Source organism: Nilaparvata lugens, chromosome 3, assembly GCF_014356525.2.
Source record: "Nilaparvata lugens isolate BPH chromosome 3, ASM1435652v1, whole genome shotgun sequence".
Classification (NCBI taxonomy): domain Eukaryota; kingdom Metazoa; phylum Arthropoda; class Insecta; order Hemiptera; family Delphacidae; genus Nilaparvata; species Nilaparvata lugens.
The window spans coordinates 6,222,987-6,280,227 of NC_052506.1; the positions used below are offsets into that span (position 1 = coordinate 6,222,987).

General features: G+C 33.7%; 1 protein-coding gene across 1 annotated transcript; it reads left to right on the forward strand.

The window, feature by feature from the left end:
* Window positions 1–3,078: 3,078 nt before the first annotated feature.
* LOC111045740 (probable G-protein coupled receptor Mth-like 2) lies at window positions 3,079–56,628 on the forward strand. Its single transcript, XM_039422702.1, has 6 exons — window positions 3,079–3,537; window positions 15,479–16,796; window positions 20,462–20,540; window positions 48,563–48,750; window positions 51,438–51,609; window positions 56,209–56,628. The coding sequence occupies exons 1-6, from the start codon at window positions 3,412–3,414 to the stop codon at window positions 56,513–56,515; spliced, it is 2,190 nt and encodes a 729-aa protein (XP_039278636.1). The 5' UTR covers window positions 3,079–3,411; the 3' UTR covers window positions 56,516–56,628.
* The last annotated feature ends 613 nt before the right edge of the window (window positions 56,629–57,241 follow it).

A 57,241-nucleotide genomic window follows, 5' to 3' on the forward strand; every position in this document is an offset into this window, starting at 1 on the left:
AATCCAACTGTGATATAGCTAAAAAAATATTGTTATTTTTTGGAACTAGTTTCTTCATTTTATATCTGCTAATATACTATAATTATATATTATATATGTTAATATAGCATACTATTCTATTAGATATTCAGAACAAAAGTTCTAAAGAGCCCTCAATCATAACATTTTTTTCAGTAGGCCTACTACCAATCAAAAACAGATCATCTTTTAACTTACTGATAGGAATTTTTGCTATCATAATCATAATCTGTTGTTTCTTGATTTTCCAGTCCACTCTCGTCGGAAACACACCTTTGAACAGAAATTCATTTTCTCCAGTTTTCGGTACTGCTAGAAACGTTGATTTTATTTTTGCCAAGGATCTATAATCGCGGATAACTGTTGTAAAAAGTTCAAAGTAGAAACAAATAGACTTATCAGTTGCAGTGAAGGTAATTTGTAATACAAAATCTTCATTTTTAATGATAAATTTTATGCAGCTGCCATTTTGGATAAAAGTATAATCATTTTTATTGATGTCATCTTTCTAGTTTTGAGAAGGCCTTAGAAATAATGTATCACACAATGGGTGTTTAAATTTGAAATATTTGAGTTACAGCCCCTCATTTCTTTAAAAACTAAAACTTAAATCAGCCGCAATTTTGGATACAAGTATCATAGAACATTTTTGTCGATGCCATCTTTCTTGTTTCAAAAAGGCCTTTAAATGATGTTCGAGTTACAACCCCTAAGTCACCCCCTTATAAGGGGTTGAAATTCAGTTGTAGGTCAAAAGGTGAAGTATTTGACCAACAATTATCCTGAAAGATACAGTCTCCAATTTATATTGAAGGGTTCCCATACATATGACTCACTCTGTATAATAAATTAACAAAATATTTTTAATCTCATTATGAAAATTAAAATTTATTACTAAGTAATTGGAAAATATATTTTCGTGACTAATAAAATATAATTGATTATTTTAAACAAGAATGAACTGTTAATATTACATCAGATATACCAGTATCAGCTATTCTTTATAGACGGTAGTGAAAAGGCCGAGAATCGGCAACGCTTTTTTCCTATCTTTCATTCATGCCATAATAATGTGGATCTCACTATATAAAACCCTGACTGTGCTTGTGAAAGGATTTTGATGTATTATCAGTTGAGGTGGAACCCGAACCATCAGAATCTCGCAACAGTATTCTACACTTGTGCATCACTATAACTGATGTATTTCTCTATATTTTACACAGTAAATTGTGAATAAAGTAAAATACAGATGTATTTGCAGTTTTTTCTCTGTAAACAAACTTTTAATCTATATTTTCCACTACTGCTAAATACTGCTACTACGTCCACGTTATAATGGAAGTGGAGAAAGATAGGATCAACGTTGTCGATCCTCTGTCTTGTCAATGCCTTCCTTAGACGGTAGCTGATTAAGGTCTATTGATGTAATATTAACTGTTCATTCTCATTTAAAATAATCAATTATATATATTTTATTAATCAAGAATTATATTTTCGTTTATTTCATGATGAATTTTCATAATTGAGATAAAATATTTTCGTTATTGGTTATCCATCTTGTTTTCACTATTATTATTACTATTAAATTTTGTAAAACTTTAAAGTGAAAAAACACTCACATTCTTTGATGTGGCCACAATTTTCACTTCAAAGTTTTACAAGATTTAATAGTTATAAAATATTATGTTATGGTAATTAATCATTAATTCTTCATCATTGTTAAAAGACAATCTGGCAACAGAGCAAAGCGAGAAAAAGATAGCACTTTCCGCTTCATTGAATGATGGGCAAAGAAAGCAATACCATTGCCAATAACACTGCCATTATACCGTGGACCTCACTATAGTAGTATTATAATATACTAGCCGTCAGGCTCGCTTCGCTCGCCATATCCGTCTAGCCTGGACCCCCGACTGGATCGTCCAAGAATGAGATCAGCAGGCTCGCTTCGCTCGCCTGCATTTTTCATTTGCGCATTTTTATCATATGTTATCCAGTCGGGGTCCGCAGACTAAACGTCTCGCTAAACGGATATGGCGAGCGAAGCGAGCCTGACGGCTAGTAATATAATATTCCCAGGAATAGCTTCGATTGAAGTAGCAGTGCCCAATCAATTTTTCCGCGATAAGTGCATTTTTCAATCTTCAACTTGGTGCCAATCTAACAAAGTCAACTCAACTTAATGCCAACCTGACAAAATTATTAATTTAGTTACCAGTTAACAACTGTTCCGAAGAGGTACTCTCTCTAGATTATAGTTCTATATTAACATATGGTATGGCCTTTTTTCAATTATAATTAAGAGAATAAGAAGAATATACATGCTAAAAGACGAGCTGTAAACCCTTAAAAACCACCCTTAGAGTCAAAATATTGCCAAAAGATTTCTTAGTGCGCCTCTAAAGGGTCAACTGAACATACCTACCAAATTTGAACGTTTTTGGTCCGGTAGATTTTTAGTTCTGCGAGTGAGTGAGTGAGTGCCATTTCACTTTTATATATATATATATATATATATATATATATATATATCTATATATATATATTAATATATATATATATAAAATATATTTGGTTATTATATGTTTTATCTGCTATAGTGGGAAGATATACAGGTATCAGCTACCGTCTATAAAATGCATTGGCAGACAGAGAATCGGCAACGCTGTCTCCTATATCTTTCTCTACTGTCATTTTACCGTGAACCTCCTATCTTCTTCCACTGTCATTAAAACGTGGACCTCACTTTAGTAAATATTATGTATGTTGGACCTCACTCTAGTAAATATATATATATATATATATATGTTGCCCTGGCATTCAGCAGGTGCTACACCGGTGTAGAAAACTGACTCCTGACAGTTGATTGTTGTCAAACAGTTAGGTGTCAAAAGAGACGACAAGGGGGAATGGTGGTAGGGGGTGATAGGAGGGGTAAAGGGGGTAAGGTAGGGGGTCTGTTGTACCAGAGGCGCGTTTTTGGCCGGTGCCGGCAGGGGCGTTACGGTCAATTAGAGCCGAGAAAAGAGCGGAGCGCTGGAAAGCCGCTGGTCGCTCGAATCACATCACATCTAGCCGCTCAGTCGAGAGGAGCCGAGAGGTGATAGCTGCCGGCTCCAGGCCTCACGGTTAGGTCGCCTCATAATCAGGTGGCCTCACGGTTAGGTCGCCTCACAATCAGGTGGCCTCACTCAGGTGGCCTTACGGTTAGGTGGCCTCACGGTTAGGTGGCCTCACGGTTAGGTGGCATCACAATCAGGTGGCCTCACGGTTAGGTGGCCTCACAATCAGGTGGCCTCACAATCAGGTGGCCTCACAATCAGGTGGCCGCTCAATCAGGTGGCCTCACAATCAGGTGGCCTCACAATCAGGTGGCCTCACTGCCAGGTGGCCATGCGTCTTCTATCCTGCTGCTGTAGCTGCTACACACTGCTACTGGTTACTGGTGTCTTCTATAACTGTGCTTCCGCTGCCTCCGCGCTAGAACAACTGCCTCCAAAGTGCTGCCCTCAAGATCAGGTGAGTTTTACTAGTAGTTCTGTGAACAGTAGACCTCACGCAGTTTTCTCATCCACAGAATTATCTGATGTCACCTGTTTGAAATGTTAACAAACTCAGTTCACGTTTGAATTTGTATTCCGTATGATATAATTCATCCAGTTCCGTAACAATCTAATGAAAATTAGTTTTTTACAATCAAAAATACTAGTAGTTCTGTGAACAGTAGACCTCACGAAGTTTTCTCATCCACAAAAGTATGTGATGTCACCTGTTTGAAATGTAAACAAACTCAGTTCACGTTTGAGTTTGTATTCCGTATGATATAATTCATCCAGTTCCGTGATAATCTGATGAAAATTAACTTTTTACAACAAAAAATATGATAAATTCTTCAGCATTATTTATTTAATTGATTATTTCTAATCACCTATCAAATTTTTTTCATTCAATAAACTTTAACCGGGCTAAAAGAGGATATGAAGACTAAAGCTGCGTTTACACCAAAGTTATTAACAAAATGTTAATAGCTTGTATTTAAAGATTCTATTAGATTGAACACAATGTACCTAGAATACATTATGTATTCTAGGTACCTTGATTGATCATAACTCGTCATACACATTATGAACATATGTGTTTGTCAAGTTCCGTGTAAACGCAGCTTAAGTATATAATTTCGGGGCACCGAACTTCGCTCGTCATTTTTAATATCGGGGCACTGAGCTTCGCTCGTTATTTTTATTTATTGCGTCGTCAGGGCGCTGTTTCATAAAACTTATAAGTCACGTAATACAGGAGAATCACCATTCCAATTACATGCTCAATATGACAGAAAAATCAGCTGTTCCTGTATTATAGGATTTCTAAGATTTTACGAAACAGGGTCCAGAACACAATTCTCTCAAATTATCGTGTTTATATTTCACAGCTGGCTATTATTCCATATATTTTGCAAGTACTTTCGGAAAGGCCTTACAAGGTTATACTGTATCATTCACTAACTCAAAATTACTAGTAGTTCTGTGAACAGTAGACCTCACGCAGTATTCTCATCCACAAGTACCTTATTGAAACTATAGACCTTATGGAAATACATCAATAGACTGGCTTCTCCACACATCTGTGTAATCACTTCTCAGCTGATTTATGATGAATAATTCTATAGTCTGATTTTTACTCTAATATTGGCGTATGAAGGAGGCTCCTTTTTCCTTTTATATTATCCTTGAAATGCAAAATTTCCAAAAACCTTGTATATACGTCGACGCGAAATCAAAAAAGGAACATACCTGTCAAATTTCATAAAAATCTATTACCGCGTTTCGCCGTAAATGCGCAACATATCAACATATAAACATATAAACATTCAAACATTTTAACACTTGAACATTTAAACATTAAGAGAAATGCCAAACCGTCGGCTTGAATCTTAGACCTCACTTCGCTCGGTCAATGATAAATCTTGATGTTTTGGCAAAGTCAGACTTGTGCGCTGTAGCTATGAGTTCTAATATTACCTATTCATTTCTCACAAAGTAGGCCTGATCTGTAAAACAATTAAATCCAAAAATCCATCGTTTAACAAATCGATTCTATTTTTGAAATGACAATATGCACCGTTTCAACCCCCCACATACCAGTAGAGAGCTGGATATAGCCTTTATTACGTTCTTGAGATCAGTTTCTCCCTTATACTGCGAACGATATTGTCACCCTTTGGACAGATCAAAACAGAATACTGCTGCGGTCCAATTGTGTTGTGTTTGCAACCCCCCACAGGGTGTGACTCTTCTTATCAACACCACTATCTGATTAATTCGTCACAATATAACACATTGCGCCCAATAAACACATTGCGCCCTCACAACGATACTATGCGCTTTTGGCGAATTGTTGGAGAGTGTGAATCAGTGAGACAGAGTGTTAGAGAGAGAGAGAGGGTGAGTGAGTGTGTGTGTGAGAGAGATTAGAATAGATTAGATTAGAGTTAAGTCTCTAAGAGAGAGAGAGAGAGAAAGAAAGAGTGAGTGTAAGAATGAGGGAGAGAGTATATCCTTGAATAAGGAGATGGCAATGCCAAGGAAAGCAATTAATTCCATGATTTATTACCGTATCACTCGGTTCCTCTTCGTCTTCTTGTATTGGTTACTCCAATTTATGGACAATCACGTACCCTTCATTACCACACTAGTAACTAGTGTGTACAACTGTTGTATAGTGGTTTTGAAGATTTCGTATCATTTTGACGTGCCATATAATGTAGGAGCGTTGCGTTGCTACCTTGTTCATATTATGACGGATAAAGAAAGTACGGTAAAGTTAAGATTCTAAATCGAATTCATAGTGCATCTATTTGTAATTGATGATGTGTTTGTTTTTTGGAATAAATTGTTATTTTGATGAGTGATAATTACAGCTCAACCTAGATTTTGATTTGACTGTAGTATAAATTTGAAAAGGGACAGTTTTGGGCATAAGCCTGTTGTGCCTCCTCATATAACTGTAAAAATAATTGTACGACTGAGAAAATGAATAAATAAATATAAACTATATATTCAATCTTTCGTTACAAATTTTCTTTGCTTTTATACACTCCAGAGCAAAGCTCGGTCCCCCGATATTTATATCTTTATTTGTACCGAAACAGTAAGATACTTATACAAACAGCTGCTGATGAAGAGGGAAGTGCGTGTGTTCGTAGCGCATTAGGGTGATACCATATTAGGTATTTTTAAGGTGTTTTATATTTAATATTTCAAGGTGCGTACAGATTTACGCGCCGCGAACATGAGCAATTCACTTTTAATCAACTGATGCCAAGCTTTTTATATCTGTATATCTTACCGTTTCTGTAAAAATACAGATATAATCAGCTGATTAAAAGTGAATTGCTCATGTTCGCGGCGCGTTTATCTGTACGCACCTTACGGTGTGTTTTTAGGCGCCAACCTAATCAGCCAATCTGAGAGCTTCCTGCTCTGCCGACTCTCTGAAAACGCCCGAAAAAACGCCTAATATGTTATCGCCCTCAGTCTTTACGCACCTTTATCATATCCCAGACCTATTGAGACACCGCTCGATCAACCATCGATTGATTGAATGTGAAAACAGCATATAACTGGAAAAGGAAGTTTTAAATCTGACGATATATGAGGGAGAGATGTTTCAGTCTGAAATACGATGTCTAAATCCGTATATGGTGGTAACTTCAGTAGGCATTGATTGAATGCATTCATGGAGAATGCTTATAGATTGAAGTGAATAAGTTGAGATTGATAATTATTATTGAAAGAAAATCCATTAATTCATTTTATCATTTGATTAGCTAGTAGGTCTGTAAACAGTAGACCTTGCGCTCAGTAAGTTACAATGACCTGTTGTTATGTTTTCTCAAAAATTAATTTATCAATTTAAAATGTCTAGAAAAATCCTAAATAAACATAGAGCTTTCTGTCTTATCGTACCATGACGTGTCGTCCCGGAATGTGAGTGTGAGCGCTGTTCTATCAGGTCTGGCTGCCGTCGATACGCCTATCCAATCAATCCATCAGAGAACATTCTGTGTTGTCGTGTTGGCGGAAAATCGGTGTGTTGAAATTAACAAAATAAACTACCATAATGCTGATTTCTTTCAAACTTCATTTCTCACTTTCTATGATTTTAGAAATCAATTTCTTTTCAATAATATTTGTTGCAATTTTAATCATCAGATTGAAAAATAAAAATGTAAAAAAATGTTTTCTATCAATAACTCAAAACTCCGAACTAGAATCATAGCGTCAGATTATGGAAAGACAAAGTTAGTAGACAACTGTCTACTAAAGTTGATCGAAAGATACATTTTCAAGATGTTCGATGTTTTTGAACGGGTAGTATTAGGCGGGATGCACACCGGAGAAACGCATTTCGTGAAGCCCTCTTTCATGAAACTTGTTTCATGCAATCCGTTTCACTCGCGCATGCATACAAAAGAAACGTTCCCTGCTTAATCTTATCAGTCGATTGCGAGCAACTTTCGTTTCACGAAACGCGTTTCTCCGCCTACAAGTCCACTAGACAGGGAAAATTGAAAATTGTAATAACAACAGCATGAAGTTGTGGAAGTGCATAAACGAAGTTATAGGTGAGGACAGTATCAACGACAAGAGTACTGAACTTGATGCTCAATCCCTCAACAATTATTTCACAAATGTGGGTAAATTACAAGCTCAAACTATCAATATCCCTGATAATACTGTGATCGATTTCCTGAAATACAGATCGATAACACGTTTTTTATGAGACCAACGTGCCCAGTTGAGGTTGAGGCAACTATTAAAAATCTAAAGAACAACTGCAGTCCTGGTATTGATAGTCTAGGTAATATTACGCTGAAGAAAATAGCCAATTTTATATCTCAACCTCTCTCTTTCATTTTTAATAGATGCTTTGAGGAGGGATATTTTCCTGAGCACCTCAATCAGCCAAAATAAAAACCTCTATTCAACAAGGTGACCCGACTAATCCCTGTAATTATAGACCGATTAGTCTTATCAGCAACCTTGCTAAAATAATGGAGAAACTTATAAAGTCAAGAGTTGTTTCTTTCTTGAATCTTAACAAAATAATCAACAAGAACCAATTCGGTTTCCAAAATGGTAAAAGTACATCTGACGCTCTAATAAAATTCGTCAATACTTTATCTGATAAAATAAACTCCAATAAGAAAACTATCGCAGTCTTCCTGGATATACGCAAAGCTTTTGATACAATACCTCATAATACTTTGTTCAATAAACTGGAGTCCTATATGGTTTCAGAGGAGTCTCGCTTAAATTGTTCAAAAGCTATCTGAGTAATAGAACCCAGTCCCTAACCATAAATGATCAATCTAGTGTAACTAACTTAACTTCTTATGGTCTTCCTCAAGGTACTGTACTTTCTCCCATCCTTTTCATACTCTATGTAAATGACTTTTTAAATTTAAGACTTCTAAACTCAACTGTGATATCCTTTGCAGATGATACTGCAGCTATTTTTCATGGTAATTCATGGAATGAAGTTCATACCATAGCTGAAAATAATATGCTTTTAATCAAGAAGTGGTTAGATAAGAATACCTTGAGTTTAAATATTGAAAAAACGAATTACATAACTTTCTCTGCAAATAGAGTAGGACAGCCTAACGAGAATCAAGATTGAGACTCCATTCTCAGTGCAATTTAAACTTGGGTAATTGTGATTGTCCCACCATTAAAAAAGTCAATATACTAAGTACTTGGGAATCATAATTGATGAAAACCTTAAATGGGATGTTCATATTAAATACATATGTAGAAAAATTAGATATTTATCTTTTAAATTTTACCAAGTTAACAGAATTCTTATAAGAACCACCTAAAAATGATGTATCATGCTCTAGTCAAGTCAATTCTGCAGTATGGCATAGTTGTTTGGGGGGGGGGGAGGCTGTTTCAACTGTCATATTGCTGAATTATTTGTAGCACAAAAACTGATAATTAAAACTATATTAAGCAAACCCAGGCTCTATCCAACGGATATGGTTTTTAGTGATTTTGAGGTCATGACTATACGTCAATTATACATAAAACCGTAATTGAGTACTTAATAAAATATAGATCCGATTTTCCTCTCACAATAAACTCTACACTTAATTATTATAATCTAAGGGCCACTGCTAACAAATATGTAACCTATAACACTAATATTGAATGTATAAGGAGGCAGTTAATTTACATAGGTACTAAAATAATAAACCTCATTCCAAATCACTTTCTCATGGACAATAAGATCAGCGAAAAAATTAACTGGATATAAAAAACTGGACATACAGTAATTTCCTCTTTCATTTAGATTATATGACTCGAGATTTCTGCTCCAGCATTGTTTTTTTCATTTTTCAGTGGACTCGCTTACCTTTATTTTGAGTACCTATTCCTCTGTTTTTTCTTCTTCCCCCCATTTCTCTCCCTACCTTTTTCCCTCATTACTTCTCTTCTCTTCTTTGCCTGCCTATTACATGGGAAACCATAGTGGGCTAGGTATCTCCTCTCTTTTTTTTTCTCTTCTCCAACACACCCAACCACAAAGCCCATGGTTTTTTATATTTGTAACATTTTATTGTGTTTTATTTGTTTCAAAATTCTGTGTAATTTTGTTTTGTCTTGTTTGTGTGGTTTTAATTAATTGAAAAATTGAAATTTCCATCTTCAAGTTAAGATTCTCCCTTTTGAAGAGTGTAGATCACTTGTAGAGCCAAATCCTCCAAATATCATTTGAGTCTAAAAACCCGGTGGTTCCGAACCCACCGCAAGAATCATTATAATTTCCATATTCTCATATATCATTATATATATCCATATTTTGACCGAATTTGACTTACTGGTATTATCGATGATTTAGAACCGCCTTGACGAGCTGAGAAGAATGAGCTGATAATATGAATCAAAAGACTAAACTAATTCGCTTTCACGCTCATTCACAACATGGACTGTTTTCATTCAGTGCTATCATGCGGATTGTGCTGAGATACAGAATCAGCAGACTTCACATTGGTGAATGAAAAGAGAAATTATACTGGAAGAAATTTCACCGCCGTTATGTTATGGGAGTTAGAAGGAAGCGCAGTCAGGTCTTGTTTCCACGCTTTACAGGAGACCTCTATTCGAAACGTCAAGCTTCGACTATCACTGTCTGCGTCTTTTCTATTTCACTGCATTGATTCCATCTCAAATTTCAACCTTCAATATCAAATTGGAGTTCCATATCTAGACAATTTAACAACCCTGAACTCTGTAACTATGAACAATCATGTCTACTTTGTTAAGGATGTGAAAAGGCTAGAAATAAACTTTCTACTGGTGATATTTTTCAAAGTTTTCCGATTTATATTATATAACTAGTAGTTCTGTGAACAGTAGACCTCAGTATTCTCATTGACAAGTACCTGATTGAAACTATTTAGTGTTTGAAGTCTATAATAGACCTTTTGAAAATACAGCAATAAGGTGCGTACAGATATACGCGCCGCGAACATGAGCAATTCACTTTTAATCAGCTGACTATATCTGTATTTTTACAGGAATGGTATAAGATATAGATATAAAAAGCTTGGCATCAGCTGATTAAAAGTGAATTGCTCATGATCGCGGCGCGTATATCTGTACGCACCTATAGACTGGCTTCTCCACACATCTGTGTAATCACTTGTCAGCTGATTTATGATGAATAATTCTATAGTCTGATTTTCATTCTAATATTGGCGTATGAAGGAGGCTCCTTTTTCCTTTTATATTATCCTTGAAATGCAAAATTTCAAAAAACCTTGTAATACGTCGACGCGCAATTAAAAAAGGAACACACCTGTCAAATTTAATGAATATCTATTACCGCGTTTCGCCGTAGATGCACAACATATAAACATTTAAACATTAAGAGAAATGCCAAACCGTCGACTTGAATCTTAGACCTTACTTCGCTCGGTCAATAAGCTTTCAAAATGAAAAAGTTTTTTCGGAGAAACATTTCTTCCCCACCATTACTTTTTGAGATATGAGCACCCAAAGTTTAAATTTTTGGGTCAGAACATTTCAAATTAGGTAAGAGATTAATCGATGAGATTTAGAGGATAGATTTTCCATGGTATTGTTGATTGAATAAAACAAAAAATCGAAAATATCAATTTTTGAGAAAGTTATTCAATTTACTAAAAATAACTTTTAGTTGAGCTATTTTGGTAATTTTGGGTAATTGTATAAATTTCTCAAAAATTTATATTTTCCAATTTTTTTAAAAAAATAACTCTTAGTTGAGCTATTTTGGTAATTTTTGGTAAATTGTATGAATTTCTCAAAAATGTATATTTTCGAAAATTTTTTGTTCTATTCAGTAAACAATAACCACGGAGAATTTATCCTCTAAATTTCATTGATTAATCTCTTACCGAATTTGAAATGTTCTGTCCCAAAAATGTAATCTTTGGGCGCTCAAATTTCAAAAAGTAATGATGGGGAAAAATGTTTACCTAAAAAAACTTTTTTATTTTGATAGCTTGATGATATTAAAATAGAAAAACTTTGAAAAATATCACCAGTAGAAAGTAGTCTATATGTTCAGCCTTTGCACAGCCTTAAATCATTGCAGATCAGGATTGACAGTAATAATTCCAATTTGTTTACTCTTACAAGCTGTTTAATTTTGTAGTTTGACAATTTTATGCTACATCTGGACCTTCTATATAAACCTCCAGGGAGTCCTGGCTACATACATGTAATCATGAATAATAATGTTTGCTTTTTAACTTATCACAAGTCCCATACAAATTGAAATTTTCGAGAATTATTATTCAAACTTTTCCTATCTCACAAACCTTAAAACATTTATCAATTTATTTCATTCACACATAATGCACAAATCAAAACAATGATTGGGAGAGAAAGAACAGAATTAATCAAGAACTATTTCTCCCCCGAATTTAGATAGTTGATCAGCAGATCTGAAAAAGGTTAGGGTTCTTATAATATTTAAAAAATTTAACGTCCAAATATATAAACAATAGAATTTTGGTTAATACTAGTAGTTCTGTGAACAGTAGACCTCACGCAGTATTCTCATCCACAAGTACCTGATTGAAACTATAGACCTTATGGAAATACAGCAATAGACTGGCTTCTCCACACATCTGTGTAATCACACATGTCAGCTGATATGATTTATGATGAATAATTCTATAGTCTGATTTTTACTCTAATATTGGCGTATGAAGGAGGCTCCTTTTTCCTTTTATATTATCCTTGAAATGCAAAATTTCCAAAACCTTGTATATACGTCGACGCGCAATTAAAAAAGGAACATACCTGTCAAATTTCATGAAAATTCATTACCGCGTTTCGCCGTAAATGTGCAACATATAAACATTAAGAGAAATGCCATAGCCACCTCTAATATAAGGCCCCGGCCTATGATATTGCAACGTCTCAGCGTAGGTCTAGAATCTAATACATGATTTGTGAAGAAGATCAGCTGGTATTTAAAAAAATCTTTTTCACCAATCATGTATTAGATTCTAGGCCTACACTGCGACGTTGCAATATCGTAGGCCGGGACCTTGTATTAGAGGTGGCTATGGAAATGCCAAACCGTCGACTTGAATCTTAGACCTCACTTCGCTCGGTCAATAAAACATGAAATAAAATTGAGCATCAACTAGGTGTTTTTATACTATCTTATTAAATTTTATTCTGACTGTTTCAACAATTCACAATCAAGCAACGTCGTTGTAGTAGGCCTACTTAACCATATATCTTGAAAACAAGACGACTATCATCGGATAGAAATGTTCCGTACTAAAAAATTGGGCCTGTGTGACTCCTCATTTGTGAACGGCCAATGAGAGTGAGAGCGTTTACTACGAAGGTGTTAATCGCTTGTGATTGGTCGAAGAGTTGAATTTGTTTGAGAGTTGGAGGAGGGATATTTTTTTGACGTGAAGTACCGTATTTGTTCGATAGAATGCAGCAGTCTATGGAACAATATTTTTGTTGTAGACTGATGAATTTGAAGGGGCTTTAACGAATTATACCATTTTCAACAATAATTTTTAGACAAATTTTCGGGTTAATGTTAAGTTGGTCCGCACTAATTGTAACTCCCGAGTCTATCATCTAGAAGCGTACAGGTTTACCAATACTACTATTACTTCTAATAGTAGGTATTACTATTACTATTACTAAGTAATAGTAGGTATTGGATTTACGCGCCGCGAACATGTGCAATTCACTTTTAATCAGCTGATGCCAAGCTTTTTATATCTACAGTATATCTTATACAGTTTCTGTAAAAATACAGATATAGTCTGCTGATAAAAAGTGAATTGCTCATGTTCGCGGCGCGTATGTGTCTGTACGCACCTTATAAGAGGGCCAACTGTGCCCTAACTTCGCCCTCCTAGGTCAAAAATAGAGGCAGTCATTCTATTCTAATCTAGAAGCCTAGACAATAATCAAATTTGTTCAAAAAACCTCAACTAACGATCCATACTATCTTCAACGATTTTTAACAACATTTTCGCGTTGTTTGAAGTTGACCTATACTTATTGTAACTCCCGAATTAATAGTATTTGGAAGCCTAGAAAATAATCAAGTTTGTGTAAAACAAATCTAATCTGGCGCTTTATAATAATTCCATTTATGATTGATTGATTCAATCAAGCTGTGATTTAATTTGGCCCTATGATTCAATTAAATGATTCATAAATTTAATTTATGATTGATTGATTTAATCTGTGATTAAAAAAGGCCCTGTGATTCAATTTAATGATTCATAAATTCAATTTATGATTAATTGATTCAATCAAGCTGTGATTTAATTTGGCCCTATGATTCAATTAAATGATTCATAAATTCAATTCAATTCACACAACTTAACGAACTATATACATTTTTCAGAATGTACTGTGTATCACGTACAAAGGAGAGTTGATGAATAATAATATTGTAGAAAAAAAGATAAGAAGGAAGGTCAAGATGAAGAAGCGGAAGTGAAGGAGAAGGAAGTGAAAGAAAAAGGCGAAGAAAAATAGAAGAAGCATGAATTCAGGAGGAAGAAGATAATAAACAATAGGAAGTAAGAGAAGGAAAGACGTGGAAGAAATATGGTGAAGGAAAGAATACGTATAAGGGATATGGTGAAGAAGAAGAGAAAGAAAATAGAGTTGAATGAGGATGAAGCAGAAGAAAAGCAAGAATTGAAAATGTAAGAGGTAAAAAAGAGAGGTGAAGAAAAAGAGTAAAATGAGAAAAACAAATCATTGTGTAGGGAGAAGTAGAAGACGAAAAAGAAAAACTGAAGATGTGTTGGTTTCAACACGAAACTGTAGTTCTGTCAATAAATTTAATGAATGTGGATTTGACTAAAATAAAACTGAGTTTTTTCAAGGAGGGAAAGAGTTGAATGAGGAAGAAGCAAAAATTATTGACAAAGATGACGAGGAAGGAGAAAGAATAGAAGTATTAGAAGAATAAGAAGAGAAGAAGAAGAAGAAGAAGAAGAAGAAGAAGAAGAAGAAGAAGAAGAAGAAGCAAGAAGAAGAAGAAGAAGAAGAAGAAGAAGAAGAAGGAAGAAGAAGAAGAAGAAGAGAAGAAGAAGAAGAAGAAGAAGGAAGAAGAAGAGAAGAAGAAGAAGAAGAAGAAGAATGAAGAAAGAAGAAGAGAAGAAGAAGAAGAAGAAGAAGAAGAAGAAGAGAAGGAAGAGAAGAAGAAGAAGAAGAAGAAGAGAAGAAGAAAGAAGAGAAGAAGAAGAAGAAGAGAAGAGAAGGAAGAAGAAGAGAAGAGAAGAAGAAGAAGAAGAAGAAGAAGAAGAAGAAGAAGAAGAAGAAGAAGAAGAAGAAGAATGGTCTCGAAATGACACTGAAGATGACACCATTGGTGTTGAAACATGTTTGTTATTTTTGACCGAGCGAAGTGAGGTCTAAGATTCAAGTCTACGGTATGGCATTTCTCTTAATGTTTAAATGTTTGAATGTTTAAATGTTCAAATGTTTGAATGTTTAAATGTTCATATGTTTATATGTTGCGCATTTACGGCGAAACGCGGTAATAGATTTTCATGAAATTTGACGATATTCCTTTTTTAATTGCGCGTCGACGTATATACAAGGTTTTTGGAAATTTTGCATTCCAAGGATAATAAAAAAAAAAAAAGGAGCCTCCTTTATACGTCAATTTTAGAGTAAAAATCAGGACTATAGAATTATTCATCATAAATCAGCTGACAAGTGATTACACAGATGTGTGGAGAAGCCAGTCTATTGCTGTATTTCCATAAGGTCTATAGTTTCAATCAGGTACTTTTGGATGAGAATACTGCATGAGGTGTGTACTGTTCACAGAATTTAAAATAAATAAGTAATATTTTGACAACAACCAAGTGTTTTCATTAACTATGTCTAATTGATTACAGGTGCTAGTATACGAGGAGAACGGGACAACATTCGCATGCAGTTCAGAGGCCATCACTGACAGAATCCTCCTGCATCCGCCATTCCACATGGACTATTTCAGTGTCTACTTCCCTCGCCTACGCCACAATTTCCCCAAGTGTTCAGAAGGTGAAACATTGATATCAATCAGAGCCGAGCAAGGGAACAAGATTTCCTGCTTGGATAAGGTTGTTCTGATGAATGGGGAGGAGAGGAATGTTGGGCTGTTATGTGTGGAGAATAGGGAGAATGTGGGGGATGATGAACTCAGTGAGGAGAGTTTCGATGTACCTGATGTGTTCACACTGAACAAGTGTTGTCCACTGGAGAGGAGCTACTCAGGATATGTGAACGGTTGTTGGGATCAACGTGTCCCTGACAACAAAACATACCTTCAAGGACTAGTTGTGGCCGTTCTGAATGACTCACTCGGCTACATAGATCTTAAAATAGGTGCACCAACCTGTAAGTCAAACGAAGTGCTCTACGATTTCTTTGTCCCTTACAAGTTTGTGTTCCAGCTGGACAGTGATGCTGTGAAACTGAGGATACCGGGACGCGAGGGCTACTACGTGATCCTCCCTCCAGAAAGTGTGTGTGTAGACTTTGTTGGGGAGGACCAGTTGAATCTAGTCGTGAGGGCGTGCCAGGATAGGACAGTTCTGTGCCAGATTGAGGGCAAAACCTGTATCAACAAGTGTTGTGCAGATGGGGAGAAAATGATGGATGATGATTTTTGTGGTGATGTGTCCCGATATGACAGGTTTGATCCGATAATCTACGATGTGGAGACTATTGAGAACAGTGAGCCTACACAGGTCAGGGTCAACCCTGCTATAACGTACGGGATAAAATGTTCCAAATACCTGCTAACACCTGATAAGGAAGGGTACCTGGATGACAAGCATTACCTGACAACACGCGGGAATCTTTATTTCCCCAGTGACTCCAGCTTCATAGACTTCTACTGCACTGACGTTGTCACTTCAATGCAAAAGGGCAACGTTACTGTTATGGGAACGTTCGTTTGCTTCGGGGATGGAAACTCTAATTACGCCAGCAAGTTACCAATACGAGATATCCTCTACTTTGTCTATGGTTTCGGCATGATCATCTCCTGTTTCTCTCTATTTTTGACGCTTCTAGTCTACATGTGTCTGCCGTCACTCAGGAATGTGCATGGCAAGACGATCATGTGTTACATTGCTAGTCTGCTGGTGGCATATCTGTGTCTCATATCATCACAGATCGGATCTGTGTTGGGCATTCTTAGTGACAACCTCCGGTGTAAAATTGCAGGTGAGTCATTCATTTAATTCACAAAGTAATATCATAGATAGAAGATAAATAATATCAATAATAGAGAGGAGATAGATTAAGAAGATATCCAATGGTATATTTATTTATTTACAATGTCAAGGAAGACAACAGGCATTACGCCCAAATCAGTCTTAACTACTATTTACCAACAAATTGAACATGTAAGAAATGAAAAATAAATGGTAGTACAATGAAAAGATACGGAAGATAATTGAAGAGGTGGATTCGAAAAGGTCTTAAGTCAAAAAAGTGAATTTCTCAGGAACTAATTTTTTCTATTTTTTATAATATAATTGAATGCTACTTTGGAATAGAATCAGTCATGTAATTTGCAGTTTCAAATCCTTCTTTCAAGACAATTAAAAGTGAGATTCAATCATAAAATAATTTTTTTAAGGTGTTACCGTTAATATTTGGTTATTTTCCAAAACGACTTCAAGTCAGTGACTTGAGCACTTCTGGAGAATTCATATGGGAGACAACTTCAAATTATTATTATTATTTATAAGAGTATTGATAGTCAGAGCTTGTCTTTAAGATGCCAACAAAGGTTTTAATAACTATCTAAGTACATGACAAAATATACATTTTTATTTATAAAAATTAATTACATTCTTCTTCATTTCACTGACACGATTCACTATCAAAGTCAATCAGTCAGCATAACCTCGCAATCACAGCAAATAGGTGCTGACTGCTGGAATCGCGCATGCGCAAAACGCTTGGCAGCTGATGTGAGCCTGTTTGGAAAAGAACAAGGCATGACTAAAGCACTTTTGTAAAAACCTTACTGATTTGTAATGTGTATAATTTACTTGACTTACACTGTTATGGTATGAATTGTTTTTCCAATGTTAGAAATGATGCTCTAGGATAAGATTCAACTAAAATGTGAAAAAAATGACTTAAGCCCTTTTGGAATCCACCTCTTCAATTATGATACTGTACTACATTGATACAGTGTGTGCTGTGAAGCAATTGGGTATAAATAGCATAAGGTATAAATATAAGCATGGTGAATGGAAAGCATGTGAAAGTAAAGATTGATTAGAATAAAATTAACTAATACTAATACAGAAATTGAATTATGTTAAATGTAATTTAATGCTACGGATTAATAAATCGGAAAACATTATTATGAAGAATAGAAAAGAAAATATTGAAGTTAACAAGTCAAGCTATACTAAATATACTAGTAGTTCTGTGAACAGTAGACCTCACACAGCATTCTCATCCACAAGTACCTGATTGAAATTATAGACCTCATGGAAATACAGCAATAAACTGGCTTCTCCACACATCCGTGTAATCACTTGTCAGCTGATTTATGATGAATATAATTATTCTAGTCTGATTTTTACTCTAATATTGGCGTATGAAGGAGGCTCCATTTTCCTTTAATATTATCCTTGTAATGCAAAATTTCCAAAAACCTTGTATTGAGGCGACGCGCAATTAAAAAAGGAGCATACCTGTCAAATTTCATGAAAATCTATTACCGCGCTTCGCCGTAAATGCGCAACATATAAACATTTCAACATTCAAACATTTAAACATTAAGAGAAATGCCGAACCGTCGACTTGAATCTCAGACCTCACTTTGCTCGGTCAAATATAAGTGTTACATACATAATCATGAAAATTTGAAAAAAGTAAAATAATGTGAGACTAATCTAAGAATCACTAGTTTGAAAGAGAGACAAGTATTATTGAACAAAAGATTCATGTGCAAAAATAATTTACAATGCATGCTTGAGAGAGAGAGAAAACCAAAGAAAATGTAAGTGAGTTATATCATATAGTAGTTATATATCTATAAAAATAGGCTTAGTTAATAATAGACATGGGGGAATTTACCTTTCTTTACCTACAATACGGGGGGAAATAAAGGGAAAAATATATTTCCAAACATAAGATAGAGCATCAGAGCAACTGACTATCCCAAAGACTGCGATTGATGTATTCAGTGAACAATAGCCTCAACAATCCGCCTTCTAGCCTCACTGGCATGACCATGTACATCAACTCCATCACAAAAATCATATATTGAAAAGCCTCAGTGCTCTGTTCAATGGAGAGCAATAATTATGCAAAGTTCTTGACCTTGGGACATATAAGTCATTTATGCTCCAAATTTCAAACTGATTTTTTTGTTTACTCAAACCAATAACTGTCGACTACTGTCTATACCTACTGACTGTTTCGGCCGTCACATCATAGTCACAGCTTCTTCTACTAGGACTCTCGGCTTGAGTAAACAGTGAAATTTTGAAAATAAACGCCCTATACCATGGGATATCTTCTTATGCTATATTTTCTCTATGGCTAATACCACAGGCCCACCTATTTAACTGTATACAGGCTATTATATCATACAAATTTCTCGTTAAAGTATTTTGATAGAGCTATTTGAAAGTTTAATTACAAAGAGCTAGTACCTTCAACCCTTATTATCTCATTTCAGAAATAATTAAGTTTGTCAGACACCCAGCTACGTGTATCTATAGAAATACGTCTTTGGAAGACGTAGCTGTCATATCTTATTCCCAATGTTAATCCACGTTACGCAATGTGTCCCGTTCACATTAAGCGTAGCGTAGCTTTCAACATTGGGGTAGCCTATAGGACGGCTACGTCTTTTGAAGACGTATTCCTAGCTAAACGTAGCTGGGTGTATGACGACCCAAAACTATTTGTATTTGAAATAAAATGATGTAAGGGTGCCGTACTAGTAATTCTTTGAAATTATTAAGATTTTATTAAAAAATGTCAATTCCATATTCTTTCCACTCAACATTTGTTATCCGTATTTCGACCAATACCGTACTAATAATTTGAATTTCATCAAGCTTATTAGCTAAACGACCATTCAGTAATTTTTGAACAGGTAGCTTAAGTTTGTCTGGAATATCTCTTCCATTCTTCAGAAATCCCAGACCTTCAATTTCCTTCACAAAACCCAAACATTAAGCTTATCAAACGACCATTCAGTAATTTATGAACAGGTATACGGTAGCTTAAGTTTGTCTGAAATATCTCTCCCATTCTTCAGAAATCCCAGACCTTCAACCTCCTTCACAAAACCCAGAATAAAATGGACCTTCAAATTTCCTTCACCCTGTCTTATTCATGGAAGCTGAATGAAATAAGATCAACTCAGACTCAGTAGTGTGTACTCCTATATTAAAGTAATAATATTTTGAATATTGATAGTTTAAAATAACTACAAGATGTATTAAATAATATCTCATTCGTTGAATTTCCATTACTTCAATAGAAAAAGTTATTCTATTTTGAACCTACTCTTAATATTATTATAAAATAGAACTATAGTACCCTTTAAAATTGATAAAATATTGAAAAACAAGAATAAAAATTCATACCATAATCACTATTCTTAATAATTTATGAGTTGGAATTAGTGATTGGAAGAAGTGCAGTCATAACTACTATTCCATTTAGAATATCGTCTACTTCCACGATGCGAAAAAGTCTGTTTATCATAACTATTATTGTTTTTCTAGTATAGAAATATATAGTATATATTGTTTTTCTAGTTATTCATAACTAGTATAGTTTTTCATTATATGAAGCTCTATCATTCTCTATTTTATATGGTAATGAAAATCTTTCTCTTTCTACAGGATACGCTACCTTATTTGCTTTTTTAGCATCTTTTTCCTGGCTGAATGTTCTCTGCTTTGACATTTGGTACACATTTGGGTGAGTTTCCATTTCATGTTCTCATTTAATTTACTATGTTTACCTATTTTATATTATATTAATATAAGGCAATAGATTCAAGAACGAAATTGAATAAACAACAAACTAAGAATAACCAAATTATTTTACTACTAGAAGAATAGAAGTTTCAATCTATAGTAGTCATAATAATGTGAAATATTTCTTCTATGTTCAGTTTTGAAGCATCTAAATTTAAAAAAACTACTTCATTGTGAAAATACTTGAGGACTGAAAATTTAGTGAATTGAAGAACTACAAGACTTATTTCGGACTATGTGTGTTACCTTATCTAAATTTCGCGGAGGAATAGCACAAGGTTACCTTATTTTTCCTCTCCCTATCATTTTGATGATAATGTACTTATTGTATAAATGAATAGAGAATAAAGAAATCACTCTGGAAAGAGAAGAGAGAAAATTTATTATGAGCGCAGAGTAAGTAAAAAGTATATACTTTCTAATTATATGTAAATAGTAGTAAGAGTAGTAAGAGCATGTCAGTAAAGTAGTATAACCACACACATAATCGCAAGAGCTGGATGCTTCTCTGGGATGATTTGGAATTATGAGATTACTTGTTTCAGTTTAAAATAAAAATTATATTTTTCTACAACTGCGCGTAAAAAAAGAATTTACATACTCAATTCTCCTCGTAAAACAGCTTATTTCTGAGGAGAATCTACTTTTTCGCTCACCAACCATCCGCGCATGCGCAGTAGATTTTCTTTACGCTCGCTCATCATTCGCGCATGCGCAGAAGAGTTTCTTTATGCTCGCTGATCAGCTGATGGTAAGCAGCTCGCCAAAAAGTCAGATCTGAACCTGAAAAGCCGGTAATTGTAACTCTGCCGATATAAGTAATTTAACAGGTTTGGGCAGTTGTAGAAAAAGTTTTGTATGTAATTCGCGCGTAATGCTTCTTTATCGCTCTTGCAAAATAATCACGCTCCGCTTAGCGTCGCGTGATAACTGTTTTGTGCGAGCGATAAAGTCGCGCATTACGCTCTTAATACATAAATAGCTATTTCGTCCATTGAAATTCTTTGAGGGGGTTCAAAAACAAATCTTAAAATGAGTCTCAGCAATATTTGAAATTACTAGTGATTACCTTTTTCGAAGGGTTCCCAATTGGGCAGAAGCTGAAAAAATTTTTCTAAATGAGGGTGGGGTGCATCATTGGGCTTGTGAGGGATGATCAACCCTGGGTCACAAGAATCTATTTCTTATTAATCAATTCTTCAACTTACAACTTTCAAGAAACAAAAATAGTATAAAGAGATCTGATGTTCTTCCACTTTCCAATGGCATAACGAAATCAAGGCGACCACCCTTTGATTCTATTTTGTTCGAAAAATCTCCCCACACTTTTTTCTTTGAAGGCATGCATTCTGATCGAATCAATAGAATAGTTTAACTGTCTACGGCGTATAAAATGTCCATTTTGAAAGGTTTTATGAGCTCGGAGTAGTTTCAGTGTGATTCAAATGTTCATCCACCCTTTGAGTAAGAATAACGTTTGTGTCTTTTTTATTCAGTCGATAAAGTAGCCTACAGTAGCTATTTAATCCCGGTTTTTTACTCGAGAGAGCCTAATGACAGTCTGTATTATAGCCTATACAGTCTGTATTAGCCTACTCTCAGCACAAAATTGATTAATAATATTAAAATTAACAAAATTGATTCAGACTTTAAGCCTAATCACTATCAGCTATGACAGCTTGAGAAATATTCAGCTCATTTAAAAATATAATGACCATAGATATAATACAATCACAACCAAGAAGATGGCGGAACTGCCGAAAGATGTCGTTGTCACAGTGAGTGATTAATTCACTTATTGTAAAATATCTGACTGCTAGTCGTTTTTTCTAATAGCAAAAAGTGAAATATAATACCATAATAGATTTATTTATTTTATTCTTACAAAAATCTAGGAGTGCAACAGGCATAACAGCCCAAACACACTCATGAATACTGGAAATACATCATTAAAATTATTACAAAGAAAAAAAATAGATAAATACTAGAAAAGTAAAAAGAGAGAATGATTAAAATGGTACATTTGAAAAACAAGAAAAAAGTATTATATAGCTACTTGGAGAAAGAAAAGATTAATATTAATGTTGATGATAATTGGTAAAACTAAATCTTGATTATTCAATAAGATCAATTATATCCACATAAGATAACAAAATATAACCTACGTATTACCATAGAGAAACAATAGCATAAGTAGATATCTCATGGTATAGGGCGTTTATGTCGCAACTTTTACTGTTATCTCAAGCCTATAGTCCAAGTAGTTCTTTCCCGTAAAGCTTTATGACGCTTGTAGCCTCTCATATTGTGCTGTTCATACACTCTTACCCGGTCCAAACAGTAAAAATCGACAATAATCGACAGTAATCGGCTTGAGATAACAGTAAAAGTTGCAACATAAACGCCCTATACCATGGGATATCTACTTATGCTATTGTTTCTCTATGGTATTACATATGGTTCATTCTATGAGAAGTGATGAAAGAACTAAAGAAAAGAAGGGAAGTGGAAAAAATGCCACTATATGCACAATATATATCGATCAAGAACAAGTAAGTGATTGTGAAATATAAATTATGAAATGGGAAGAAGCATAAAAGCACAAATAACTGCATCATGGGACATATTATCCGCATCAGATTCAGTTCCGAACGTAACTATATGGAGTTTCAAATATAAACAATTTATTCAAAATTATATCATTCAAAAATTTGGATTATTGGTAAATATATTATAAAGTATATATAACGAATGGTTTGCTGTCAGCTGGAGCAATATAAACAATTGAAAACAATAGAGCAATTATTGTGCTCACGTCAAAATTTTAAAATAGTCTAACTTACACAGAATTTAGCTGATTATTAAGCTGATAATTGGTAAATGAGAACAGTGCATTGGTGTCAAAGCTTGAAAGAACAATGAATAGAGTCATTTTTTAGTGGAAATTACTAAAATGAATCATCTACACTATAATGAAGGAAAAAATTAGCTTATACACGTACGGGATAGGAAAATTATGTTTGACGCATCATCACGTCTAAATTACTGGACTGATTAACTTGAAATTATGCACATCATAGATTCTTAACTAACCGAGGATGGTTAGAGGCCTATTTTAAATTCTTCAAAGATTTCAGTACGGTACGTCAAGCTTTCAGTTTCATGATAGACCCTTGCTGAGCAAGGGTTACCGTGCATTAAATTGAAAATTGAACTTACGAAACATTAGTAAAAAATTCAAAAGGCAATAGAATTTCAAGGTGAGAAAGCTCAAAATAACAATGTAATACAAATCATAATGATTATGTAAACGGAGAGGGGTGTTTCTTCTCTTTTATAATATTTACCAAAATTATGCTATCAAATCTCTATTTGAATCCTTGATTGGTTGGGAGCTTTGAGTGGATTCGTTCATTCAGATGCACAGATAATCATCATTATCATCAACTGTCACCTATTCTAGCAGCTATAGTATAACTACGAGCCAGGAACTTCAATGAAAAATACTTTTAAAATTCAACCTCAGGTTTATTGAACTTATTAACGAATCAATAGGAATCATGTCAAATTTCCAAACAGAGTTATTGAACTATTACAATTAGATTTAAAAAATAAAAATTAAAAAGTGAAAAGTAATTATCCAGTGTGAGCGCTTGAAAAACAATGGAATATGAACAATTTTTCATCATACCGTAACCATTATTGAAAATTGATAAATGAGAGAAATACGATGGTATATGAGAACTGTTTAAGGAACAATGAAATATCAGATAAATCCAGCGAAGTGATTAAGCAATCCACAAACAGCCTTTTGAGATTTGATGGAAACCAGAATGCAACAGATGAGTTCAGCAACTGAATAGATACGAGATACTGTACGAGTTTCATTTTGGAATCAACTTCATTGATCAACGATGCGTTTCGCAACTAATAAACATCCGATGCTGTGTGAATGCTGTGTGATCCACAACACTGCAGCTATCAACAGATTTCATTTATAGCTGAAGATGAAAAGTAGAAATAGACAATGAATATATCCATCAATCTAATAACAATGAACATCTTCTCTATTTATAAAAATGAATGTCTATTTGTATGTTTGTTTGTTCCCTATAGACTCGAAAACTACTTGACAGAACGGCATGAAACTTTGGGAATATGTTGTGTGAATATTGGGGATGGTTTCTGACCAGAAATTTTAATAGGGGGTCTAATAATAATTATTCATTAATCCATTTTACAGACCTATGTTTTGAAATTTTCAGCCGAGTGGCTACTTATAATTTAGCATCTAAAGTTACTAGCTGTATAATAAACACGTCACCCTGTGATCAATTGTGTACTGGTATTAAAACGGTGGTTTGGAGTTGACGTTAGAGTACCGTAGTTGATTGGTACCAGCTGTAGATAATCGTTCCTTAGAAGACCTATACAAATAATTATTATCACTCCCCTATCATTGAGAAACTCATGAAAGAGAGTTGTTCATATTGCAATCATTAATTACTGAAGAATGACAGACTAAATTGAATTTTCCTTTGAATTTAGCTTAGCTTATATTCATCCTAAAATTGAAGTTGAAAATAATATGGAATTCTGTGTAATTCATGGTACATCGCATATTTCCTGGACCGTCTATTGACAATCAACAACTATGAAAACATTAAATTCATCTTTGATCTAATCTACCGGTATCTATTTTTTTAATTCAACACTTTACTGATAGATATTACCACCAATTGATTGAGAATATGTTGCAATGTCGGAATAATAAATGCTGCATGACTAAGCACATAGGAAGTCCGTATTGAGATGTAAATGAAAATATTGATTGTCAGATAAATTTCATGATTCACCAAATAAAGTCAAGTGTGACATGAGATACATTGACTTTTTGGCGGTACGAAGTTCGCCGGATTAGCTAGTCTGCATTAAATATATTTAATGACTAATAAATCCTGTTTATTGTATATTTTTCATTGCTCAATCATCCAAGAAGTGTGGTGGGACCACATATTCAACATAAATATTCAATTGGACACACATAAATATAAACTTTACATAAATATTTAATTGAAAAATCCAGTATGGGAGCATTCAGGGAGACTCCCCAAAATTGCTCCTCAATGAAACACTTGAAAAGAAAAATAGATAAAGAATAATGAATATCAAAACTGATAAGCCTATACATCTTATTTGAAAAAAAAAACAGAATTCAAACTGAGCACAGTAATTCAGTACTGACGCTACGCTCAGAGAGCTACATGAAAATGCAGTGATATATGATAATATTAGTGATGATTAAATGGATTTATATAGGCCCGCCGCAAATCCTAGACTATTTTCCCTTCTTTTTGTGTAGGTGAGAATTTGATATTGTCGTAATTATTCATATAAATGAGAAAACTAAGAAATTGTCAAAACCATAGATTTTAGGCTACTTCCTCCGCCAACCCTCTGGGTTGGTGCTCTGCTCTCATTTAGGCCCGCCGCCAAGTAGACCCACGTTAAGCACGAAAAGCAACCCACGCCGTGGGATGTTTTGTAAACCATTGCTAAGCTTCTCTAGACATCTGTGTAATACATGCAATGAATAATCCACTTGTCAGCTGATTGATTATGAATAATTCTATAGCAATGGTTTATAAAACATCCCACGGCATGGGTTGCTTTTCGTGCTTAACGTGGGTCTACTTGGCGGCGGGCCTAAATGAGAGCAGAGCACCAACCCAGAGGGTTGGCGGAGGAAGTAGCCTAAAATCTATGGTTTTGACAATTTCTTAGTTTTCTCATTTATATGAATAATTACGACAATATCAAATTCTCACCTACACAAAAAGAAGGGAAAATAGTCTAGGATCCTTTTTGTATTCAGTAGGAGAATTATGGAAAAGGTCAAGATGCGTACTGTACTGATTATACAAGCTCATCATGCTATGTGACTCAAAATGGTTATTCGAGTTGCATTGGAAAAACTTAAATTTGAAAAATTCTGAATTATTATACATTTCTGGAAATGTAGCGCACTATCCTCATACAAAATACATACATAATATCCCGGCATCCCGGCAAAAATAATAAAAAATATTGACGATTTTTATTTATTCAATCATTCAGAATTATACAACTTACAGAAAAGTACCACAGGTTAACTTACGCCCAAAACGGTTCCAATTCCAATTTTTACAACAGTCCAAATGTAGCTAGAGGTTATGTGTCACTTCAAAATTCTTCAATTACAAACTCAATTTACAATCCATAAACACAAAAATCATTTTCAAATTAAAAAAATATCTACTTCTAAATTGAATTAAATTAATTACAAATAATTGGAAAATTCCAAACTTTGAAAAAACGATTTCGAATAATACATTTACTGTACTGAAATATTTATAAAATCACTTTACTTGTATGGACTACTTTATTAAAATTAATAAAATCATGAAAATTAATGAATTAGATTAAATTAATAAAAACATGAAGTACTACGATATCCTTTTATTTTGAAATGTTTTAATTTTTTTTTGTATAGTTGAGAAGTTGATATTGTGGTAATTATTCATATTGAATGAAAAATACTAAGAAATTGTCAAAAACCACAGATTTATTGATACCTAGAAAGACCGGTTTCGGTTATTACACCATTGTCAATCTCTGATAAACCAAGAGATTGACAATTAGGTTTATCAGAGATTGACAATGGTGTAATAACCGAAACCGGTCTTTCTAAGTATCAATAAATCTGTGGTTTTTATCAATTTCTTAGTCTTTTTCATTCAAAATGTTTTAAAGTTTTAAAATGTTTTAAATAAAAGGGTACCTACTTCATTTTTTATATTGTTTTTATTAATTGCAAAATTTATTCTTGAATATTAATTGTAACCACATTACAGCAGTGGAATAAATTCAGTTTTCAATACAACTTATGAAAGTAGGCATATGCACAGGTAGGCCTAAAATACACCAAAAAATGCACAAAATCAAGTCGATCAACTTTTCCCTGTTAACTCTATCCTATCTTTCAGGTGAAACAACATTCCCTCTCTTTCCCTCAACCAACTTCCTGTTTTCTGTCCCTGTCCTCTCATCACCATCCGAAGTGATGATGTTTACTCTCGTCGTTACACCGCAACACTCGCTTTCAGCCATTATACTTCTCTCTCTCTCTATCCAAATTTATCTCCATCTCTTGTTACAGACTAGAGCAAACACTTTGACAACACACGGTGCGGACATTCGGCCCTTGATCCAATATTAACATTGTCTCAGTAAAAGCTGGATATTAGCATGCCAGGCCTTAGTGCTAATTTCCTTTGCTGTCATAAAAATAATGTGATGCCGGTGCTGTCTGGCTTGGTATCGGCCCTGAAAACTGGAGAATTGTTGTAACTTTATAGTCGGAGATTAATTAGTTTGGAGCACTTTGTTGAATACGAGACCTGTTGAATTGTTTGACTCTTGTCATGAGATGGGTCGGGACTAATTAATGAGAAAGACTATAATATCAAAACTAATCAGTGAGGTAGACCTACCGGTATAATAGAAAAACGTAATATGGTGGTATCCTATACTATTAAACGAGCAGCTTCTGTTTCTATGTTCAGATGTTTGGATGTTTAGATGTTCATATGTTTGTATTTCACCAGATCTTGAAAACGGCTCTAAAGATTCTCACAAAATTCAGAACATAGTGGGTTTGTAATATAGAGATTTGATTGCACTAGGTCTCATCCCTGGGAAAACTTGCTGAAGGACATTAAAAGGATAATTATGATTCATCCTTGGAAAACAGCTGATAATAATTATTTCGTCGTCTGTTGGTGATGGAAGTGAGTGAGCGAGTTCATGTGTGTGGGACTGTGTCAAATTATGACTCAGCTGTTGAACTTCTGTAATCATTCAATCAGGTACTTAGTGCCGGTTGCAAAAAAGCCGGGTTATTTTCAATCCTGATTAATTCCAGTAGATCCATCTTTTTGAAATGGCCTTCTCTGATTTTGGTTCACGTGAAGTTAATCAGGATTAAAATTTAACCGGATTTTGTGCAAAAGGGCCTTTGTGAGGGAAGTTTCTGCATTCCTATGGGAATTAAAATCAATTTACTGTGATTAGATAGAACATTTTCTGTATGAATGTTATTATAATTTCTTCTTTCGTAATATTTTTTTATGCTTTTGTACTCCAGAGCGAAGCTCGGTCCCCGATATTCATTATTAAATAATAATATTATTCTATTATTGTAATCATCATCATAATATGCAAAGAAGTGTAAAGGATTGCTAAAATCTGTCCTGAAATCTGAAATAGGATGGGGATTAGTATAAAGTAGGTACTGTGATATTTCATTTTTGAAAATAATTTAAAATTTATTATCAGAATTGTTTAAATGAAAATCAATAAAGAAGAATTCAAGTGAGATTCTTTATTACAGTTTTAATATTTAAAATCATAATTTATTCCTAGAGCTTCTTAAGATTGCTTTTATACAAGCAGGAACAAAATGATATTGAATATTATTGATACAGATTATAATCTGTATACATTAGATGTGGTAAATTAGTATCCAATTATGATTTTTAAAATTATTTGATATTTGAGAAAGGTATAAAAAAAGTATTTTATTTATGACTTCGATCCACTTTTGATATTGATTCAGTACCTGTTTTCCATAAAGTTTCTGTTAAGTGACAATCAATGTAGGGATATTAATTTGAAAGGATTAAGACGTTTGGAAGATGACTGTACTCAACACCTACAGAGTTTACTCAACAACTGAAACTCTATAAGAGGAAAAAAAATCTGGTGTGGCACACTCACACAGCTTTCCTTGCCGTTATGAAAATTTATCACCTGAGGCTGGTGTTCACGCGCATCTCAAGTCTACTATTCAAAGATCTGAGCCAGCTGGTGACAGGACATTAACGCTGGAGACATACGAGGCCTGCTATCTCTTCATAGTGAATGATTCAATAGAATCAACAGTTGCCAACAGTTTGCAATTGAATAATCACATTTTCTCGAATTTCCAGCTTATTTCTATTTTTAGGTGAAAATGTTACAAAACATTAATTGTAGAGATTTTCATTCTCAATTTTTTCCACTTAAATTTTTTGTTTAAATTGTATCTGAAGCCTGATAATTGGGAATCTAAAATCAAACTTTGCATAGATGGGGCGGAGCTCCTGAAATTTTTACAGATATGGGACTTGTGGCAGTTGATAGAGCTTATCAATCAATATTTTAGGTATTAATTTGATCAAAATCGTTGGAGCCGTTTTCGAGAAAATCGCGAAAACCCTGTTTTTGACAACATTTCAGCAGCCATCTTGAATTGCATTTGATCGAAGTTGTTCGTGTCGGATCCTTATATTTTTAGGACCTCAAGTTCCAAATTTCAAGTCATTCCGTTAATTGGGAGATGAGATATCGTGTACACAGACGCACATACACACACACACACACACACACACACACACACACACACACACACACACACACACACACACACACACACACACACATACACACACACACACACACACACACACACACACACACACACACACACACATACTGGAACAAGGACACAAACGGGGAGGTGAGAAATGAGCATACAATGCGGGGAGGCTGATTTACACACATTTACACACATGTTGGAGATTGAATTTTTGTTTTAGAAGGTTCATTTATATGTTTTTTATACAATTGTAACATTTTTTTTATGTTAACTTGAAAAAAAAATTACGCATTAAACCTACAAAATGGGGAGAAATGTGTGTAAACTTTCACTGCACAAACCGGGGAGAAATGTGTGTACACTTTCACTGCACAAACCGGGGAGAAATGGTGTGTACACTTCCAACCCACATTCCGGGGAGAAATGGTGTGTTTAGTTCAACTTACAAAGTGGGGAGAAAACCGGTTCTCAACACAAGTTTTGGCTGCAACACTTATTTTGCAAGGCTAAGATTTAAATTTGCAGGGCCGCCTATAGCGTCTTATTCAAATGATAGTAAATATTTTTTCACAAGTCGATAAATTCAATTGGTTGATTCGGAATAATAATAAATAAGAGCGTTTAATTAATTGATTGTGAAGTTCTAAATAATTGAATTGAATGAAATTGCTGGAATGATCTTCCTAGACTTTATTCATTTTATTGAGGACTCCTCAAATAGACCGTAACTTTTCCATGTGCAAGATATGGAAGGATCATCATCAAAAATATGGGAACTTTTTGATGTGATGTTGGCAGAATTAAGAGGGTCAAAGAAACGCGATTAGCATGGCAAGCTGTACACTGGAGACACTGGAGTGTACATTGGAGATTCACTATCCATGTAACAGTAGACCGTTCAAGAACGTGTAGGTACTTGACTCATTATAATATCTCTATAGACTAATTTTTGAAGGTCGAGTTTTTAGAAAAGCGTAGTTTACACAGCTTTTCCTGTAAAAAGGTTAAATCCTCAAGTTTACTGTCATAACAGTTCTATGGACATACAGAAAAATTTATTGTTTTTAATTCAGTTACTATAGTAATTTCTATGTTTTATATTGATCTTATAATTATTATTTATAATATTGTAATTGTACTTGACGTTGTTAAACAAATTGTAACGACATTTTGACAATGGATGATTTTGATTCAGTTTGACTTACGAAATAACTGTAACAGGACGGTAACGGTCTATTCCTCTCTATTGTTATTATTCCGTAATCCATTTCATTTGGGTTGAGCTCTTGAGATGTGTATAATATATCATGCAAATAGCTATGGAGTGCACAGCTTCATTCTTTTTATTTTTAATTCAATTTTGTCCAGCTTAATAGCATTACGGATCTCTCACTCACTACCTTTATTATATTTACAGTCACAATATACAAAGTGAAATGAACTAATTATTGACCGAGTGAAGTGAGGTCTAAGATTCAAGTCGACGGTTTGGCATTTCTCTTTATGTTCAAATGTTTATATGTTGCGCATTTACAGCAAAACGCAGCAATAGATTTTCATGAAATTTGACAGGTATATCCTTTTTGAATTTCGCATCGACGTATACATAGAGTTTTTTTAAAATTTTGCATTTTAAGGATAATACAAAAGAGAAATGAGTTTTATTCAAACACCAATATTACCGTAAAAATCAGACTATACAATTATTCATCATAAATCAGCTGTCTAGTGGACTACAATACTAACTGTTCATAAACATCGAACGTCTTGAAAATGTATCTCTCATCAACGTTAGTAGACAGTTATCTACTAACGTCTTCTTCCATAAGCTGAGACCATGATTCTAGTTTGGAGTTATTGATAGAAAACATTTTTTTCTACATTTTTCTTTTTAATCTGATGATTGAAATTGCAACAAATATTATTGAAAAGAAATAGATTTCTCAAATCATGAAAAGTCAGAAATGAAGTTTGTAGGAAATCAGCATTATGGTAGTTTATTTTTTTAATTTTAACACACCGATTTTTCGCCAACACAACACAGAATGTTCTCTGATGGGTTGATTGGATTGGCGTATCGACGGCAGCCAGACCTGATAACAGCGCTCACACTCACATTCCGGGATGACAAGTCACGGTACGATAGAACAGAAAGCTCTATGTATATTTAGGATTTTTTCTAGACATTTTTAATTGATAAATTATTTATCAATTTTTGAAGAAAAATAACAACAGGTCAATGTAACTTACTGAGCGCGAGGTCTAATGTTCACAGAACAACTAGTTTATATACAGTCAGCACTGTCAGAAGTCTTGCGTCTTTGACACTGTGATACTTCGTTTTAGGATGCTTATAATTTGTCTTGTCTTTTCAATAGGAACTGTACATTAAAACACAAAACTTAAACACAAAAATGTATTCTCCTTGATTTGGCATAAACAAACGTTTTTAAATATTCTCCAAAATCCAGTTTCTTTGCAATTTCATTTTCAATCGAGAGTATCGCGAGTGAATATTCAGCCTTTCTTGTGCCATTGTAGAGCGCAAATACATTTTGATAGGTTTGACTTTTCTAAAACTACGTTCTGCACTAACCACGGGAATTGTCAGGAAATTGAATTGTGCAACCCACAAGTTTGTGAACATGTCTTCGCTGTTGAACTTTTTAAATTAAACTCAACACTTCGCTCGCTATGAACAGATTGGAGGGGATAAAAATGCTTAGAAGGAGAAAACAATAGCCTATTCTCTAATTCGGAGAATTTTCTGGTGCCTCTGCTTGAGTACCGTAGAAGAACATGAGATCAGTAAACATCACATGCTCCTGTTTCCAAAGAAATCGCTTTAGACAACAAATACTATAAAAATCTGTAACTTATTATTTCACATTGATCTAATATGCAGATAATATATAATGAAAGGCGCCAGGCGCTTTCTGACAGTCAAAACACAACATAATGTACTCCGCGCAATCAACTACGTCCACTCATATTGCACGCAGGCGTCAGATGAACAACTAGTGAACAGTATATTTATTATTTGGAAGAAGATTGGAGATCATTTACTATCACAAGCTGTTCAAATCTAAAATTGGGCAAAAATTCAGTTTTTTTATGACGCCGAGGCGCCCCCCAGGCCGCGGCGCCCAAGGCGACCACCTCGGTCGCCACACCCACGCGACTGTTCTGTATATGAGTCACTGTTTTTGACAATCTTGGTGGGACAACTTTCGAACCACTCTATACCAAGTTCAATCACTCTCCCAATCAATTTCTTGTGTGTTATGGTCAACAAAAGTTTTGCCTTGGGCGCCTTAGAAGAACACGACGGCCTTGTTTACTCCCCCCCCCCCAAGGACCTAACTTCTAAGTAGCTTGACCCTTCCCCTAACATGATCCTAGGTACGCCTATGTTGACAGAAGAATTGAGAATAATGTACCCTATTTATGTTTATGTTTTTGGAGGGACAGATTCAAGGGTCCAAAGGTTCAAAGGTACGTTATTCAGAAGGGTGGATACATTAAAAAAAACAACTTTAAAAGCTGATATTCCTAGTACTTGATAATTTCATGTTAATCAAGCCTTCAATAACTGCAAGAGATATGCTGTATGTTGCATACTTTCCGTAAAGAAATTATGTACAACAATAAAAAACTAATTCAATATTAATGGTGTATTGAAATAGATTAAAAGAACTCAAGAAATTTGTACTCATGTTTCACGAGTCAAAACTGAACTGATTTACAAAATTTGATTATTTGAGTATACAATAAAGCTTTTCATGACTGAAACTTTTCATGAATCTTTGGACTGAAAATTGGACCTGAATTCAAGTGTATAGAACATAACCAACTTTTTGGACTATTTAGAGTGTATAAATCAAAATTTGGGGAGGAAACAGTTTTTGGCTGTGCCTGTTAGTCCTTCCCAATTATTCTAAATAATTGTGTTCTGTTTATCAATGAATAAATAACGAGCGAAGTTCGGTGCCTCGATATTAAACATAAAGAGAAATGCAAAATCGTCGACTTGAATCTTAGACCTCACTTCGGTCAGTCAATTAGACTTATTGAGGATGCCTCAATTGAATAAGGATCGTTTCCAGCCATGACGGCGAGCCTGACGGCTAGTAATAAATGAAATAAAAATTCCTCAATAACTAGTTTCCAATACTACAATTATGAAATTATTACAATAATAAACCATAAGAGACGACTCATTTGAATAATTATCCATTCATATTAATCCATACAAAATGCTTCTCAAGAAGTGGAATCCTCTAAAGAGTAGCTAAGAATTCAGTCATCTCATCAGAAAAGCCATCAGTGATTTCCTGAACTAAATCAACACAAGAACGTCTCTTATGGTTTATCATTGTGATAATTTCATAATTGTACTATTGAAAAATAATTATTGAGAAATTTTCTTTTTATTTATTATAATTGTTTTTTTAATTGTTTCATTTGTGTATCAAGTGAATAAAGATTTATTTGATTTGATTATGATTGTATTATTATATTGTTGATATTTATCTCATCTGCAGTTGCAAAACTCTGGTTCAATTCACCTGATTTGCGTTCACGGGAATTGATGAAACTCTGAACAGCCCTACATTGATTTGCAGCCTCTGCTATATGAATAACGCATTAGCATTCTTCTCAACTTATCTCAATCTGTGTCGTCGGTATGCTCTCTTCAGCCTACCCACAAGTGGCACTAGATTATACCTGGTTCATACAAATAATGCATTTTCAAAGATTCTCGAATGAGATATTTGTAAATGATAGTCTATCATATCAAATCTCTCATTGGTTAAGCTGCGAATAACCAATCTTTTACTTGTGGAACAGACACTATTCCGGCCAAGATCGATTGAATCGAGATTTTGGAATGCCAAAGTAATAAACCAAAACTGCCTGACAAGTGCTTGTTCTCGAATTCAATGTATAATACAACTCCACTTACAGTATTCCGACCAATTCTATAACTGACCATTTCTATAGTATTTGAATAAAATCTGGATACATGCACTAACTTATTTCTTTCATCTTGACAGGACAAGTTTCTTAGTTTTTTCTTTCTCTTGATTTCTGTTCAAGATTAATATCGAAGCTAGGATAAATACAATCCATAAACTGAAAATTCTAAGCGAATAATTTGGCTCATTATAATAATACATTAATTATATTTAAAAAAACATTCCACCTATGGATATAAACTACTTAGTACTGGGATTCAAGAAAGTGCACGTTTCACAGTGCCTCCCAACTCTTAATTTCGAGGTAGTCCTCGACATTATTGCTGGTAGGTGAGGAGGTCCGTGGAAACATTTTTTGGGAACCCCTGGTCAACATTGCGTTTTGGCTATTTGTGCTTATTAGAAAAAAATAGAGATTCTGGAACTGCTACACCATGAGCTTTCTGATAGTGATAGAATACCGTACTCCATTTTATGTTGCATTGTTGAGAAACTTTCAGCTACCCAAATTGGATTATTTAATAATATGAACTAGGAGGACACACTGCTCACTCAACTCTGATTCCTCATAATCTATTTTCCCCATGAGAAATCATTCTGGAATGCCTTGATTCTTCGAGTAATAGCCTGCGCGGTCAGCCTCCCTACCTGACAACTCGTGACTACAATTTCTTTGAGCGGGGTATGATTACTTAATCTTTTCCCCGGAACAACGTATTCTCACACGAAGTAAGCATGCCACACACAAGTAAAATATTCAATATAAGGTTCACAAGAAATTTTTTGCAAGGATTTTGGCAGACACAGGAGAAAATGGCAATATGGAGAGAAACAAAGAAACAGATTTTATTCTATCATAGGCTATCCTGGTTTGAGATTCAATGTTAGGTTACTAATGTTAGAGACACCCTTTTCTGTAAATCAGTAAGTGAATTCTCAGTGAAGCTTGTTCAAGAATATAAACTTAATGACGTGCTATTATTGAATCTTAGCAAACCTCTCATTCCCATCACCAGCAATAGCCCAAATTCAATGCGGGAAATTCTTGGGAAATTGTGTTTTCAAGAATCATGTCTCAGTCACCATTGATTGTGATGAACCTGATTTGGCGTTGAATTGAAGAGGATTTTGTGCTCTTGAAAACGTTTCTGGATTTTTTCACTATGAATGGTTTTTGAGTTATATGAAGAATAAAAGGTATTTTTTAAGACTGTGGGGTTATCGGAGGGAACTTTTTCGTGAAGAATCATTCACAGACTACTTGTACCAAATAACTAGAAAATCAGTACTACAATACATTCTGCAAGCATGTCTCAAGTGAACTAAACAGAAAAATGAACTATGAATTTGCTAAGCTGTGAATCTATGAGTCTGAACGAAACAGAGAATGAGCTGCTGAATCATGAATTCACGGCAAATACCATAACAAAACCAGTTACTTCGAACAGTGGAGGAGACGATGAGGATTTGCAGGGATATGCGAGTACCCCGCATTGTATGCTCAATTCGTAAATGAGTTTTGTGTGAGTGTGTATTAGCGATCGTAGCACAACGTGGTGGCAATTTTGGGAACTGGAGTGTATCCCAATCAGGTAGAGTACTAACAAAATGGGGAGATTTTTTTTTAATACGTTTTTACATGGTTTCAAGCATGTAGAAGTGATTTTCACAAAAATTGAGCATTGACAATACGGGGTCTCCCCGTAGTGTACACACCTCCCCTTAATGTGCTGTGTATACTTGATTGTCTCCCCTTATTATACCTTGTTCCAACACACACACACACACACACACACACAACACACACACACACACACACACACACACACACACACACACACACACACACACACACACACACACACACACACACACACACACACACACACACACACACACACACACACACACACACACACTTACAGACCAATACTCAAAAACCACTTTGTTTGGGACCTTGAAACGTATAGAAATTTAGAAATTGGGGTACCTTAATTTTTTTTCGGAAAGCAATAAGTTACTTTCCTTACCTATGGTAATAGGGCAAGGGAAGTAATAAAATGAAAGATCGATTTCTCCATAAGGGAGTCGCATGCAAATATTTAGATTACAGACTGCAATCTGACTCAGGATGATTAAATTTCTCTACTATTCTAGCTTTAAGTGGAGTTTCCAGATTCATTATTGGGTACAACGTAAGCAGGTTGTTTTGAGATGTTTTAATGAAAAAAAAAAACATTTTATTCAAATTGATAAATAACTGCTACAAGCTTCAAACCATCCAACATAACTTTTCATGTTGAGCCCCATTCCTATTGCATCATTGATCTCGTCACTTTTATTGCAAACACAAGTGCATTTGTAATTACAACAACTGACCACAATTGTACAAACTGAGAGAACATCCGGTCTTTAATCCAATATCCGATCTACTGTAACGAGTAATTGCATGTTGCAATCAATTTGCATTGTGGGAAAATGGTTGGTACAAATTGCAGGCAATTTCAGTAGAATGGAAGGTTGACATCATCTGGATGACATGAAATAATAGCCGTTGAATCACTCTCAATCTATCGCTCATACTGTGATATCACCATTCAGAATATGGATTGAATGTACCGTATTTTGATTGACAAATCACGTATTTTTAGTGTAGGCTTTCAGCTACTATAAAAGTAAAAAGAAACATGAAATATTTCTCAGTTTCTTTGAAGATTTTATAAGGATTATTAATTATTACATTTTATACAATTGAAAGGACAAGTCAATTTTTAAATTGATTACAAATTTCACAAAAAAAAAATAGAAAAACAATTTATCATCATATAAACGTGGATAATTGATACAGGATTTAGCATAGATGATTCCCAATGGTAAAATTCTTTGACCTCAATGGATGAATAATCATCCTTAAAATTACCTCTTAACATAAAACCAAATCACATTTGAAAAAACGTCCAATGTTCCAATAATAAGTAATAATATAGTAATAATTATAATAGTTTAGATTTAGTTATCTATTTTCTGTATAGGGCTACTTGTAATAAAAATAGAAAGGAAAATAAAAATCTCAGTACCCTTTTTGAATAATTTGAATAAATCACGTGATTAAACTATTCAAAAAGGGTACTGAGATTTTTATTTTTCTTTCTATTTTTTCAGATTTAGTTAATATTGACATGTCACCAGTCATATGAGTGAAACTCAAAAACTTGATGTAATAATGTGACAATGAATAAATAAATAAATAAAATTACTTACCGTACCTTATACCTTATTCGCGGGTTTTACAGCCTTCCCGGCCGTTTCCCGCACTCAACACGCCATCTGTCTCTATCTCTACATTATAATATTACTTCATTTTTAAAAGAAATTATAAAATATTCATTTAGTTGTACAAAAGCCGGTTAAATTTTAATCGTGATTAATTTCACGAGAACAAAGAAGAGAAGCCTTCTTCTTTTTAAAAAAGCCTTCTCTGATTGGTTTTCATGGAATTAATCACGATTAAAATTTAACTGTCTTTTGTGCAACCGGAAATTACTGAATTAATATTTTATAAAGTTTTTAATGAATGAAGGAATACTATTGGACCATTGGACGATTTTTCAAATGTGATTTGGTTTTATGTAAGAGGCAATTTAACCTACTCTAGAACATGGTACGCCATAGTGGAGTAGGTCAATCTCCACACAGAAGAAACTAAACAAGTAGAGGACACATTATAAGAATTTCTTGTAACTAACTATTGTATGTAATATTTTAATTTATCTAATATTTTGTGTAATTAATGTTGTAGTTTCAGTTTTTTTGGGGAAATAAACATTAATTTTATTTATCTATTTATTTTTATTTAATTTAAAAGATTATTCAATCATTAAGCTTAAAGAATTTTACTATTGAGAATTCTTCTATGCTGAGGCCTGTATCAATTATCCACGTTTATATGATGATAAATTGTTTTTCTATTTATTTTCTTGTTAATACACAGTAAATTGTATTGTATTGTAATTATATACACAGTAAATTGTAATTTTCTTGTAATACACAGTAAATTTGAAAATTGACTGGCGCAAAAATGCTAGGATTTTACATATATCTGAAAAGGGAGTGATGAAGGATGATAATTCAGCACGCCAAGCATTATACTTCCATATATATCTCTAGTCTAAAAAATGATTTTTGATACTAAGAATAATGATAAATGGACCCAATTTCAGGTAGTTTTCAACTTTAGCCCCTGTTAAATTCAACCGACCTACAGGTGTCTGCTTTCTAATGCAACTACCATTATTGAGAAAAAAAACCCGAAAAACATGACCACTCGCAAACACTCTAGACACCATCTGTTCTGTTCTGTTCAGTTTTGCTTTATTACAGCAATAATCGATGAGAGCCCAACCTGTCAGAGTCCAAGCGGAAGTCCGGTCTGTCTCTTGTCAACCTATCGCTATACTAACTTATATTTATGCAACACTGCAGTCAACAATCCAATAGGCTATACTATATATAGTTACAGCCAATTTTGAGAAGCCCAGGCTACAGTAATGAAAATGAAACAATATTCAACTGCTAAATAGGGCACATATTTTCACATATATTGGCAACACGACTCTTGTCTCCAAACATTTTGTGAAACATTGCACTTGATGAAGATCAAATTCTCTATGTTCACAGCGCAATTGAACTTTATCATCAATCAATTGAATCTCTTGATCAAACAACTCGGCAACAATGGATTTTGAGGCTTGAGAATAGTTTTTTATTCAAAAACTAAACGTTTAATTGGAATATTTAATACATTATCATATTATTTTATATTAGTACAGTTATGAAAAATATAAGTACAGACAGACAAAAGCAAATCAAATTGAAAAATAGACCTCACTACGTTCGGTTAATTAAAGACAAGATCGAACTCAGAACTGTTTTGAGACCAAACTAAAATATTGAAAACCTGGTTCGATGATAGTTGAAAAATATCTAACATTTAGTTACCTAAACTGCTGAAATAAGGGATAATTCAAGAGATAATAGGAATAATAACTGAAACCAAACCTTATATTTTGAACTCAATAATTGAAAAAATTTCAACTTTGAGATTCAATTCTCATTCAATTTAATTTTTTCAACTAATCTATTAGTAGTGTAATATAGCTATGTATTTCACATAATAATATCAAATCGAGTTAAAACATAGACCTCACTACGTTCGCTCAATTATCTGTAAATCCATATAGAATGCCAGATAAATCCATATAGTTATAGTCAAATGAAGTAATATTCGACTGATGAGTACATAGTATAAATTTATAGGTACTGGTAGTCATTTTCTAAGAACATATAACGTTATAGACAACTCTTACACGCACAGTCAAGCTGAGTAGTGATAAAATAGCATTTTCTGAAGAATAAATATGGTTATCATCAACTGTCTCATGTGTGTGTGTGTGTGTGTGTGTGTGTGTGTGTGTGTGTGTGTGTGTGTGTGTGTGTGTGTGTGTGTGTGTGTGTTTTGCTAACTCATTATGAAAGTTACACTCAATTTTTAAAAGCAATGCTCAGTCAGTCATTACCGGTATTTTTGTACATGGTCAGTGAGCTATTCACATGTTGGCCACTCATAGAGAGGGGAAAATAATATGAGGAGCTTAAGGTCACCTGCTTCACATTTTTTTAGAAGGGTGTGTAATTACTGGGACTCTTATTTTGATTGAGGCTGTTATCCATCCGAAAGCCACTGATACAAAAATCACAAAATTAAGCCTGGTGTTATATGATAAAAACTTGTTTGATGGTTTATCATAGAAATAATTTTGTTAAAAAAATTTGAGGGAACTTCTGAAGTAAATGAGTTGAAACAACCACTTGAACTACAACTTTTCCAACAGTATTTGAGGAAGTATCAATTGTGATTGAGAATAGTCATTTGTATTTGAGAAAATCTTAATTCTATGATCATATTAATTTGTGGAAAAACTGTTTTATCTGTGGCCTTTCTTTGTTGGCCGATTTGAAACCGTTTGAAATTTCATCAGTTACCTATCCGCTCAATTGAAATGGTGTCATTGAACCTAGTTTACCAATAATACAAATCCGATTTTCCAGCTCACGTCTACTTCCCCTCATGTTCCAACACCTCTTCCTCCTACTCTACTCCTACGTCTCCTCCTCCTCCTCCTCCTCCTCCTCCTCCTCCTCCTCCTCCTCCTCCTCCTCCTCCTCATTCTCCTTCTCCTTCTCCTCCTTCTCCTCCTACCATCCTTCCTCATTCTCAACCTACTCTGAGCCTACTCTACTCCTTCGTCTCCTTCTCCTCCTCCTCCTCCTCCTCCTCCTCCTCCTTCTCCTCCTCCTCCTCCTCCTCATTCTCCTTATCCTTCTCCTCCTTCTCCTCCTACCATCCTTCATCATTCTCAACCTACTCTGAGCCTACTCTACTCCTTCGTCTCCTTCTCCTCCTCCTCCGACTCTTTCTCCTCCTCCTCCTCCTTCTCCTCTTTCTCATCCTCCTCCTTCTCCTTTTCCTTTTCCTTTTCCTCCTTCTCCTCCAAGCAACCTTCCTCATTCTCAACCTCCTCTGAACCGTCGTCGCCTCCTCCTCCTCCTCATCCTTCTCCTACTCCTCCTCCTCTACCTCCTCCTCTTTTTACTAGAATTCCTGTCCCGAATTCAAAACAATTTGCTGGACAGTTTAGTTTTGGTTGGATTCACTCAGTTGGTTGCCGACGTGCCGACGTGAAATAGAGACTCTAAAATCATTAATCAGTAGCTTAACAGCAGAATAATGGATTGACACCTATAGTGAGCGATTCACTCAATAACTGTCAGCATTGATTGAATTGGGAAGCATGGACTTTATTCATGAAAAACGCTGACAGTCTTAAGTAAATCTCTATCACTCTCTTTCTCTTTCTCTCTCTCTTATCTCTCTTATCAGTCTCTCTCTCTCTCTCTCTGTTTTCTGTTTTTTTCTCTTAAATATTCATATTAGTTAAAACTTTTACAATATTTCCATTAATAAATAGATCCTTAGTTTAATTAATTAAATTAACGTTTTGGTAGAGAGTTAGTGGGGAGGATATTTTTAATATTCTTTCCAAGAATGGACATTGATATGTCCAAAGCTCCGCCAATTTATGTAGATGCATAACAATATGATTATTATCTATAGTTATTATATATTACAAATTGCTTTTTCATATCATATACAGTTCAATAATTATTTTCTTAGTCTATATTGTGTAAATTCATATTTAATTTTGCTGTATTGTGAGCTATTGTATATAAGTGTATAAGCCAGTATATATTGTAATCTACATAAAAAATAAAGTATTCAATCAATCAATCAATCAATCTCTCTCTCACTCTCTCTCTCTCTCTCTCTCTCTTATGCCCTAATAAAGGCATATAATCGACCAATCAATCTCTCTCTCTGTCTTACATACTGCTGACAGTCTTAATTAAGAGAATCTCTCTTTCTCTCTCTCTCTTATCTCTCTTATCACTCTCACTCTCTCTTACACACACTCTCTCTCTCTTTAACTCTGTAGATGTTGCTGTTGAGGATGAATTGCAACAACTGTTTTCTAGGAAGAAACTCCTTCTGTGATTTATTTCATTAGATGCATCTATATAGTGAGGTCCACGTTATAATGGCAGTATTTGATTAACATTGAATAAGTAATAAATAAATAAATATAATTTTACTACCATTCAACTGATCATAGTTACAGACAACGCGTCATATTCTAATTCTAATTCAACACCCAACAAACTCGAATTCAAATTCAATACCAAACACACATACATTTATATTCAGACATTGGTGTTGCTATCATTGTCTAGCATTCGACAAAGCAGATAACGCTATCCTTTTCTGGCAACGTTGCCAGATCGTTTTTTAACGATGTATAAATAGAATCTATCAACAAAATACCGGTATTGAATCTCAATCATGAAAAATAAAATATACTTGATTATTTTGAACAAGGATAAACAGTTAATATCACATCAGATATACCGTAATCCTCCATGGAAGGCAGTGACAAGGCAGAGAATTGGCCTGTTCTCAATGTTTCTCCACTGCCATTATAAAGTGGACTTCACTCTAGGATTCATTGTTGATGATTCACGTTTAGGTCAGACGCGGTATCCTAACAGAAAAAAGTTAATTCATGGAATATTTTTGCATCATTAACCCAGTAAGCTCACTCAGTGTAGTTATTCTGGCATGATTTACTCATTAGCTCACTGAACTTTCGCATTCATGATTGAGTAGTTAGACTCTAAAAACAGCAGTATGACTCAGAAAAAGTGTTGAAGCAACCAATATGACTGTAGTGTAATGAACTATATGTGAATTGTGAACAACTCTCCAATTCTGGAGATTTCTTAGTGGATAGTTTGTAACAGTGGCTAACATTTGAGATAAACGTAGGCTATATGGAGTTTTTGTCTCTGCTAGAACTTTGAGAATCCCAAATAGATTACCTCTGGTATCTCAGATACCAAGCACTGTGATCATTTTTTAGTTGAATGAAAAGACTAGGTATTGACAAACCACAGATTTATCAAAATCTAGATACTGGTTTCGGTTGTTACAAGACCATTATCAATCCCTGGTAAATATTTTTTAGTACCTACTGGTACAGTAGGCTACTTATCATCCCACAAATGGAAATGGAAATCTTTTCAAATTCATTGAAGGCTGTAACGACACTACACCTTTTCCAATTTTATTTAAGAAAGTATAATGTTAATTTGAGAAAGAATCAATTTTGTATTTGAGAATAGTCACTTTGTAATTGAGAGAATGTCAGATGTAGATGAGAATAGTCAAATGTATTTGGGAAGTCATCACATGTAATTGAGAATAGTGAATTGTATTTGAGAAATCGACAAATGTAAATGAGAAGATATCAATTGAAAATGAGAAAATTTTCCAATTGACATGTCGTGGCTCTTCTGTAGCCTACAGAACAGGTTTGATTTGAGCAGGAAAGGATTCTGTACTTCGTAAACAGTATTCCAATTACTATCATAGGCTTCGCCTGGGGGAAAATTAATATTTTTAATGGTGAAAGTACTTACGAATGATTAATGAGGATTATTTCTATGTATATATTGGCAACGCGACTTTTGTCTCCAAACATTTTGTGAAATATTGCACTATTGCATATGATCATATGCTGATAGTGAATGTTTTTGTGATTTTTCTGGCTTTAAATTTAGCAAGTTTTTTAATATTTTTCAATTTATTAATGCATTTTCAAGTGTAATAATAATTTGTTTCATCTTTCTGATCAACCGAGATACAAATTTTTTAGTATAATGTATATTTGGACTGTACATTTTTGTGATCTTTATAAAAGTGTTTTCATAACCTCATTTGAACTATTTTTATCAAAATTAGGAAGAGGAACAGTTTTGGGTTTATCCTGTTGATTCTCTCCCAATCATTAATTTGATGTTGTGATTAAGGAATGTAATAAATGTAATGTAATGTAATGAAGATCAAATTCTCTATGTTAACGGCGCAATTGAACTTTATCATCAATCAATTGAATCTCTTGATCAAACAATTCGGCAATTCTTCAATGGATTTCGAGGCTTAAAAATAATGTTTTATTCAAAAACTAAACGTTTTATTGGAATATCAAATACATTATCATGTTATTTTATATGAGTACAGTTTAGGAGTACAGTACAGTGAGGATTAGGACTGTAAGTAAGGACTGTACTGAGTACAGTAAGGATTAGGCTCTATTGGCCTGTACCGGCATCCATTTCTTTCGTGGTCTTCCTATGCCTCGCTTTCCTTCGGGTTTATACTCCCATGCTAATATTGGGAGCCTATAGGATGGCATTCTGAATATATGAGTAGACTAATTTTCCCGATATTATTAATTAATCATATAATAAAAAGTGAACACCAGCTGTAAAATCACAAATTCACCATCTTCAAACACAAAATTGGCATTGGAATTGATTTTTTTAAATGAGCATTGAGATATGGAACATTTAAAATAATAGAGTAACTCTTGGTCTACCGTCCAGCCTACTATATCGGAGAAAGAGCAACAAGTAAGAGAATAAATAATATCATAGAGAAACAATAGCGTAAGTAGATATCCCATGGTATAGGGCGATTATGTCGCAACTTTTACTGTTATCTCAAGCCGATTACTGTCGATTATTGGCGATTTTTACTGTTTTGACCGGGTAAGAGTGTATGAACGGCACAATATGAGAGACTACCAGCGTCATAAAGCTTCACAGGAAAGAACTACGTGGACTATCAGCTTGAGATAACAGTAAAAGTTGCGACATAATAAACGCCCTATACCATGGGATGTCTATACTTATGCTATCGTTTCTCTATGCTATTATCTTTGCGAGCTGGGAATGATTGAAAAAACCCCAGGGCAATAATTAATCATAGAATAAAAAGTGAACACCAGCAGTAAAATCACAAAAACCATCATCATCAAACACAAATTTGGCATTGGAATTGATTTATTTAAATGAGAATTGAGATAACATTAGAAAATAATATAGTAACTCTTGGTCTACCATCCAGCCTACTATATCGGAGAAAGAACAACAAGTAAGAGAATAAATAATATAGAGTAGAGTAATAAAGAATGTAGGATAAAGAATAAAGAATAAAGTGAGTCATGTTAACAATTTCAAGAGCTCCGCGATCAATGACTTATTTATCTGCTAATCTCTGAGCTATAACATGACAGGAAGTACCTATAGCTCATCTTTTTTATCCTTATCACATCAAATTGACAGAGCTTCAAATAAAAATGCAACGAAGAAAAACACAGGCGTGTCAGTAACTATTTTTTGAGACGCGGATGTGTATGCACTGCACTATGTACTGAGCAAATATACTTTTCAAAATCCTTGACACTCCATAGCTTCACAATCGTTTGATTTTTCAAAATTCTCATGGTTGGTAGAACTGACAACAAATAGGATGTTATGTGTACTTGTAACAGTTGGAGTTCATTTCTGTTCTCAAGTAAACATTTGAAAGAAGGATGGCTTGTTCAAAGCGCTTTTTTATAGGAACGCTGAGATAAATCGCACTGAATTTTCTATTTACACGCTAGCAAAGTGTCAGACAGACAGTTCATATCGTTTGAGCTGATTCTTATATTTGCGCGTAAAAGCTGCATGAAGACGAAGGTCCTATATAGATAAGCTCTATTGGGGCTTTTTTCAGATAAGCAGATGGCAATTTTGAGTAGGCTATGAAGATTATTTTTTTCTCACAACTTGATTTGGACAACAGTAGACCTAAGTAGAAAATGAAAAAAAAAACAATATAAATTCTCATTCTATTTCAATTTATTACCCTATCAATATGACTCTTAAATTTATATTATGAATTTATCTGATTTATCATTCATTCTCGGTCTATATCATCAGTTTTGGAAAGTGAATAATTAAACCTTATAAGCATGAAATTTATCTGTAGATATGAGTACGGTAACAGTTGTAGTCTCCCATATTTTATTTAGCGTATGGCAGAATATTTATACACAACACATTAATAATTACAAAATTCGCAAAAAATAAAACAATAGAAAATTCATAGATAAAACGACTAAATTATCTTAGTCACTTTTGACCTGGAAATTAGAGGCATGCTTCCAGGGAATTTAAGTAGGCTATTGATGCTGGTTTAGTCACCAGGAAATCTTCATGTGCACCCGTGTATGCTGATCTGGGACACTCCTCTACGATGTGTCTCCCATAAACCGATCTAAATTAAAATCCATATTCAAAATAACGACTTTAAAGTGTTTTTAATGTCTCTTTTCTGTATAGGGCTACTTAGAAATGGAAAGAAAAATAAAAATCTCAGTACCGTTTTTGAATTATTCAATCACAACATGTTTCGGACATTGATGCCATTTTCAAGTGACTCGAAAAAACATGTTGTGATTAAATAATTCAAAAAGGGTACTGAGATTTTTATTTTTCTTTCCATTTTTTTTAATGGTATGATTCAATTTTTAACATAACATAAAGGCGTTCGATGTGTTTTAAATCATCACGCATATTGCAAGGGAATAAATATGAAATTTGATCTGATTATGTAGGTACATTTGGTTTAACCTACAAAAAATATTTGTATATTTAAATATTTATGAATATTTGTTTATCCTAAGTTTGTTTTTTTGGTAATTCTTCAAAATTATTTTTTTAATATGTGAATATTTCCTATTTTACCTATAGTTGTAATAATGTGAAATATTTCTTCTATGTTTAGTTTTGGAGCATCTAAATTTGAAAATCTACTTTGTGAAAATACACGAGGACTGAAAATTTTGTGAATTGAAGAACTACGTGACTTAACCTATTTCGGACTATGTGTTATTTAAATTTGGGAGAGGAATAGCACAAGGTCACCTCATCTTCCCTCTTCCTATCATTTTGATAATGTACTTATTGTATAAATGAATAAAGAATGAATGAATACATACTCAAATTCAAGAATGATTTGAGTACATTAAGTGCCAACATAGAGAAAATAATACTATAATACTATTATAATAATATAATGCAATAGAATACTATAATCTCTGATGCCAACCTCTGCAAAATTATTCCCTACTTTGTTACTCATGGCAACGTCAAGGATGGATATTATAATTTTCTTGATACCAATGGTACACACTCCTTAGGACAATCAAAACCAACAACCAACATGGTAGAAGGAGCGGTTTATAATTATTAGCGCGTTATTTTAAAGCGCTGAGCTTCAAATTTGAAAGAAACTTTTGGATAAAATCAATGTTATAATACTCATTCTCCATTCAACTTACTAATAAACCTATATGTTATTTGAAAATAGACTATAAAATGTCAACTACTCACAAAACTATAATGATTTTTTTTAGCAATATTACAGCCCCAAGACGTTCACGTTAAATAACTAATATCTTTATCAATACTATTATCAATAATTTCGCTTACTTTTCAGCCTACAGAAGATGTTTAATGTTTAACGATTCAAATGTGTATAAACCTTCATCAAATTAATAAAAACTGGTAATACCCTTTATTTATTTATCACATTGTGTACAAATACTTGACATAAGGAAAGGCACAACAGGCTCATGCCCAAAACTGTCCCATTTCCAATTTATACTATAGGCCTACTGTCCAAATCAAAATGTTGGTTGTGTAATTTTAAAATTGTAGTCATATTTAAGTTGAAAATGACCCAAGTTATGGTCGAAACTAGTCGTTGAAATATTTTAAAGTTTTTAATTATAAAGGATACTATAAGTTTTTATATTGTTTTTATTAATTTGTACAAAAGTAACCCATATAAGTGAAGTGTTTTTATATCTTCATAAACTATTATCATAGATAAAGGAGCATAAGAAACTATATTTCTTGTAACGACAAGAAACTATATTTATTGTCTCTGCTATTATCAACTCTTTATCAATCATTTATCAGTCTACAAGATTCTATTTCGAAGGACTTCTGTTGTTCCAGGACAGTGCGATCGTCATTTATAAGGAGCCACTCTACTAGCAACAGATTCCTGCTGTACAACGTTTACTGCTGGGGCTATTCAAGTGCTGTTATAATGGCGGCAGTGGGCACAGACTTGGCCGCCTATCGGGGCATTATCAGTCACAAATATGTGTCCGATGTGGGAGTGAGCCGATGCTGGATTAGCGGTCAGTAATAAATTATTCAATTGGAAAAATATACTACTCCAACAAAAAAAATTACTCAAAACAAGTCAGTGTTTAGAGTTGAGAACTATTGTCATATTATCTATAAATAATAATGATATAAATGAATAAATTAAATGAAAAAGACTAAGAACTTGTCAAAAACCACAGTTTTATTGATACTTAGAAAGAACGGTTCCGGTTATTACACCATTGTCAATCTCTGATAAACCTCTGATCGGTTTATCAGAGATTGACAATGGTGTAATAACCGAAACCGGTCTTTCTAAGTATCAATAACTCTGTGTTTTTTGACAATTTTTTAGTCTTTTTCATTCAATATGAATAATTACCACAATATCAACTTCTCAACTACCATACACAAAAAGTGGAAATAAATAAATGTTTATTTCCAAAAAAAAAACTAGAACTACTACATCAATTACAGAAAATATTAGATAAATTACAATTACATACAATAGTTAGTTACAATAAAAAAATTATAATGTGTCCTCTACATGTTTAGTGCCGGTTGCACAACAGCCGGTTAAATTTTAACGGTGATTAATTCCACGAGAACCAATCAGAGAAGCCGTCTTTTCAAAAACGCCTTCTCTGGTTCTCGTGAAGTTAATAACGGTTAAAACTTAACCGGCTGTTGTGCAACCGGGCCCTTATGTTTTCTATGTGTAAATTGACCTACTCCACTACGGCGTACCATGTTCTGGAGTAGGTTTTGTTTGTTTTGTTTTTTTGCGGATTATTAATTAGTCAGGGTTTCGTAAGTCATTAGGTGGTCATCTAGTTATTTTAGTCATTCAGTTATATTATAATATCGGTAGTTGAAACTTTGAAAAAAATCGTTTACAGAGTGTTTATTTATTTATTTATTCGTGGAAACAATAACACATCATATAAATAATAAATCGTGTTCCACGAGAGGTGTGACAACTCTGAGGACCATAGATACTGCATGAAATTTGCAACAAAAAATCACATAAGAACATAAATATGCGTGTTTAAAGTTGTTGAACTATTGTAATATTATCAAATACCGGTAGGCTAATTGAAACTGTGAACAGAGTGTCCCAAGAATGATGTAACAGTCGAAGATCACTGATTCTGCATGACATTTGCAACAACAAAAAATGTCCAGTAAAATGTTCTTGTAAGGACCTTAGTTTTCGAGATATATAGTTTTTTTTCGATATTTTAAAAAAAACATTGATATAACTAGAAAACTATCTGGCATTTTACACAATACAAAAGAGTGAAATATGAGACTTGTTGCAAAGCTAGGCCTACCGTACCCAGGTTCAAATAATTTACAGTAATAAATTGTTGTACGGTACTTTACAAATAACTATTTCATCATCTGTGTTTTCTTGATGAAGTCAGTAACAGAGACTGAATTGAGGATGGTATTAGTGTAACATGATAGATACTGAATTAGGGTTGTTAAAACTCAGCTAGATAGTTTTCTCAGTTCAATCATATAATAGTAGCTATGGTACCATATATATTTTCTCTATGGTTCAATATAGGCTACACTAGGTAATTGTGTACCTAAATGTACAGTATTGCTGTAGGCTAAGTTTATTTTCCAGGCGTGAAGGCCTATAAATCTAGTTCATTAACCTAAATGTTTAATCAAATCTCATTGATCAATATTGTTTCAATCTTCAATGAATTTTGAAAAACAGTTAATCTAACATCAAATAAATTAATAAGCAGGGGCGCCATTTAGGGGGGCCTAGGCCCCCCGCAACGATCAGATGAATAATGAAAATTCGGGTCTATCTACACGAATCCTTAGAAAATCATACTGATTTAATACTCTGTTTAAACAGCAGTAGTATAATTCTTTCCACAGTATCAACAATGTAGCAAAATTGCCTTGAAAGTACGACTACGGGTACAGAGTAATAAAGAATATAATTTTCTCTGTGGTATAGTTGAAGCTTAATAATATAGAATGGGTACAATTATTGATGAGGGCACAATAAGTGAGTTATTGCTGCATAAATTTTTAACGTGGGAATCAACAAGTTGCAAGATGTCACAGTGAAAGCAAAAGAAACGGCACAATCAGACAATAAAAAATGTATGTATAGAGTTGGTGAGAATTATGGGAACAGCTTAATATGTTTCTTTAGCTTCCTCACTGAAAGTTATTTTCCAATTAGAATATGATCCCCAATGAAATAGATGAAATTGTCATTGAAGAAGAAACATTTATCTGTTTCCATGATTTTTAAGAAATCTGTTTCAGTGTATACCTACTTTAGGGCTATATTTCTCTGTGGGCCTATATTTCTAATTAATATTTCATGATTTGATACTTCAACCACATTTGTATAAAACTGGAAAAATGAAGAATATAATAACATCTTCGAATATGTAACATTTATGGGGGAAAACCCAGGACCCTCTATCCTTTGGGGGTATTCCTTCCCCCCCTCATACCTTTCGGTTTTTGTCCCCCCTAGCAGTTCGGTGAAATGGCACCACTGTTAATAAGACAAATTCATTTTGTTTTTAGAGGAAATCAATGTGTTCAGTCATCAGATATATAGAAATATTATTCATAATTTTAGTTAAACTTATTCAAATTCCATTATAGAAATATTATTCATAATTTGGGTTATTATTCAAAACTTATTCAAGATCGACTATTCAATTTGTTCCAGCTCACACCAATGGACTCTACGTCTTCTTTGGAGGACCGATCGGAGTTCAACTCTTCAGTAATATTATACTCTTTATTTTGACAATTAGTCACTGTTTCAAGGTGAAAGCAGAGTTAGCCAAGATGCAATACAACACTACAGTGAAAATGAGATACAATCACGATAAGAAAAAGTGAGTATTTAGAATACAAAAGTGGATAAAATAATAATTATTTATTTACTAGCTGTACGAACTTCGTACCGCCAAATAGTCTAATGAATCTCATGACAAACTTTAGCTGGATGCACACCCGAGGAGGAGCGATGCGGCATTTTATTTATAATAGATAATTTTCCAACAGCAAAATAAATCATTTACTAAAAATCAATTAATTTTGAACACCGAAGACAGCTCAATTATTTGAAACAAAAGCAATGTCTTTAGAGCATGTAAGTATTCAACCTGAGGACGCACTGCAGGATGGTTACTCACAGAACAGTCATTTTTTTGTCGGGGCGTTTAGAATAAAATACATGGGCGGTTATGGAGCAGCACACACTCTTATCTACTATCTACCGACGGCTGTTGTATGAAGCAATGATTATAACAGCTGATTTTTATTTCTGTGTGTGGCCAGCTCACAAATCTTCTCCCATAAGGATTACATGTAAACTTTGAAGGACCGTAGGAAAGAGTCCTGAAGACTGATTATAAATTTGAAAGGCCATAAACCTGGTCCTGAACATAGCAAAAACAACTGGAAAAAATCATGAAATTCGGTGTACACATAACAAAGTTGTTGAATGTTAAAATTTGAGGCTCGATTTCTATTTATATAGATTAGATACTTGATTGAAATAACTTAACAATAAGTTTAGAAAGAAAATTGGGTCTCTACAATAGTAAAAATTCAAAATAATGGGACTAATTTGTCTAGCTTGGCTAAGTAATTATAAGAATTTATAAATAAATAATTTATTTATAAATCATTTTTAACGTGTTAACAAATCTATTGGGGATTACAATAAATTATAATAAAATTATGCCTTATGGAGAAAAGTATCCTAAATTACAATCTTGTATTCTACAGAATAAAATTTTATTCTATAGATTAAATTGGTTGTTTTAGTAGAAAAATGCGAACAAAATTAATTCTGGGATCGATACCTGTGTAGAATCATGCATATAACTTACAGCATAATGCATAAATCAAATTAAATTAATATTTGGAGAATCAATATTAAAGAATTGTCTAGAAGATACAGAAAGAAATGTAATTTTCAAAATAGAAAATATTCACATCATTTTTACATGTGTGACAAGATTATTGATTGTCCCGAAAGGGTACTATTACACTAAGAGAAAGGATAAAGCCCTCATAAATACCAATCAGCTATGATCCAGGTACCAAGAAAAATATAACAACGTAGAGTATAGGAAGCTGATTCATGATAACATTATAGACATTTTAATAATGTCTGTGAAGTGTAGATATCAGAAAGGAAAAATAACTTCTATAAATAATATGGGCTCTACCTATGTGTCTATGATCAGATAGGACAAAGATATAAATGTATTATTTTTGTTGTAGTTCAGACACTGTGTTACTTGTAAATATTTAAAAAAAAAACAAATATTGAAATTGAGTATTGAATATTGTAATTCTTGGAGTATATTACCTCTTCAGGAGTGGAATGATATTTATTTACAAGTAACACAGTGTATGAACTACAACAAAAATAATACATATATTTTCTTTGTCCTATATGATCATAGACATATAGGTAGAGCCCATATTATTCATAGAACTTATTTCTATATTTCCTCAATACTCCAAGAAAAGTAAGTGTTTTTTCAAATATTTACAAGTAACACAGTGTCAGAACTACAACAGAGTTATTATACAGTGTCTCCTCATGGAAAGCAACATCAATTTCAAATGTATTATTTATTATTTTTTTGTGTTCATTGATGTAAGATTAATTGTAAGATTGAAGTCTAATTATTGATCATATAAGAGTGGTCCGTGGTCTAGTGGATTGGAAGCTTGCGAAACATCCAGCCAAGAGACCCTAGGTTTCAAGACTCTCTCATTACTGTACCAAAAGTTTTTCAAACAGGTCACTCCCGTGATATCAGATGGGCACGTTTATTGTCAGTCACGGATGAAGTTAATAAGTAAAATTTTTGAAAGAGTAGTTTTAAATAGGTTATTGATGCACCTGGAAGAAATTAATTTCATATGTGATGAACAGCATGGGTTCCAGAAAGGGAAATCTACTAAGACTGCAATAGTATCCCTTGTTGAAAGACTAATAGATATAATAGATTCAGGTGAGAAGGCAGCCGCAATATTTCTTGATTTATCCAAAGCTTTTGATTGTGTGAACCATAGAATATTATTGGAAATACTAAAAACTGTAGGTGTGAATGGTATAGAACTAAAATGGTTTGAATCATATCTCATAGGTAGAAACCAGTGTGTTGAGCTTACCAAGGTGGATGGAATGAAATAGTAAAAATTAAATCTCAAAAACTGGAGGTCCAGGCTGGAGTACCTCAAGGCTCAATTCTGGGTCCCTTACTGTTTCTGTTGTATGTGAACCAATTACCAAAAGAGTTAAAAGATCACAGAGCTCTGTTGTTTGCTGATGACACATCGCTTATCTTTAACAATTATTTATTAGATAGTCTAGAAATAAATGATTTTACTGGAGTACAGTCAATTGTCCAATTCTTGAAGCAAAGGCAATTAACAATAAATAGTAAGAAATGTCAATTCCTACAATTCAAAAGTAAATATAATTCAGTAGAGGATAGAGAAATAAATGTGTTTGTAGAGGAAAATGAATTAGACCAAGAAGAGAAAGTAGCATTCTTGGGAATTTTATTGGACAGGAAATTAACATGGCATCCTTACATTGAGAGGATATGTAATAAGATATCATCTGGGGTATTTGTCCTGCGGCAGCTTGCTAGGCTGAATGATAAAAAACTACTGTTAACTGCTTACCATGGACTTATACTATCTCATATTAGGTATGCTATTTTAGTATGGGGTAATTCATCTCAACAAAATATGGACAGAGTGTTTAAGATTCAAAAGAAGGCACTCAGATGTATAGAGAAAGTGAATAGGTTAGACTCTTGTAGGCCTTTATTTAAAAAGCTTGGTCTATTAACTGTGCCATCTTTGTTTGTACCGTATATGAAGTTGTAATGCATGTGAAAAAGAGTGGTGTGATCCAGAATTCAGATGTTCATGAGTATAATACGCGAAACAGAGCAGATTATCATAATGGGTCACAATAGTAGGTTATTTGAACAAAAACCAGATTATATTGGTAGGAAATTTTATAACAAGCTACCTCAAATCTTGAAAAGTAATGATGATTTGAAGATTTTCAAAAAACAAATGAAAAAATATTTAGTTGATAAAGCTTTTAATAGTGTACAAGAATTCCTTTCAAACCTAAACTAGGTTGAACTACTTAGTGTTAGAATTATTATGTAATAACATGACTTGTCTTATACTCCATGACTGGAGTCTTTAGGACGTAATCTAAAAAAAAAAAAAAAAAAAGTACGGTATGACAGACGTAAAGCCTATTGACGGTTCGAATCATACAGAGTGTTTTAGAAGTAGTGTCGAATATTTTATAGTATTGTTCCTGGATGATAGGAGACTATAAATGTCGTATTTTAAGTGTCCAAAACTCAGCGGTTATCCTTAAAGCTGCCATTTTGTTTTATTCACTTAGGAATTTTTATATCAAGAACGAAATGTTGTATTGATCTGAAATTTGACATGAATATTTATGCTATAAAGACTCAACTTTAAAAATAAAATGAAAAAATGTCGATGTGAATTTTTGAAATGGCGGCCATTTTAAACTTTTGATTGCAAATTTCACGAAACCGTTCACTTTACAAAAAAATTACAAGAGACAATAAAAAATGTAGCAAATTTTATCAAGATTTCAAGGATACCTTATTCATTAGGACTGGTCAAAGAATAACAAAGGAATTTATTCTTTTCGTACTGCATGCATGACCACTTGTCACCATTTAAACATCAATATTAAATTTTCAATTCCAATTGTATTTAAGATGGAGCTTTGAAACTTGGTATGGCTCCATATGGAGATACAACTGATTTTACAATATGTTTTTCAGTTGATCTTTGTTTCTTCATAGTCATGCATGTAGTACGAAAAGAATTGATTTCTCTGTTATTCTTCGACCAATCTTGATAAATGATATATCCTTGAAATCTTAATAAAACTGTCCAACTTTTTTGTCCCTTGTACATTTTTTGTCCCTTGTACATTTTTTGTAAAGTGAGCGGTTTTCGTGAAATTTGCAATCAAAAAATAAAAATGGCCGCCATTTTGAAAATTACATCGAAATTTTTTCATTTTTTAAAGTTAAGTCTTTATAGCATAAATATTCATGTCAAATTTCAGATCAATACAACATTTCGTTCTTGAGATAAAAATTCCTAAGTGAAAAAAACAAAATGGCAGCTATAAGGATAACCGCTGAGTTTTGGACACTTTAAATACGACATTTGTAGTCTCCTATCATCCAGGAACAATACCCTAGAATATTCGACACTACGACACTACTTCTGAAATACGTTGTATATTCAGGTAAGGTGGAACCTTCCCACAAGGGACTTCCCGCCAACAAAAGCTGAAGAATTCACTTTTTATTTTCCATTGATCATATCAATAAGAGTCATTCCATGAAAATATTATCTAAAATTTAAAAAAATCTTTTATTTTCCAGGTTGGTGATGACACTGAAACTATTCACAGTGATGGGCATTGGATGGACGTTGGAAATCCTGTCTCAATTCTTGAAACCACTGCACCAAATGTGGTTCCCGTCCGACGTTTTCAACATTCTTCAAGGGGTCCTCATTTTCGTGATATTCACAATGAAAGAGAAGGTGATACGTGGAGTCAAATCCAAAATGGCCGACATTCTGCCCGGAATTTTTGTGAAACCTGACAAAACGAGACCGTCTACATTGACATCATCTGTGTTTACAACAAGTTCTTCTGAATGTAAAATGTCTGTTAACACCAAGTAAACAACACTGCATCTTGTTTAAAATTTCAGTTACCTTAAAGACTTGAACCAGCACTTGAAGAGTGTAGTTGAATGTTGAAAATGTAATAAAATAAATTAAAACATCATAGCTTCTATTGATTGATTCATACAACAAGTAGGTAACTCCACATCATCAATAATGATACGGAGAGAAAAAATAAGGTAACCTTGTGCTATTCCTCTCCTAAATTTAGATAAGGTTACACATAGTCCGAAATAGTATAAAGCTTGGTTTACACCAAAGTTATTAACAAAATGTTAATAACTTAATCCATATAGATTCTATTAGATTGAACGGAACTTGACAAACACATATGTTCATCATGTGTATGATAAGTTATGTTCAATCTAATAGAATCTATAACGATCAAGTTATTAACATTTTGTTAATAAGTTTGGTGTAAATCCAGCTTTACTGATTCCTTCTTTTATCAAAGCAATTTATATAGGTGAATTAATTCTATAATTATCATTGCAAATCAATTCCCATTAAGTTTTGTGAATTTTTAAGACGAAATGTGAATCTTCATTAGTTGAGCATGAAATTAGAGAGATAGACGATACATTCCGCAGAAAATGTATATCTACTGAACACAAATTAAATAAATAACTTAAAGTGTGGAATGTATAATTATAAGAGTGAAAGGTGAGATGGAATGAACGAATCAATCAATCATTTAGTTAATCAATACGATTATTACAATTA

Coding starts and splice junctions, on each gene's coding strand:
- LOC111045740 (XM_039422702.1), top strand. CDS start 3,412: ATGCGTCTTCTATCCTGCTGCTGTAGCTGCTACACACTGCTACTGGTT. Junction 16,797..20,461: donor CCTCCGGTGTAAAATTGCAG/GTGAGTCATTCA, acceptor CTCTTTCTACAG/GATACGCTACCTTATTTGCT. Junction 51,610..56,208: donor TACAATCACGATAAGAAAAA/GTGAGTATTTAG, acceptor TTTATTTTCCAG/GTTGGTGATGACACTGAAAC.